This window comes from Lygodium microphyllum, chromosome 24, assembly GCF_053477565.2.
Source record: "Lygodium microphyllum isolate KBCC chromosome 24, Lygodium_microphyllum_v1.1.10, whole genome shotgun sequence".
NCBI classification, from domain to species: domain Eukaryota; kingdom Viridiplantae; phylum Streptophyta; class Polypodiopsida; order Schizaeales; family Lygodiaceae; genus Lygodium; species Lygodium microphyllum.
This window is the reverse complement of record NC_141158.1, coordinates 28,158,357-28,230,445: the sequence shown is the minus strand read 5'-3', so window position 1 is coordinate 28,230,445 and position 72,089 is coordinate 28,158,357.

Genomic DNA, 72,089 nt, shown 5'->3' with positions numbered 1-72,089 from the left:
GAAACGCAACAAGAGGTGAACACCACTGCCCAGATAAAGGCACAAATCAAGAAGAAGAGAATGAGGATGTTGGAGCACGCAAAGAGAAGCTTAAAAGCCCAACCAAAAATCGCCCCAAAGTCACCCATTCCACCATGAGAAGATTGTTTTCCAGTGGATTGGAATGCAAAGCTCATAGTGTGGGAGCAAAAAGAAAATGGCCACCAGCCCTTTGACTTCGCTTTCCAATTCCCCTCCACCCTATGCAAAGTACTATCAACCAAAGTAGTGGAGGAGGTGATAAGCATAGGAGGAAGAATCGGAACCAGGAGAGGGAAAAGAATCCAATGCAATGGGGAATGAAAGCACCTAATTACTAGGGAAAAAAAGTCATGGAGGTGCCCAGGATAGTGGAAGGCTACAAGTCCCAACCAAAGTGAAGGAGGAGAATCTGGGACGGCAACATGGATGCATGGATGTCATTTTGCAACACACTATCCTTCGAGAGGAACAACCCCACATACATGCCAATTCCAAGAAAGGTAGGGGTGGACTTCAACCCTGACATCCACGATAGATATGATTTCTTCAAAGTATACAATGTAAATGCCACCAAGCTAGAGGACGCCCTGGCCTTCAAGAATGACTTATGGGACTCTATTGCTCATTTTCTCAATGAGTTCACTTTTTGCCCACTTTTTGCCCACATCTTGCCTTTATTACTACTTGTAGCTATCTTAGATTACTTAGGATACTACTTAGATATGACCCTACACCAGAAGAGTACTGCCTCTCCTGCCCCTATTTTTTGATCTTAATGTTGGTATAGACAGTTATGCCATGGATAGGTTGATGATGTGAGCTACTCTCTTACCATCATTTTGCATGGATTTCTTAGAGGACATGAATGATAGCCGCTTCACTAGGTGTAACCATCCATTTTTGTCCCAACTCCTCTCCAAGTTAGAATGAACCTAAAGAAATATATGCAAGGAAAAGCCTTCCTTACCAAGTTCCTAGCCTCAAATTCTTCTCACGACCATGATGACAAAGATTAGTTCTGTATTCCTTTTAAAAAAACCAGGGGAAAAGAAAAGAAAAGAGTAACAAACAGAGAAAAAATCACAAGAGAAAGCAAGAAACTCACTACATGAGCACCATAGTCATTGCACTTAGGGGTCCTCAAGTTAGTTGTGCCTAATGGCCTTGATCGGCCAGCTCCATCCCTAACCCCCTAGCCCCTTTTTGATTCCCCACTTCATGCTTAGGGCACATCAAGAGTAAGACATACTTAGGGAGGTCACACTCGCCTATGATTAGCCTATGGTTAGATTTATCTCCTAAGCTTCACCCATTGCACCTCCCTTATGCACAAATTGGGTCCTCAAGGATGCGACAACACTTAGGCTTGGACCTAGCTCCCAGTTCCACTAGCATGTGCACATTACACCACATGGTAAGGTAAACATACCCCCTAGGCAGTGCACTTTTCTTTTCCTTGTAGGTAAAGACGAAGGTGATGAACTACCGACCTTTCGACATACCCTTGGCCTCCACCACCTCAATCATTCAACAAGCTTCTCTCCCATGACCAATCCCCACAAGGCCCCATCATCGACCCACAAGAGAACCCTTCAACTCACCGAGCCCTCATCAACAAAGAACCGCAAGTGCCATTGGATTGGCACTCAACTAGGAGGGGGGTAATGTTAACCCCCAATGCAGGACAAGGAAAAGAAAAGGAAAAAAAAATCCAAGAAAATTTTGAAATGTGGACCCAATGAAGTCAACAAGAAGGAGAAAAGGAAAAAGGTGCAAAGACAACTATAGAAAAATGCAAAAGAGAGAAGACACATTTTTAAATGAAAGACTATTCTAAAATTTTGTAAAAGAGCACAAGGCTCCCTCCTATGCAAATTGTAGAATCTAGATGGGCATAGGTGAAGGGATAAGGTAAATAGAAGGGAATAGGAAAAGAGGACCTTGGCAAGACGCCTGTCATCTAAAAAAGGGGATGGGTGCCCAAGGGATTTAGGGCTTGTATATAAACTCAAAAAGTGAATGAGAAGCTCATTCTTGGTGTGTGGAAAAAGTAGCTCTCTTCTTCTGCTCTTCTCTTCCTCTTGCTTATGCTTGTGCTTGTGCTTGAGAGAGGGAGTGTGCTTGTGCTTGTGCTTGAGAGAGGGAGTGTGAGATTGTGAGGGAGTGAGTGTGTGAGACTGAGAGACCATGGTGGAGAAGCTCTCCATCTTCTCCTCTCTTCTTCTTTTTCCTTCTCTCCTCTTGTCTCACATGCACGACTATGGTGGATGGAGCTTGACAGTAGAGGGTTAAGCTTGTTTGAGCTTGCATCACAAATCATGAAGCTACTGGAGTGCTTGAGGGAGGAGGCTACTCATTCAATCATCAAGGTAAGCTCACTACACTTGTAGGATTGGAAGCGTGTTGGCTAGGTGAGAGATAGCCATTAGAGCTCGCTTGAAATGCTCGAAACAATAAGTGGTCCATGGGTCTTCGTAGTCGAGCACGAGCTTCCCCTTCATACAGCCAAATCACAAATCTATAATGAGTAAGATTTCCAGCAATTAAGTCATCTCATCAAGCTTTCTTGGTTACTTGATGCTTATATAGTGAACATTGATAGTTTTCTAACCTATTTGGAGCCAAGAGAAGTCATCTATGGCTCCATAAACAGAGCCAACATTTGATTGGAGAAATTTCTTAAATATTTAAGATATTTTTCAAATATTTCATGGAGCTTTTGTTTCATTCAACTCCTTGGAGTTTTCTTAATGCTCAAACATCCAAGATTTGTCCAAATTGAGCCTTCTCTTACCTTTTGAACCTTCCATGAACCGTAGATATGCAGGAAAGCCAAAGAGCATCCTCTCAAAATTTTGCTTAAGTGAGGGGGCTTTTGGTTCTATTATGATCTTGGGAGTAATACTCAATGCAATAGTGATATAATGATCAACATGTAGTGATCTTCTCAAAACTTGGAGCTTCTTATCATTTTAATTTACCTTGGATAGTAGGATGTATTCAAATTATTTGAATTCTTGGTGATTCTATCAAGATTGAAGCTTAATTTTGGCAAGGAGACTATTCTACATTAGATCTTTTATTAGATTTTGTCAAAAATCCAAGCTTTTTGGGCTTCTTGAAGCAAGAGAAGTTAGGGATTTCATCATCATCCCTCAATATTGAATGTTGTTATCTTAAATTCCAAGGATTTCTTCTATGGTCGTTAAGAAATTTTATCTTAATCCTTTAATTTCTTGAAGTTCATACTGAGGAAGGCATTTTGGAGTACTTGCAGTGGTGATTTACTAAAATTTTTGGAGGTATCATGACATTGAATGTATCTTGGTTCTATGGGGAAGATTGATTGAAAGCTAAGGTCAACAATATGGAACTACTTCATTTAGGTTGCTATAGCAAGGTATCTTTGGTGGGATTTGAGCTCCTACCACATGCTCGTTGTAAGCATCTCAAGTTCCCAAGCAATACTATCGGTCATCTATAGTGTTTCACAAGGTTCTGGGGTTAAAAATAGCACCTATAGGTAAAGTCAAGGCCTAGATAGGGTGTTGTTTTAGTGTGGCAAGATCTGGGAAATTTGTTGCATAAATTTGTAGGTACATTTTAATGTAAATCTAAAGCATCTAGCTCATGAGGGACATCATGCATTTTCATCTAGAGCCAAGAATTGTGTCATTTGGACACATATATTCTCAAGTTATTGCTAAAAAAATGGTTATGGATCATTTGGATAGCATGGTTGATAGGGATATAAGGGATTGTTTTCTGCAATTAAGGGAAGATATTGATCATTTTGGCCACATTATGGAGTCAAAGATTGAAAAATTGATTGCTTTGGTGACCTCATTTGATGACAAGTCCACTTACATATTAGCTTTAGCTACCTCAAGTGCCGACCGGTCCACTCAAATATTAGGCCCTCATGTTTTTAATCCAATTTTCCAATGGGCTCCATACCCATGACTATTAGCAACACTATTTTGATTAGGAACCATATGAAGCTACATCTTATGGGCATTCTTATGATGGACTTTTTTGTGTACCAATTGCCTTTTGGAAGCAACATGGTGCTTATGTCCATGATGATAATGGTTTTGGGCAAGATGCATGCTATGTACCTTGTCAAGAAGGAGGGTAGCAATCACATGAATTGGGATAGCATCCTACTTACTATGGGTATCATGTTAATGATTATGCTTATGGAGATGTATTTACTCAGTAGGATGGTTCCTCGGGAATCATGCTAGTGGTTGTGCATATGGGGGATTCATTTAGTTTTGGTGAGCATCAAGAGACAACCATGATTTTGATTGAAGATCATGCTACTTCCTTTGAGCTGCATCTTATTGAGTTTGAATACCATGCTTATATGGGACAAACCAATGCAAGGGTGCACACTTTGCTGGTTGATGTGGGAAATGAAGATAAGGACGATAAAGAGAAGGAAGAATATGATGATGAGGAAAAGCAAAAAGCTAAGGAAGAGGACAATGAAGAGGAATATGAATAAGAGGACATAGTGGATCATGAAGTACAAGATCAAGAGCAAGATCAAGAGCTACATAGATATCTTGAAATTCAAGGAGGATATGCTAAAGATGAGTGTATTAAAGACTTTGGGCAACCTCATGATGAGCCTATGGATGGATATTATGATTTGAATGCATATGATTTGGATACAGATGGTGTAGATGTGTATAATGATAATGATGGAATTTTATTTTCTTTTGATTTGGGTGATTATGGAGATGATTCCTTATACCCATTTGATCTGATTGGTAAAGAATATATGACTGATGACAATTTCCCTATTATTGATGACCATTATGGTTGAACTCTCTTTGATCTAGGAGGCTTTCTTCTAATAGCAATTAGCATGAAATAAGGCATTCCATGCCCAAGATTTTGTGCTATTTTATCTTCATGGTTTCTACATGTTTCCTATGAGAAGAAAGTTGAAGAAGATTGGGTTTCCTCTATAATATAGCTTGTTGTATTAAAAAGTTTTGTTATTAATTAAATTGCATTACTATCATCATAGTCAGGGTTTCATGGTTGGAGGTGATATCCCTCATTCTATAATTTGATACGACACCTCATTTGCTCAATTTGTAGTTGTCTATCAAGAGTTATGACTCTTTTTCCATCGTAGCCCTATTATGACAGCATGTAGGAAACTCACAACAGTCATTTCTTTTGTACTTATCACCTATGTGATCTTCTTTAGCATATGAGATCCATGGTTTCCAAGTTTTATCCATTGTATTATTTCCCATCTTTCAAGCATTGAGAATAAATCCTCTTGAGGCCAGGATGGCTTGCAATGTAGGGAAAGCCTTGTAAGTAACCTACACTACCTACTCTTAGGGAAGAACTATACATAGGGCACAAGTAGTCTTATGGAAGAACCAAAAATAGGAAACAAGGTGCTATTGTAGGGGTCTTTTTTCATTTTAGTCATCCAACTTTGGTGAGTTCACCTCCTTAGGTGTGTTTGAAGAATTAGTTCATGTTTCTCTTTCCTTTTCAAAGGTTAATATAGTTTTGGCTATGGATGCCACCAATTTTCTTGAGGTTGAAATATTTTCCTTTTAGTTCCTTAGTTAGAATTAGGCAAAGCTATATTCTCCTTCTTTAAAAAGGAGTTACTAATTTCAAACATATATTTATTCCTAATCTTAAGCATGTTATTGTAGGATACATGAAAATTGGCAACAAGTTATTACTAATTTCAATACAAATCTTTCTTATGGAATACATTTTTTTTGAAAATTTATTTTGTACAAAATATTCTTTCATATGAAAAATGAGTGATTATACAGAAAGTAAAGTCTAATATGGATTGTACAAGAATATTGAAGATATAAAACATATTTTTGAATAATACAAACATATAAATGCAACTTAGATATGCACTGTTCATAGTGCTTTCACTTGTCCTCCAACTTCTCCCTTCTAGCCAATAAAGTAAGGATGAAAGTGCATACAAATGAGACATTCATACATTGAGAGTTCTTCTAGCTCAAACTTTGCAAAACAAAACATAAAATAAAAAGTATTATTAGTAAATCTCATAGCATTCATGAGGAGAAATTCATGTTTTGTTGTAGAACCCAATAGCATGAAGCAAAAACCCTTGCCCACAAATTTGTATTAGTATAGAGAGATCCTTGATTGGAATGTGTATATGAACCAACACTTAGATTTAATTTTATACATCCCATGAACTACTGATAAACTATGTCAAATTAGGGCAGTCATTTTGAAATTAGGCCCACTTCTATAAGTGATTTCCATAGACATTAGGAAAAAAATGAACTCACAGATGGGCCCTTAAAAATAATATAGTTTAAGATGTGGTTCTTTTGGATTGTCCAATAAGAAGGCTAGGAGTTGACATCCATGGAGGGTGAATCTTCTCTCTCCGAATCTTGGGTTTTTTATTTAAAAAAGGGATAATGGGAGATTTAAAAAAAGGGAGAATGAATAGTACACAAAATTTGAGTTCCTCTCACCTCATATTTCCCCCTTTTTTTTGGAGAATTTTCACTTTTGGTTTTTTTCCCTCTCATGAAATCAGTTTGACCCAAAAGGTGAGCAATAGACCACTTTCCCTCTCTTCTCTATATTGGGGAATTTTTGTCTCCATTGAAGCTCCTTGGTGAGAGTAATTAGGGTTTTGAGTATTCTGCTTACCTTTGCACTTTCTTCTCTGTGAAGCTCTAGATTTTGGACAAAACACAGGTGCCCATCTCTCTTTGCATTTTCTCTTGTTTGCTATTTTTTCAATAGGGTTTGATGTCATTTCTTACTGTTATTTGTTTTGGGTAGGAGACACAAATGCTCATCTCTCTCTCTCTCTCTCTCTCTCTCTCTCTCTCTCTCTCTCTCTCTCTATGTGTTGTTTCTCTTTTATGTTGTGCTTTCAATAGAATTTGATGTTGGTTCTAATTTTCGTTTTCTTGCAGAGTTTATTTGGAGTAAGAGGCAAAGGTGTTAATCTTTGTGTATGTGTGTGTGTGTGTGTGTGTGTTTGTTTTTTTGTTGTTATCTTTTCAAGATAGCATGATGTTAGTTCTAACCCTTGTTGTTTTATTTTATAGATCATTTTGGGTGACATTGCGTAAGTGCTCATCTCTCTCTCCCTCTCTCTTTCTCTCTCTATGTCTCCTCTTTTCTACAGTTTTTTCAGTATGCCTTCATGTAAATACTAACTCTTAATATTGTCTTTTGCAGAGATCAATTTGGGCAAGATTAGATAGGTTCTCATTTCTTTCTCTCTCTCGCATACTCACACACTCTCTCTTTCTTCCTCTCCGCATTTTCCCTTTTCTACTATCTTTACAATAGGGTTTGATGCTAGTTCTAACTTAAGGATCAATTATTGTTGCAGCACTTAACACAAGGTAAAGGAGAGATTTTGTAGCTCGATTTATGGGTAAATCTGCTGTATTTTGTGGTGCCAAAGTTTATTCATTTGATTAGTGACTTTTATGTTTGATGGAATTGATGTTTTCTTTTGTCCATCATTTGCAATGGGTTTTGATCAGCAATGATTTAATCTTATCTTCAACATATCAACTTATAGGTAAATCAGCCCTATTTTGTGTTGCTTCTATTCATGCAGTTATCTAGATATTTTTTGTTAAAAGGGACTCATGTAGGTATTTTTTTGTACATGCAGGTATTGTACAAGGTTTAGGTGAAGCACATAATTCTTGATCGACTATTTTGCTATGGTGAGTGATTCCTTTGTGCCGGATGATATGGATCTGCTTGAAGTCAATGGTTCAAAAATCCTTTGCTTTATTGGTTATGTGTGTCCATTCGGATCTCCATGCCAATTGGCAATGATCCATGAAACTCTTGTATCATATCATCCATATAACACACAATGTGTTGACTAATATGATATCTTAGGTGTCAATCCAATGTGCCTATTAAGTGATGCCTTGAAATTGAATATATACTTTGTGTCAATGTACATATCCACATGTGTTTCGATATTGGTGTTTGTGTCTATTTACAAAAGTATAAACATCTCTTAATGCCATGTTGATTTCTATGGCATATTGGTGATTACTAGACATACTTAAACTGGTTATTGTTTAGGGGTTAACACACACTTCTTTACATCTAATGCCTAGGTTATAATGCATGAGAGAAGAACAAGAATTCTCTCGATAGAAGTGCGTACAAAAAAGATGAAGAAGGTAATTGGATCACTGGTACGTATCATTGCTTGTCTTGGGTACATATGCATCCAAGTATGAAGGGAGCTTTCAGGGTAAAAGCATCTGCAATTGCAGATGTATCAAAGCAATGGAAGGGTAAAATTTTAGCTTTGAGACAAAGGAATGTTGATTCTCACCTTGTAACAAAGGCATTGGTACAACATGTATTCATGCAAAAACAAATACGTATTGCACCCACTATACCCTTTCAATAAAACATTGCAAACAATAAGTATTTGCAACTCATTGAGAATGAGAAATTTCATGATATCCCCTAATAGCAACCAAATTTATCCTTAGAATCTAAATCCAAACTTGTTAGCTAGAAGATGTAAAAATGCTTATAACAAATCCAAATTATCCTTAGAATCCAAATCCAAATTTGCTAGTTGGAAGAGATCATAATAACAAGTAAGACTATGGAGGCCGAAGAGCAATTGGAGCTCAAGTCAACACTATGATGTTGACTTGAGCAATTGGAGCTTAAGTCAACACTATGATAGGCCAACCCAAAGAATGCAAACTAGCTTAGAAGATTGAACAAGGATCCATACATATATCTATCAAGAACAAGGAAGCAAAGTAGTAATGCTTTATTATCCACATTGCAATGTCTTAAGCTCTTTGAAATTTGATTGATTTGAGAAGTTTTTATTCCTTTCTTGCAGCTACAACAATTAAAAGATTGCATCTAGAAACCCAAGAGAAAGAAAGACAATGAAAATAGACTTGGCTAGTGTCAAAGGAAATTATTTCTACTAAAACTATAGGGAAAGTTGGAATTGAATTAGATAACCAGGAACTAAAGCCAAATTACAAAAGCTACCATTGGGATGTTACGAGTTGCATCTTGGGTATGGACTAGTTGAAGGAGAATAAAGCTTGAAAACTATGGTGCTGAAAAGGACGTTATATTCTAGGATCTAGAAGGAAATACCATAAAGACATAAGGGAAGGTTGGGAAAACCAAAGCCCATCTAGCCAAGAGAAGATGGCTCCAAAAGGTTTTGAGAAAAGGACAATCTATCTATTTGAGGATTACCTTCATGGATCATCAATGACTTTTGAGATGTCTCCCTAGAAGAATTAAATGCCTATACCTAACTTGAGAAGTTGACCATGAAATGGAGCTGACTCTTTGAGTCAAACTAGTATCCAAAAAACCATATAAGTATCCATACCAAAAGCCATCAAGCTTAAGGAATAATTGAGGCAACTAATTGAGTAAGGATTCATCTATCCAACTAAGTCACCTTGGGGCATATATGTTCTCTTCTAGAAGAGGACAGATGGATCTCTCACACTCTATATTAAATTTAGAGGACTAAAATAAGTGGAAATCAAGGAAAAGTATCCCATACCCAAAACTAATGAGCTCCTAAATTGTCTACATGGGGCCAAGGTTTTTTCAAAGATAAAATTCATATCTAGACATTATGAAATCTAAATCAAGGAAGAAGACATCCCAAAGACTACCCTCTGTACTAGATATGGACACTATGGATCCTTCATCCTACAATTCAAATTGATGGATGCCCTAATAAAATTCAACTAATTGATGTAAGATACCTTCTAGTCATACCTAGATGACTTTGTGTTAGTACTCTTTAATGATGTATTGATGTACATCAAATCATTGGAGAATCATGAGGATCACTTTATTATAAACCTTATGTGTGAGAACCATCCCTACATTAAGAAGAGTAAGAGCATACATTTTATAGATGAAACTTGTTGAGAGTATAGGCATATGAACTCTCCTTATGTAGGAGTGGATAAGGGCAGGCAAGTGTGAATGGTCTTGTGAGGGGAAGGGGAAACCCTAACCCTAGCCATTTGGGGCTATATAAACAGCCCATGGGTCTACATCAACCTTTGAGTGAGAGTGACCAAAGTTGTACTACTTACTCTTGTACTTTTGAGGCTTTCTCTCCCTCTTATGCACACTTCAATGTTGGCTTGCACTCTAACTTTTAACACATGGTATCAGAGCTAGCTTTGATCCTTAGCTTCCTTTAACCTCATCTCACCACTAAGTGCACATGAGCCTTCATCTTCTTCATCTTACCTCTTGACCTTCATAGCCACAGCTTGACCCCCTGACCTTGGAGGAGCTGGTGCAGGCAAAGAAGGCAATATTAACTCCGATTTCTTCTAGAGACTTCACCCCTAGCTCAGGGTGCTCTAGCATGTCACATCAGAAGCAAACATCGGGCAACGTGGATGGCAACATTTCTGAAATTGCAGAAAACAGTGTAGTATAGGCAGTGTGGTGTCTCAAAGCTTAGCGCAATCAGTAGGTGGTGGCACAATCTCTTCGGCTACTATAGGGCTTTCATAGCCCCCTTAGTGGGCCATCTCCCTCTAAGAGGGTTTAACCTTATTCCACTCCTATGACCAAAACCCTAACTATGAGTTTCTTGGCAGCCAGAGCTAGGAAGCTTCAACCTTTCCTAATCTCATTTTTTCCAATCTAGGCATTATCAATAGTGATTCTAATAACTCAAAAACCATGTCAGGATCTGTTACTACCCTATGGAGCTCAAATTCAGAGTCTCTTCTCATCTCATGGGCACTGTTAAGCTTGTGAAGATGGACCTTCATTATCAGTAGAAGAATGGAAGTTGGTACAAGTGCTTCTTAGAACTACTAATGCATTTAGCTTATGTTTCTTACTATTTGCTGCTGGTAAATCAGAGAAATGAGTATTATTGTACTCTCCTCCGATTCATACCATAGCATAGAGTTGATTGATTAGTCTTGTTCCACCAAGAACTCCTCTAATAGGTCACATTATCAAGAGGAGGAGCCAAAAGTGCAGTCTAAGTTCACTTCATTAAAGCCAAGGAAAACAATGAAACATAAAAAAAGGGTTGGTCAAAGGCAAGGACTACCTCAGTCCTATTTCAAAATACTTCATATGTATGATTTTCAACCATTCTCAACCTTGAAGTTTTAATTTTAAAATCTACATTGTTGTTCCTGCACTAGTGGCCCTTTGTAAAGGATTAGACACTATTGTTTGCACTAAGCAAGTAGTAAGACATTCCTATGGCCTTAACCTATGCCGACCTTCATTCTCAAATTCCTGAATTTGATGGCAAAGACTTTCACCCTTGACAAGTACTCATGAAATACAAAATGATGAAAAGAGGTTATTGGCCTCTCATTCAAGGGACCATAGCTGTTGATCCTACAAATTTTTCTGATGTGGAGGATGATCAATGTGCTCAAGAAATAATCATGTTACACTTAGATGAATCCTTGATTCATCATGTTGATCAGCTCTCCATTGCCAAGGAGAAACGGGATGAGCTTGAAAAGCTCTATGGTGCCACAGGTAAAAACACTAATATTTTTTTAAAGATTGAATTCTTCATCTTGGAATATAGAGAAGGAGAAGACTTGGGAAATTTTATTTCTCATATGAAGGGCCTCATGGCACAGCTTCCTTCAGTGCAAGCACCAATCCATGATGAGGACACTATTACCATTCTTTTAAAAGCAGCCAAAAAGGTCTTTCCCACACTTGTAACAACTCTTACTAATATTCCCAGTCCTACCTTGGCAAGTACCATCCAATCATGTTTGGATGAAGAAAAAAGGAAGCACCAGTCAGACATCTACTTCAACATCCAGTGACCAAGTCTTGGTGCATACAATTGTCAATAAGTGTACCTTTTGTAAGAAGAAGGGGCATATTGTAAACATCTATTGGAAAAAATACCCAGAAGAGATGAAATGTAATAAATGTAAGAAGTTAGGACATAATACCATTGAATTTCCTAACCACCTTGAAGTACCTAAGGAAGTGGAGGCCAATTTTGCCTCCCAATCCATCGATGATCAAATCTTCTGAGTTTTATATCCTTTCTGCCTATAACTATCCTTGTAGCCTGATCTATAAAGGCATCCTAATTTGGGATAAGAGGGAGCATTCTCTTATGCTTTGTATTCCAATGCCAATTGGCATTGAGGGGGGGTGTTGGGAGTATAGGCATGTGAACTCTCCTTATGCATGAGTGGATAAGGGCAAGCAGTTGTGAATGGTCCTGAGGGGAAGAGGAAACCCTAACACTAGCTAGTTGGGGCTATATAAACAGCCCATAGATCTACATCAACCTTTGAGTGAGAGTGACCCAAGTTATACTTTCATGAGCAACTCAATAAGCAAGACTTGTTCTTGAACTTTTGAGATCTTCTCTTCCTCTTGTGCACACTTCAATGTTGGCTTGCACTCTGATTTTTAACACAATACTAAATACCTAGAATACATTGTCACTATAGATGGAATCTCCAGAGACCCTAAAAAAGTAGAGAATGTCCTAGATTGCCAATGCCTAAAATAATCAAGTGAGGATTTTTGGGACTAAGATGATGGTATCAAATCTTTATCAAGGATTATTCCCTCATATTGGCATCTTTGACTTATATCTTTGAAGAAAAATATTGTAATCATATGGGTAATCAAACACCAAGAGTGCTTTGATAAACTCAAGGAAGTAGTACTTATTATCCTAGTACTAGAACTCCTTAACTTCACCCAACCATTTGACGCGAACACTAATGCAAGTGGACTCAATTAGAGGAATACTAATATAAGATTGATGGCCTCTTGGTTATAATCATGGAAGTTGAAACCCTTTGCATCCAATTCTTCCACACATGATTTTGGGCTACTCATAGTGATTCATACCTTGAAACTATGGAGGCATTATATATTTAGAAGAAGTTTTAGTCTAATGATAGATCACGAGACTTAAGTGGATTTTCACCCAAGTTAACCAAAGCGTGAGACGTAGAAGGTAGATGGAAACACCACAAGAGTCTCATTTTGAGAATGAGTATTGTCCAAAAAAGGATAATGAGCATGGATATGCCTTAAATTGGAAAGTTTTCCTCTGTTGTATTACTCAGCTTCAAAGTATAAGAATCATGTTAATACCTGACAATCCTATCCTACAGCTTCTATGCCAAGCTATTCCTTAAGATGAGGAGTATGGGCTACTCATGGTCAATGTATTCTAAGGTGGAAGCTCTGACAAGGAATAAAGCCAATTTCTAGACATCAAGGATATGCTAAGACTCTTAATGCAATTCACAAAAGCTATCATTTAGCTAGATGTGAAGAGAGACCATTTTGTAAATATAATCATATAAATTTTACTAAATATAATACCCTTTTTTTAACTCACGTGGTATCTTACATGTTCTATAAGGTGGACTCCCTTGGTTCTACTCAAGCCTTATATACCTAGCCCCAAATATATACTTGCATTCAATAGCTGAGCAAATAAGTTTAGACGAGAGAGGGAGAGAGACAAAGAGGGGTATCAGGCTCCATCATACAGAGGGATTTCTAATCATTTCTTCTCAAGTTCTTTCCTTCTCATATATTAAACATCACAAATAGGTCCTTCTTGGCATGTTCTACATGTCTATACCATTTTTGTAGCCTGATTTGAAGGATTAAGAAATCTACAGTTTCAGTATTCCTCTCTCAAAAAATGCAATATTTCTCTTTCCTCATCCATAGCCATTAAAGTTGTTTCATGTGAGAGGATAATGAGAAATCAAAATGGATGGAGACATGAAGGTTGAAAAGTGAGGGATGGAGTGCTATGTTGAAGCATATTGAAGGATTTCCAAGTGTGTTAATGGCTATTCCTAGCACCAATGGCCTTAGAGAGTATTGATTTATAGATGCATATTACAATAGTGGCATTTTTTTTAGTAAAAACTTATATTTTATGCATAGTTTGCTCCTGTGATGATTTTTTATATTTCTAATAAATATGGATTTTTCATGGGAATCTTTGATCAGTCCTAATAAATATGGATTCTTCATGAGAAAAATGGATAAAATAAGTGAAAAATATATTAAGAATATTTACAATTTGTGATAAACTTCAAGTAAATAATAAAAAATTAAGAGTAAAATTTTTATCATAAATCATGAGAGATGGATTTGAAGGCACAATTTGTAGGATTTTAGAGAGTTTTTGTGGATTCATAAGGCATTTTCAATGAAAAATGAAGATTTCAACCTTCAATGTGACTGTTTGTGCAAACCGTTTGAGATGCACAATGTGGGTTGTTTTAAAGCTAGAGATGAAGCAAAGTACAAACTTGATTCTACAAACAAGAAGAAGATTTCCATCATTTAGACATTAATTCCACACATTTCAGGCAAAATTTCATGCTAAGAGACCTTAATTTATGGAGGAACATGGAATGGGTAGCTAAGGAGGCTGCAAATAGGCCAAGTTTTGAAGGGGTGTGGACCAATTTTAATGAGGCATGGGCCAAAGGCTGATAGCGCACTTAATGTATGCAATTTATGGGATGAAGAAATCTTGGAGACATGAACAAAGAGAAAAAAAAACAAGGCACTAACATTCCATGCTTCCCTTGATTCTTGTGCGAATTATGAATTGTTTGTCATGAGAATGAGTCCTCCTCTATATCCTCTATGTTTCATGTAAATTTTATGGCCTTATATGAAGGATTAAGAATGTTGATTTTTTAGTCTTTCTCTCTCCTTTGCATTTGAGTCTTTCTCTCTCCTCCCTTCGCACACACATAATGGCAATTCTTATGAGAGGACGGGGGTTGGGTAGAAACATGAAAGGTAAGAGTGGTATGAAAAAGAATATTTGTGGTACATCGTGCTAGAGTTCTTGGAGGATTTTTCAAGTGGCTATCTCAAGCATCGGTGGCCTTAGATTTCACACGGCATCTCATATGCGTTATGATACATAAGCACTCTATGCATAAGTGCTCTAATTTTTATAGCCAAAACAATCCAAATTCAAAACTATTTTAGTGGTAGATAAAGGAAGGATTGAACTAACTTTCAGCACTTCATATTTTTTGTTTATTGCTTTTCTAATTTATTATGAAATAAATAGCTAAAATTAGAAAAAATAAAAAACATAGTACAAAATTACCAATAATTATTAGTACACTAATAATGATCTAAGAAACCAAAAAATATAAAAATATCTCACATTTATTTTCAAAATATTAATAAACTAAGGGTTTTTATATCCAAGTATGGTAGTTTGGTAGCACACACATAGGGTTGGCCCTAGTGTCCTCTATTGTATTCTAAGTGTACCAAGTGGTTAAAATTCTAATAAATATATTTGAAATGGATCAAATTCCGATACACATCATATATAGGACAAACTTGTGTTATTTGTTTACTGAAGGGTAGCATGAGTTGGGATTCTCAATGCCCTTGAGTTTGTGTAGCAATGCTACAAATTGTTACAACATCTTCATGGAAAAATATGGAAAGATTGTTTGATGCACTTTCACTTTGTCTTCTACATTTAATATGCATTTGTACCTTTCATTCACTTTATACATGTAAGCATTATTCTGACACATTGATGCATAGCACTTGTTTTACATTGACCAAGTGTGTGAGGAAGATTTAAGTTGTTTAGTTGTGAAGGTTCAAGGGGATCTAAGTGAGGTTAAGTGAAGTAAGTGTATCGATCTGTGCAAAAAGACGAGGATCAGTGGGTCAAATCCCTAACTGAGCAGCTGTGATTAGAGATCATGACAAAACAACTAATACTATATCTTGCATACAATTTATTACACCATCACCCACTCACAGTGACTTATTTTAGCCCCTATTTCTACCAATCAATCCTAAGAGGTAATTTGAAGGCCAAAATACTTTGAGTTATCTTCAAAAAAATAGTGATGATCTAATATACCCCTACTATATCTTGTTCAACAATAGACCTAAGTTTGGAGGCCATTCATGCATGTTCGCATATGAAGTTCATGTCTCAAAGACTATTTTCAATTGCCTTGAAGAGATCTAGATGGAATGCTCATCCTCCCACTATCGACAAGCCCATTTCTAAAATTGAGGCTCATTTCAAAGTGTAAGTGCAACTTGAGGAGACCATGGAAGCCATGCAACTTGAAACTATAATGGTCGCATGTCAACCTAAACCTATGGTGCTTTCATGTAAGTTGGGTGGCCTAATGGATATAAAAATTTGGGTAAATTATGATTTTTAACTTTACTCAAAACCCTTCTTAAAGATTCTTTTATTTTCTCTACTAAAATATGCACACATGTAAAAACGTCATAGTAGGATTCAAAGAAATAAATACAAAATGGTTAAAAAGCACAAAGAACTATTTCTTGGCTTAAGAAATTGTACTGGCCAAGAATTGACTGAATAAAATCCCAAGAAACCAAGTGACCAATTTTAGAATGATGTTTTCTTTTAGGAATGTGGCATTGAAATGAAAAAGAATAATTTTCATGCATGGTAGCATTTGAAAGGTGTTTAAAAGTATTATTTTATGGTTGTGGTATGATTTCTTTATTAGAATATTCAAAAAAGTAATGAGAAGGATAAAAAGTACACAAGGGCAAGAGAAGTAGCAGTAACTATAATGAAAAGAACTTCTTTATTCATGAAGATAGAGTGCCTTTATATGGGCTTATAATCAAGCGGTTTAGCATAGTGATTTAGGATAGTGGTTTTGGTATATACCTTTCTACTAGTGGCTTTTAGGTGGATAAGGTTGGTGACTAAAGGCAAACTTGATCACATAGTGAAGTGGGTGTAGGGAGACTCTCCCTTTGTTGATAGATACAACATAGGATAAGCTCATTAACCTAGGAAGTGTGACCTTTGTGCAATCCCCAAATACATATCACGTGTTTGTGATTTTAACACCCCCTTCGGACTCAATATTGTACATAGCTTGTGCATGACCGTCTTCTCAATAGCTTGGTCACCACATGACTTACTAGGGGCATGTTCATCCTTAAAGTAGCTCAAAGCCACACTGACTTGTCTACTCAAGATGATTAGAGGTATTTTTTGCTTGATCATTTGTGGCTTAAGGATTTGGATGGTTTAGGGGACTTGGGCTATTAGATAGTATATTTTTAGCTAAGCTTTATACAAGTAAAAGCTATAAGGGTTTCATGGCATGACTTGGGAGAATTGCAAAAGACAATGCACACTTCCTAAAGAAACCATTTATAAGTTGAAACATCAGAAGGAGCCTTCTTGGCTCCCATTTTCTTCTTGAAGGTCATTGAAAGGGCTTCACGATGCTTTTCTTCTTCTTTGTGTTCTACTTCCTCCTTGTCTTCTTCTTCTTATTCTTCACTCTCTTGAACTATCTTTATAAGAAATACATTTTGAGCTCTTTTCTATGAAACAAGTCTTTCTCCTTATGGCTAGGTTTGTTATAAAAGTAATAGATAGTGGACCCCTTGTGATTCACCTTGTTCTTCCTTTTGAACTTGGATTTGGTGTAGAGGGCCTCACACTTTGGATTTCATTGATTGAACTTAAGTATTTTCTCTTCTTCTAAAAGAGAGGCTTCAACTTTAACTAGCCTAGGATAGGGCATGTTGATAAGAGTAGTGACCACGTGATCATACTCTTCAAGCATGCATTTCAACAAGATACCAATAACAATGTCTTGTTCAACCTTAAGGTCAATTCTTGCAACATGAGTTTAAAATCCTTTCATTTGATTCAAATGAGGTGCAAGAGAATATTGAGACTTCATTTCTAAGTGGAAATATTTAATTAGTAGGCCAAACTTGGAACTCTTGGATTGAGCTCCAAAATTTTGTTGAGTTGATCCCAAGTGTCTTTTGCGGTGTCACATCCATTCACATTATGAATGTAAGTATCATCTAGCTCCAATTTGATGATGGGCTAGGCCTTCTCATCCCATACTTCCCATGTGTCTACTTGGGCTACATCTTGAGGTTTCTTCTCCTTTTCATTTGCAATATTCAATAAGCCTTTCTTCATAATAATTATTTTGATGCAATGTTCTTGTGTTTAGAACTGCTAGATCTCAGTAGGAATTTGAACAACTTACTATAGCTCAAGAAAATAGAGAAATGAGCTAACTAATGCTTAGATTTGAGTACACTATTGAATGACAATAATGATGCTTTTTTTTCTTTACACCATCAATAAATACGATACTATTCTTGAAGTAGGCAATATGAACTCTAGCATTATTGACATTAGTTAGTAAGAATGGAGTAGCAATAGTTCAATGTGGAGTAATGATACAGATTTGGTTAACTTATGAATAGTAGCACCATAGAGAGCTCAAATCAGCAAAGATCATAGCTTAGAGTTAAACCACATGATTCCTTGTGTTAACCACAGTGAGAATATAGCAAGTTAACCAATCAAATAGTTGAAGTAGGTCACCTTAGATCATGATCAAATTTGATCTACAATAGCTTTGAGCTAAAGACAAGTAAAGATCCTCAATAGCCGAGTAGTAGCTCAAAGGTGTAGAGAATAAGCAAAACAACAATAGTAATGGTGAATGTAAGTGGAGATAATCTTTGATGCATATTCAACATGATTTAGAGTTATAGACTTAGTGCACAAATCGGATGCTATATGTGTACGTAGTGAATGTCAAAAGGTCCCCAAGAACAAAGAACTCTACAAAACCTTCATAAAAGAAAAAATAGAGTTTGTATAACATGAGACAAAGAGACAAATTAGGTGCAATCTCCCCCCATGCCTTGTGTGAGCGCTTCACAAGGCATGTATTTATATATTTATTTATCTCCAAGCTAAAAAATAGCCCACTTTACAAATAGCATGTTTTTGGCTTTTGTATTTGCTTTTGCCCAAATAAAAAGTAAGGCGTGGGGGTGTTTGGGCTGTGCCCAAATACAATGTCAAATAATGAAATATTAAATGGAGCACCTATATGCATTCAAAATAATAAATATTTTATCAAGTTCTTTAATAAATAAGCACACCTAAATAAATATTTGTGCCAGGCATTTAGTGATAAGGCATGTGCCAATCAAAAATAGTAAATCTTCTAGGCATTTTGAATTCACACCATTTCCCCAGTGGTACCCAACGCCATCGCCGCCTGCTTTACACATCAACTGAAGCATTCATAATTGTTAGAAAATAATAAGATAAAACCCAACAAAAGTAAATACCTAGCAGTCTTCAGCTACAAATAATTAAATAGGTTGGAACTCTGTCCTAACCTTAATTTAATTTGAGTGCACACTCTAAACTCATAAACGTCCATTAATTTGATATGTATTTTGTGGAATCACCCATTGTGGAATCACCCATGTGCACATTAAATTAATCTGACGCCCAAAAAGGATATGTGTCCCCGTCAACTTCTTGCATAAGGAATCCACCTTGTGTACGAGCCCCGGCAAATAAATATTTTTATGAAATCCATTGAAAAACCTCACGGAATCCACTGTGGAATCTGCTTCTAGTTTTACGAAATCCATTGAAAAAACTCATAGAATCTAGCGTGGAATATGCCTCTTGGCATCATACCCCTAGGGTGGGATAGCAATTGTCCGCAATTGCTATTAGGTCAATGTGGAGCGAGCAGTGAGGGGCAAGCACTTAGGTCACGGGCGTGCATCCATTGGGCTTCTTCAATAGGATGATTTTTAAACTTAACCAAATATCTAGAATATCTACAGCCAGTTCTATTGGTCATAAAGTCAGTGTCTAGAATAGTTTTAGGTTCAAGGATTTCAGTTTCTTATTCTAACAAAGGAGGGTTTTCATAGATAGGGTGGACATGTAATTGGCCTCTAAAAGGTCGTAGTAAACTTATATGAAAAGTATTATGGATCTTCCAATGTTTGGATAGTTCTAATTTAAATGCATTGTCATTGATCTTGTGAATTATTTTGAAAGGTCCATAAAATCTAGGTGCTAGTTTAACAACAAGGTGTTTCTCAACACTTTGCAATCTTCTATTTTCAATGTGTAACCAAGCATAATCACCAACATTGAAACTCATGGCTTTTCTTTTCTTATTAGCTTGTTTAGTGTATGAATGTTGGGCTTTTGCAATCATATCTTTAAGTTGAGAAAAAATAGTAGCATGTGTATTGGCAATATCATTAGTAGCTTTAACTTTATTTGACAATGATGTAACAGGTGTAGGCAATCTATGCTCATAAATGATTTCAAAAGGTGCTTTTTGAGTAGATGTATGTGGTGTATTATTATATGCAAATTGAAGTAGATGCAAGTGTGTATCCCATGTTTGTGGTTTTGAAATTGTGTATGCACGCAAAAGATCTAGAATTGCACTATTAGTAGCTTTTGTTTGTCCATTGGTTTTAGGATGGAATACAGATGAGAAATCAATCTTAGTACCCAAATTAGCAAACAAAGTAGTCCAAAAATTATTGCAAAATCTAGAATCACAATCAGAAATAATAACTTTTGGCAAACCATGATTAGTGAAAATAGTATTAAAAAACAATTGTGCAGCTTGAGATGCAGTTAATGTTTTCTTGCATGGTAGAAAATATGCTTGTTTGCTAAATCAATCTACTATAGTCCAAATCATATCATGATTAGCTTGTGTATTAGGAAAACCAGTTATAAAATCCATTGAAATATGTTTCCATGGATGGTCAGGAATTGATAAAGACATTAACAAACCATATTGCTTACCATGGTGTCACTTGACTCTTTGGCAAATTAAACACTCAAAAATAAAGTTAGAAATATCAGATTCTATTTGCGGCCAATAAAAATCTTCAAGCAATGTTCTTAAAGTGGAAATAATACCTCTATGTCCTTGATATGGGGGACAATGAATTTCGTGCAACACAAATGATCTAAATTGAACAATGATACATAATTTTTTCTCATAAAACACAAATCCATCAAAATAAGACAAAGAATCAATTGGAATCCAGTTATTAGCAACTAATTTGTTCCAATCAGCTTGAAAACTGGGGTCATGGTCATAGGTATCCTTCATAGGAATAAGGAAATCAAAAGATAGAATGAAAATATTATGGATACTTGGTCTTCTACTTGATGTATTGGCAACAACATTCTCTCTACCTGGTTGATACTGGATAAGTGGATGAAAACTTTGAATGAAAGCACTGTTGAGATATCGAGCTCCACTCGTGATATGCCAAGGTGACCGTTGTGCATTTATGTCACCGACATGTCAGTTGCAGATGCGGTTGGTACACCGCCCATGAATAATAGCTACATGACATCTATCCTTATCTACTCTAGTTCGTGGCTCAGTTAGTATGCCACCTTAGTTAGTTGTTGGTTTGAGACCCATATATAGGGTTCTTCTATTTCTTTGTAAGAGAGTTCTTTTGGCTTACACAACTAAGAAGAGAAAAACTGTTTTCAGCCTCCACCCTTGTGTGTATTCCCCCATTGTGCAAGCAAGAAAGCTACAAGTGAGACTCCTTCCTTCTCTCCCACAATCTTGACATGGTATTAGAGCCTTGTTCGTGGTAAGGAGCTCAAGAAAGCAAGCCAAGCTCACGGTGTTCTGGTAAGAGGAGCAGTGTTGCTTTCATTTTCTAATTTGGGAGCAGATCTCTGCAGGTAGCACAGCCGGAAATTGCAAGAGTGCATTGTCTCAGGTTGAGACACCCTTCGCGGTGAAGCAAGAGGGCAGTATATGCTACGGGATAGGGATTTAGCCTTGGGTGACCCTGTTTTTTTGATTTGAGGCCATTTCGGGGCCTGTTTTGGAGGCGGAAGTTTTTTGCACGCACTCAAGAAAAGGCCCAGTTTTATGCTGTGCAGCCACTGTTCTATAGGTCGGTGAAAAGTTACTATAGAAATTGCATCGTATGCCTGTGCGCAGAGATATTGGGAGTTACAGAATCATCCTTGTTGCCTATTGATGCAAAATCGTCACTAGGAAGTGACTGTGTGGTCAAATACCACTTTCGTCAGTTTTGCAGATTAGCCCTTGTGACTGAAGCTGTGTTCTTTGTAGTGACAGAATTTTTTGCATTGTTTTGTAATGGCGTCTGATTCTCTCTCACAGATTGTCACTGAAAAGCTTGACAAGAACAACTTCCAAGCATGGAAGTTTAGAATGATGAATTTCCTTATGGGAAAAGGATATTGGGAATTTGTTGCAGGAAATGAAGAAGAACTAGTTCTTCCTGATGTTCCCAATCAACAGCAAATGCAGGCATTTAAAGCATGGCATGAGAGAGCCAGGAAAGTTATGTATTGGCTGTCTATCAGCATTTCAGACTCTATGATTGTGCACATTCAGGATGCAAGTATGCCAAAGGAGGCATGGGATACTTTGTCAAAAATGTATAGCACAAATACGCAAGCCAGGAAAATGCAACTCAAGCAAGAGTTGCATAATGTGCAAAGAGAAAATATGAGCATCAATGACTACCATATGAAGGTGAAGAAGATTGCACATGCATTTGCTTCCATTGGGTCGCTAGTGGAAGATGATGATTTAGTTTCTGTGACCTTGAATGGTCTAGGAAAGGATTATGCACAGTTCTGAACATCCATTTTCGTCCGTGAAAGATTTCCTGATTTTGAGGAGTTGATTGCTCTTCTAATTTCTGAGGAGCAGAGAAATGGTGGTGCATCTTCTTCAGGAGGAACTTCAAAAGAAGTTGTCTTCTACTCAAATGTTGGAAGAGGTAGAGGCAGAGGTAGAGGAGGCTAATCTGGAGGCCGTGGTAGAAATCAGAATATGCAGCAAACTCAAGAAAACCAGGCCTATGGAGGAGGATGTGGTAACTCTAGAGGCAGGGGGAGCCAAAGAGGTCGTGGTGGATGGCAAAGAGGCCAAAATGCAAACAGCAATGTTGAATGCTACTACTGTGGTAAAATGGGTCATATGGCTAAAGACTGCTATAAAAAGCAGAATGACATCATGAATGGGAAATTGCAACAAGGAAATTATGCATCTTCTAGTAGACAGGGTGATGACAGAAATGAGCATTTGTTTATGGTGCAGCACATGAATAATTCTGTGACAAGTGCAGAAGAAAGCAACGAAGTGTGGTATGTTGACTCAGGTGCATCAAACCACATGACAGGTCATGCGGAATGGATGCAGGATGCAAGGAAAATGGAAAAACCAGGATTTGTGGAGACTGGTGATGATACTGCACATCCTATTGTGCAGATTGAAAAAATTCATTTGTCTATGCAGGATGGGAAAAAGAAATACCTGTCCGATGTATTTCATGTCCCGAATATCACCAAGAATCTGGTTTCTATTGGTCAAATGGTTGAGCAAGGCTCGCAGGTCAGATTTAATCCTCATGGATGCTTTGTTGAGGATATGAAAAATAAAGGTCGCTTGATAGCAAAACGAAAGAAGAAGGGCATGATGTTTACATTGGATGCAGACATGCCTGAATTGAGTGCAGCAATGTTTGCACATGGGACCGGTGTAGTTGCAGATATTGATATCTGGCATAAACGCATTGGTCATGTTAATGTACATCGACTTAAATCAATGCAAGCCCAAAATATTGTTGTAGGATTGCCTAAATTCAAGGTTGTAGAAATGCATAAGGTATGTGAAGCCTGTCAGTTTGGAAAACAGGCAAGGAAACCGTTTCCTAGACATGTTCAAGAGAGTAAGAAGCCATTGGAATTAATCCACTCTGATGTGTGGACTACTAAAGCTGCATCTCTTGGAGGCTGTCATTATTTTGTTACTTTTATTGATGACTATAGAAGAAAAATTTGGGTGTATTTTATGAAAAAGAAAAGTGAAGTTTTTGGGCATTTCAAAACTCTTAAAGCTATGGTTGAAAAAGAAATAGGCCTACAAATAAAATGCCTAAGGTCAGATGGAGGGGGAGAGTACCTCTCAAATGAGTTTGCAAGGTTCCTGCAGGAGCATGGCATAAAGCAGCAATATTCATGCAGTCATACCCCACAACAAAATGGAATTGTAAAAAGGAAAAACAGGCATATTGGAGAGGTATCTCGTGCCATGCTCAATGAAAAAGACTTGCCAGATTTTTACTGGGCTGAAGCAGTTGCTACAGCAATCTACATAATGAACATGACTCCCACTGCAGCAATACATGGGATGACTCCAGAGGAGAGGTATACTGGTAGGAAACCAGATATTTCTCATTTGAAAAGTTTTGGTTGCATTGCCTATGTTCATGTGCCAGATGAGTTGAGTTCCAAGTTGGATCCAAAAGCTGAGAAGTGCATCTTTATTGGTTACTCTTTGTAGGCAGAAAGGGTATAGATGCTATAACCCTTCTACTCGTAAGTTTACAGTGAGCAGAGATGTTGTTTTTGATGAGATGAGTAGCTGGTATAAACCAGTAAATGTGATTGATGATATAGATGCACAAAATGGTAATGCTGCACAGAATTCACAGCAGCAGTCACAAAACATTAGTGGACCTGGAGCGTCCTCTAGCAGTGGTTCACATTCTTCGCCATGGACAAGCAGATTGAGATCAGGAGAATCTTCTCAAAGCAATGTAAATAGTGGTATGCAGGTATCACAAAAAGGAAAAAAGAAGGTAGATTAGCCCATGTTTGATGTGAATGCAGGTCACTCTTATGTGGATGGTGAATCCAGTGGCTCAGAACAAAGCATTGATGACGAGTTGGGTATTCCTTCTATTGTTACACTTGGAGTAAGGAAGACCAGGGATGTTTTGAGAGCACCTGGGAGTGAACCTACATTGCGCAGGTCTACCAAAGCTAGGTATCCTATGGATAGGCTAAAATATTATGGATTTACAGCTATTCACTATGCCTATATGGTCAAAGTGATACAGGAACCAGAACCCACTTCTTTTGAGCAAGCCATGGAAAAAGAAAAATGGGAGAAAGCCATGGATGAAGAAATGGATGCCTTGGAAGCAAATGCTACATGGGAGTTGGTATCTTTGCCTAAAGGTAAAAATGCAATTGGCTGTAAGTGGGTTTATAAGGTGAAGCACAATGGAGATGGTTCTGTGAACAGATACAAGGCAAGATTAGTAGTCAAGGGGTATGCACAAACATATGGCATTGACTATGAAGAAACATTCAGTCCGGTTGCAAGGATGGCAACCGTAAGAGCAGTCATTGCTATGGCTGCATCAAAGGGATGGTATTTACATCAGATGGATGTAAAGAATGCATTCTTGCATGGTGATTTGCAAGAAGAGGTCTATATGGAGCAGCCACTAGGTTATGTGCATGCTGTTCATCCTGAGTTTGTTTGCAGGTTGAAGAAAGCATTGTATGGCTTGAAGCAAGCACCTAAAGCATGGTCTGACAAGATAGGACAATATCTTGTCACTATTGGCTTTCAGATTTCCAAGGCAAACTTCTCACTTTATGTGAGAAAAACAGAGAAATGTATTATGCTACTTGTCATTTATGTTGATGATTTGATTATGACAGGTGACAGTGATGAAGATATCCTTCATGTGAAAATGCTATTGAAGCAGAAGTTTGAGATGAAGGATTTGGGAGAGCTGCGTTATTTCTTGGGCATTGAGGTGATTAGATCACCAAGTGGGATACAGCTCTTGCAGAGGCAGTATGGATTGGACATGTTGTCCAAATATGGGATGATAGGCTGTAAGCCTATTTCAGTTCCTTTGGAGCAGAATGTGAAGCTGAGCGCAGATGCAGGTGAGCTTCTGGAAGACCCTACTATGTACAGACGTGTAGTAGGAAGTTTGATTTATATGACTATTACCAGGCCAGATTTAAGCTATGCTGTTGGATTGGTAAGTCAGTTTATGCAAGCTCCAAGGAAATCGCATTTGGATGTGGCTAGATGCATACTCAGGTATGTGAAGTCCACATTGCAGTATGGACTATTTTATGAGACTGGGGTTCAGATATGGATATACTAATGCTGATTGGGCTAGTAGTATTTTTGATAGACGATCTACCAGTGGGTATGTGTTCTCTCTTGGGAGTGCTGCAATCACTTGGAGCAGCAAGAAACAGTCTACAGTTGCCTTGTCGAGCACAGAGGCTGAGTACAGGGGTGCAGTAATGGCTGCATGTGAGGTAGCTTGGTTGCATAAGCTACTTTATGATATGCATCAGTCTCTACAGATGGGCCAATTGTCATTTATTGTGACAACATGAGCAGTATACACTTGGCAAATAACCCAATCTATCATGCTAGAATAAAGCACATTGAGGTGCATTATCACTATGTGCGGGAGAGGGTTTTATTAGGTCTTATTGATCTAGTTTATGTTAGCATAGAGGATCAGGTAGCTGACATATTCACGAAGGCATTGGGCGCAGAGAAGCTGCGCAAGTTCAGAGACATGCTTGGTGTGCAGGAATTGGGATTGAGCTCGAGGGGGAGTGTTGAGATATCGAGCTCCACTCGTGATATGCCAGGGTGACCGTTGTGCATTTATGTCACCGACGTGTCAGTTGTTGCAGATGCGGTTGGTACACCGCCCATGAATAATAGCTACATGACAGCTATCCTTATCTACTCTAGTTCGTGGCTCAGTTAGTATGCCACCTTAGTTAGTTGAGTTTGGTTTGAGACCCATATATAGGGTTCTTCTATTTCTTTGTAAGAGAGTTCTTTTGGCTTACACAACTAAGAAGAGGAAAACTGTTTTCGGCCTCCACCCTTGTGTGTATTCCCCCATTGTGCAAGCAAGAAAGCTACAAGTGAGACTCCTTCCTTCTCTCCCACAATCTTGACAAGCAGCCCATTTAATATGACGGTCAAAAATTTGTGGCTGGATAAGGAGATGTTTGATACTTTGCTGGTCAGTTTTAATAATAATTTCGGATCCCATTAGATAGTGTTTCCATTGAAGTAAAGCTTGTACTATAACTAATAATTCTTTATCATAAGTGGAATACTTCAATTTAGAAGGTTTAAGTTTGCAATTAGAATAGGCTATGGGATGTGAATCTTGCATGAAGACAACTCCTATTCCTGATCCGCTAGCATCAATGACTACTAGAAAGAATGGTCAATTAAAATCAGCTAATTGCAAAACACGTGCATGTGTTAAAGCATGTTTCAACAAATCAAAAGACTTTTGCTGGTTGTTAGACCAATGATACACAACATCTTTCTTTAACAATTTCGTCAAAGGCAATGCAAGCAATGAAAATTTTCTCACAAATTTTATATAAATTCTGGCAAGGACTAAGAAAGAACATAACTCATGCATATTTTTAGGGATTGGCCAATTCAAAATTGCCTCTATCTTTTTAGGATCAACACGAATACCATAAGAAGAAATAATGTGATCTAAGTATTCAATTTGGGTTTGGAAAAATTCACTCTTATCAGGGTTAGCATACAATTGATTCTCTTTCAACAATTTGAAAACCAAAGATAGATGTTCACAATGCTCATTCTCATTCTTACTAAAAACCAATATATCATCAAAGAAAACAATCACACAATTATGATACTTCAAAAATATACGATTCATCATATGATTGAATGTAGCTAGTGTGTTGGTCAATCCGAAAGGCATAACAAGAAACTCACAATGACCAAACTGAGTTCTAAATGTAGTCTTGAAAATGTGAGGTGTATCCAATTGTACTTGATGATATCCAAATTTGAGATCTATCTTGCTAAAAATAGTGGCCCCTTGTAGTTTATCCATGAGGTCGTATACCCTAGAAATCGGATATCTATTCTTAACTGTGATTTTGTTTAGAGTATGATAGTCAATGCACATCTTGTAGATATTATTTTTCTTCTTGACTAATAGGACATGTGCACCAAAAGGAGAACTATTGGGCCTAATAAGTCCTTAGTTCAACAGTTCTTCAACTTGTGCTTGGATTTCTTTCTATTCAATCTAATTGTATATATAAGGTGCTTTACATGGTGGTTGAGAACCTGGGATTAAATCTATTTTATGGTCTTCAAGACATGTAAGTGGTAAACCAGGTGGTAAATGAGCATTGAAAAAATCTTTGAATTGTGAAAGAAATTGTGCATGCCTAGGATGCATCTGATTTTTCTTAGCTTCAATTTCATTCACCCATACTAAATATGATTTCCTATCTTTTCTCAATGCATGTTTAGCATGTGTGTGACTAAGTAGTGGAAAATTATCAAAGGTATACAATCCATATAATGTGATTTGGTTGCCATTAAAATGAATTTTCATGGAATGTGTGGAATAATCTATGTCAGGGTTATATTTGTGACGCCAAGGCATTCCTAAAATAATATCACTAGCTTGCAAATGCACAACCAAGAAATTTCTGCACTCAATATAATCACAAATTTTAATCTCTAAATCATGAACTTATTGTATACCATTGTATCTAGTACCTAAGAATGCAGCCTTTATGCGATAATGAGTTGAAAGAGTAGGTAAGTTCAATTCTTTTACCAACTTTGCGGACATAAAGTCATGTGTGCTTCCATCATCATGTAAAATAATCTTTTCTTGACTATGCACAAAACATTTCATTGTTAATAATGAATGAGAATTTGGCATACCTTGTAAAGTATCTGAAGTATCACCAATATCATCATCATCTTCAGTGAAGTCTGGCATATCTTCATGGTCCTTGTCATCAGTTTCTCTCAAGTGATTGATTTGAATAGCTTGCTTCTTGGATTGACAATTCACTGTTAAGTGTCCAGGTTGATGACACTTGTAGCAAACCATAGGTTTTGCTTTGGAGACATTATTGGTAAGAGATGGAAGTTTGGGTATATTGGGATTTGGCTAAAGAGAAGGCTTAGGGTTTGAATTAGTAGTTGATGGTAAAGTAGAAGGTCAAGTCCAAGGTTTACGAAAAGAAGAAGAAACAAAGTGATTTTGATTGAATCTTCGGAAGTTAGAATTGAATTGCTTTGTACCAAGGTTACCATTAATCGAAAATTGTTACGTTCGCTTTTCTCGTCCACGAATTTTATCTTCCGCATCATGCACTAAAGAAATTGCATCCTCCATAGTCTTTGGCTTGAACATATTCACTTCCGCATAGAAGTGACCAAGCAAACTGGTCATATACTTGCACTTGTGGGTCGCCTCAAGAATATCTTCAAGCATTTGAAGTTGAAGTAAGGCACTCCAAAAATGCTCAGTGTATTGTAGGAGATCCCACTGTTTGATAGCTTTTTCATGGAATTGAGGTGGAAGGAAATTCTGCAAAAATTTCTTTTAAAAGGCTTCCCAAGTAGAGGAACAATCAACACTCTTGTAGACAACAGTCCACCATAATGTTGCTACGTCTGCTAGATGGTTAGTGATGCATTTAAGTTTATCTTTTTCAGCATATTTCTCTTCATGAAAATAGTCGTCGAACTGATTGATGAAAGCAAGAACAATTTTGCAATCATGTTTCCCATTAAAAGTACAGAATTTAAAATTTCTTTTACTTATCTTGGCCTCTTTCCTAAGAGATTGTGCATCGAGTGTCACGTCAATCGTACATCGAATAACATCTTCAAGTGACGCTCCGTGGATTGTTGAAGTATAGCCAATTGTGCTAGCAAATTTTGATGCACTCTTCACTCTTCTTAAAGTTACATCATGATTAGATCCAATTTTTGCTCCATAATTAGCTCTAGCAAATCACTTTCGCCCATTAAATCATCGATGTGATGATCGGACATCCTGTAAAAATCTCAAATAACCTAACACACTCGAAATCTCGTTAGAAGGATGAGCATAGCTCAAATGTGGGTTTACAAGGCTTGCTTTTTTTTTTTTTTTGCTTTTACGATCTTGCTTTTTTCCTCGGGTAGGACAATTGATAACGATATTCTTCTCCAATCAAAAAAGTCTTTCGCATAAATTGTGTGTGACAGTCTGCTTGCTATGAATCAGCTTTGCCAAGTTACAGGTGGGAACAGAGGCTTACTTGAGTTACGTAGCTGGTTCGGGAGTATCACAGTGTGAACGCCCGCTATGGAGGAGATTGAAGATTGAATTTTTAGGCTTTAGTAAAGCTTAAGAAATTTAAGATTTTTAAAAAACTTAGTAATTTTGAGAATTTGTAGCAGGATGGCATGACATTTTTGTTGAAGTCGACATCGATTAGTATATGCTGCCACTGCAGTTCGTTGAATTGTGGAGGATTAATCTCCTTTTAAGCTTATTAATACTATAAACTCCAAACTTAATGAAATTTCTTATTTGTTTCTCTGCCAACAAAATGACTTGCAAAGATGCTTTAGATGTGGTCCTCTGCCTCCTAGGAGAGCTCCTTCGTGATTAGAGAGTACAACAGGGGGTTCTTCACCGCCAGGAACACGCCTATATTGTTGGTTTGTCTCGAGACAACCTGTAGAGCCCATTCATTTTTACAAGAGCTTCGCCTTTGCGTGAGATGGTAAGTGATTGGAAGCTCTTGATCTCAGCTTTGCTTTGATACCATTGATGCGCAAATCGGATGCTGTATGTGCGCGTAGTGAATGTCGGAAGGTCCGCAAGAACAAAGAACTTTACAAAACCTTCATAAAAGCAAAAAAAGAGTTTGCATGACATGAGACAAAAAGATAAATTGAGTGCAATCTCCCCCCATGCCTTGTGTGAGTACTTCACAAAACATGTATTTATAGATTTACTTATCTCCAAGCTCAAAAATAGCCCACTTTACAAATGGCATGCTTTTGGCTTTTGTGTTTACTTTTTCTCAAATAAAGAGTAAGGCGTTTGGGCGTCCAAAAGTCGACTGTGTCCAAATACAATGTCAAATAATGAAATATTAAACTGAGCACCTATGTGCATATAAAATAATAAATATTTTGTCAAGCTCTTTAATAAATAAGCGTGCCTAAATAAATATTGGCACCACGCCTTTAGTGATAAGGCATGCGCCCATAAAAAATAGTAAATCTTCTAGGCATTTTGAATTCACGCCATCGCCTCGGTGCCACCCAACGCCATCGCTGCTACTTGCTCTACATATCAACTGAAGCATTCACAATTGTTAGAAAATAATAAGATAAAACCCAAAAAAAGTGAATATCTAGTAGTCTTCATCTACAAATAATTAAATAGGTTAAAACTCTATCCTAATCTTAATTTAATTCGAGTGTGCACTCTAAACTCATAAACATCCAGTAATTTGATATGTATTTTGCGGAATCACGCACTATGGAATCACCCACATGCACATTAAATTAATCTGATGCCCGAAAAGGACAGGTATCCCCATCAACTTCTCACACAAGGAATCCACCTTGTGTACGGGCCCTAGAAAATAAATAGTTTTACGGAATCCATCGTGGAATATGCCTCTTGGTATCAAGACTACAACAAATGGTGCTTGTTTTGATGTGAACAACATTGCATGTGGCAACACCCACCATATTGTGTAGCTTAGAGTAATTGGTAGCCTACTTTGAGAGTAGTAATAGATGTGTATGTAGCAACTTAGTCCTACTCATATTTAATGGATGAGTAGCAGATCACACACATTAATCTTGCTTAGGAGTAACCACAAAGTAGCAATCCATTAGTAGATTTTGCACAAACAATGATACCATTTTGGGGAGGAATAAACAAGAAGAACATGCACAATCTTTAGCATGTTCCTAACTAGTAATTAGGCACAGTCAGTCTGATACAATCATCTTATTCTTTGGAGTAGTGTTATGTCAAAGGCCAGCATTAACTCTAACTCATTGGAGATGAAAAATAGCAATAGATTCAAGCGCACACATGAATGTACTTAGTCATTTGTATTCGAATCTTCCACTCATATTAGAGAGCAACACTTGCATCTAAGTAACGCCTCAATCAATGAATGGAGTGGATATGGAAGCATTTCTTATCTTTATCTTTGTTAGAGATTAGCAACAATAAGGTAGCTCACTTACAGTAGACACCACTAAATAGGGTTGTCTTCTAAGATGAATGAGTAGCCTAGCAAGGACAATGTGGGTGAGGCTACACAAAAATGCAACCACATGTAGAGGTGGTTATAACATGTTATGGGAACTCATAGCAGTCAGAATGCTCTAATTCATATACTCTAGTATGCCTTTAAGTATCTTGCACATATAATCAAGTCTTAAGTTTTGAACCCCCTAATAAATTGTTTAGTTTACCTTCTTTGAAGGATTTTTGTATCCTCATGTACTTTTTCTTATTCTCCTACAAAGCTATTATTTGCATATATAGTTGCTGATGAACTATTTTGTTTGCATGTAGATGCATCCACCCAAATGCATGCACATGTACACAACCCACTAGGTGTGATATAATTTTTCTTTGTTCTTTATTTTCTTAATGAACATTAGATGTTCCTAAAAGAGAAAGTTCTAAAAGCTCTCAATATATGTGTTGTTATCTATCATGTAGAAATGGAGTGGAACCCTAAACTAAATCTTAAGTTCTTATTTGCAGCTTAAACTATCAATTGCACCCAAGATAGGTGTAATTTCACACTTGAAAGTCATTTCATTGCGTTCTAAATTTGCAATTGTCTCTAATACTACACTTGATGCGACCATTCTCTCCCCATAGCATTTGATGTTAGCATGACATTATAATTGCATCACTCTATTGTGTTATCTTCTCTTGGACAAGAATTTGTTTGTGTATGCTAATACTCTTGTAAAAAAGGTTCATTTTCAGTGCAAATGTTTGAATGTAACTATATCTATGCTAAATTGAGTTACTTAATGTGTTATCATTCTTTTAAATGATGCAGACATATAAATGATAAGGATGTTAGAGTAGAGTTATGTTAGCAATAAGTGATCTAAAACTTGGCTTTTCCTATAAGTGAACCATCTTTTTGGTTGAAAAGCTCTAAAACTATGTTAGGAGGTCCCTTCCAAGTGTAACATTCAATAGTTGTTCTAACAAAACAAAGAATGAGTTGATGGATTCCAAGCTACAAAACTCTAATTTTCTTGCAACAAAAAATCAATTATACGATATCTTTAGGATATGAAGCCATTCTCTAAGTGCTACTAAATTATTTGTACATACTATATTACAATTATCTTAAAATAACACGTGTGAATTCTTTGTAAAATGAAATACAACATTACCTCAAAATAACACATATAAGTGAATGCTTGTAATTGCATAAAAATGATTAACCAAAACTTACAAATTGTAGAACAAACCATGTCATCAAAAGTGTTTGCATTTTGTACATTAAGTCTAGATATTTTCTTTGGGCAAAACTTGGCCATTGCATGATAGACCTAAAACTAAGGTTGTAAAAATTTCAAAGAAACTTGAAATTATTATATCATTATACCACATTAGACAAATAGTCTACGGCTAATTAGAACAACCTTTTTGAAATGTCAATAAGGCATGCAATTGATTTAAATATATAGATGTATCATCGGGTCTATGACTAATTAGAACAACCTTTTTGAAATGTCAATAAGTCATGCCATGGATACAAATACCTAGATATATCATGCATATATAATGTTTTCAAGGCCATATTAGAAGCAATAAATAATATGTTTTGTTTAAATTAAATCACATGCATCATGCACACATTGAAAAAGGAGCTAGTGACTAAATAATATTATACTTTTACAAAGATGTGAAAGTTCTCTTTGACCAATATTGCAACATAAGGATTCAAAATTTTGAGCTTACATCACGAATGTCTCATCTTTCCTAACCCAATGCTAACAAAACATCTACTTTAACGAGTTTGAGATTTATGAGTACACTTACGTCCAGACTTGACTTAATAAAAGTCAAATACTCATAAAGATATATTTAATGCAAGAATTGGTTGTGCTTTAACTTCGAAACTTCTAAATGTATGATTAGTTACCATAGTTAAAAGTTTTAATATGCATCTACAAGCTACAATTAAAACTATGAGGCCCACCATTAGAAAGCTATGGATGTGAGAGAAGAAACTCGAAAGGGACTTGATAGTCTAGAACTTTTGGACTTTCTACAATGTAATTTGTTCCACTTTTATGAACAAGAGAGGTTTGGATTTTAGTAAATGTTCCACCATGACATGATAAAATAAGCATGTTTTAGAGAACACTTTTTATAGGTCATAGAAATATGATTGAGCTGTGCATAACTACACTCAAGTTATACTTGAAATCAATAAAATGTAGAAGCAGACTATGTCGCATACTTAAAAGCAAGATGTGTGAGAATCAAAAGCAAGGTTTGAGATATTTTGAAAGCATGGTTGGCAAAATCAAGTAAGAATCAAAAGCTAAGTTGTAAAGAAATTGGAAGGCATGGTTTGGAACAAAATCATTAAAGAGCACACAAAAATGCATAGGCAAAAGTCTTATGAGATTGGTTGGGGTTTTGAGTTTAAAGTTACCTCTTCGGCAATGTAATAATAATCAAAAAGTGCATTCGTAAGAGCATAGATTGAACAACTCATCCTTTTTTTTTTGTAAAGCACATATATATATATATATATATATATATATATATATATATATATATATATATAGAGAGAGAGAGAGAGAGAGAGAGAGAGAGAGAGAGCGAGAGAGAGAGAGAGTATGTGTGTGTGAGACTAATAGCCACGTTTACTTACCCACTCCACCATGTTCAAACACATGTGAAATATATTGCATATGGATGTGCAATTTCACGACTATGACTTGTGTGGGTGGAGCTTTTGAGGAAGGTATCTAACTTCATTCTCAACATGCCATACAAATATTCCTTATAAAAGGCACCATTTGGCACGCATCCTTCACAACCCAATTTGGTGCATTTGTTTCACATAGTCCTCCTGGTATTTCTTCCCTTTAGAGAAAGATTTGCAAAGTGAGAATTCTCATACGCTTTGGGCCCTTACTAGTTCCTTGAAAGGTGGTTATTCATCATGATAACGAAGGGAGCACTTGTAACTCTAATGTTCTCTATTGGGCTTGCCATGTGCACTTGTGCATTTGCAACAACGGATACTTCCTTTGTGTATGCCAAATGTAATTCAAACCCCATTCCACAAGGAAGCCCCTTTTGGGGAAACTTGGGCACCACTCTTCATCAACTTGTGGAGAATACAGCTTATGCGGACTATGATTTCAAGACACAAAATGGTGGTGGTAATTGCCTTGCCTATGGGCATGCTACATGTGATTTATCCATCTCTCTCAAGGATTGTTCCAAGTGCCTAACTACCCTTTCCTATGACATTTGGCACAGCTACAACGATGGAATTGGTGCTGAGGTCAAATGTGGGGATTGCTGCATTCATTATGAGAACTATCACTTCTAAGTTTAGTATTTTGATTTGAGTTTGTGTAATAATTTGATTTCATAGGCAAAAATTCTATCTGTGTGTGTGTGTGTGTGTGTGTGTGCGTGCGTGCGTGCGTGCGTGCGTGTGTGTGTGTGTGTGTGTGTGCGCGCGCGCATATAGACAATTTTTGCCTATAAAATCAAATTATTACACAAACTCAAATCAAAATACTAAAACTTCGTACCCTACACGAGAGACTCACTCTCACTCACTCTCTCTCTCTCTCTCTCTCTCTCTCTCTCTCGGCTTTGGAAATAGTGGAGTTTTTAATCTTGGATTTATATAGAGAACACATGCCCACACACTTTAAAATATGAGGATCCACATTATGTTGGAATATGCATTTTAAAATATGCATTTTAAGACATGGAGTGCAAGATATCAACAATATGGGGATTTAAATCTATGTTTATTTTATTATCTTATGTATTGATTTTAAGATATGTGTTATATTGTCAGCCCCTATAGGTACCAAGATGGAGCCATATATCTTGAACTCTAATGTAGGGACTACAAATGTCTTTACTTATGTTCTTTATGGATTATCAAGGAATGATTTTCTAGGGAAGGATATTGTGTGTTGTGCACCCTTGGACTATGGGGGTCCATCTTATACATGCTGATGAGATCAAGTAATAAGGCTATTTGTCTTGGAGAAAAGGCCTCATTCAAATTGAAAAGCTAGCTCATTGCCAGTTGTAGCATTCAATGCACTAGGGGCTAAGTGATAACATTATTTATTCATGACTTTCATTATTGAGAGAAAGATCCAATCCTTTACTTTGCTCATTGCAATTCGTAAGGGTGGTATGCATATAATAATACTTTAATGACATAAAGAACCTTATTATTAACATTTTCAAACTTTGGGAGTTTTTTAATGTGGGTTTTATTAGCAGGGATGGGGATTGTTGCATTGTTGTAGGGCATGATTTTCTAAGGAAGAATGTTGTGTAGTATGCACAAGCAATGAGACTCTTTGTCTGGGGAAAAACCTCATTCCAATTAAAAGGCCAACTCACTAGTCATTGTAACATTAGGTACATTAAAATATCCATCCTCTAACTTTTCTCATTACAATTTGTGAGGTGGGTATACTTATAGAGAACTTTGAATTTTTCCATGGGTTGTGAACAAAGACAAATTGTCAAACTTGAGACTAAGATAGGGGTTTCACATCATGATGGATGTTTTCATAGGGATATTCAAATGAATACATCCATTGTGACAAAAACTCTAATCTCTTGTCTACTAGGAAGCCATGGGCATTTGCTTGAAATACTCCAATTGCCATCGCTTTGAATTTAGAATCTGATAATGTTGGCTAAGTACTGATGGCGGGCGATGGTTCGACCATACACGAAGGGGGTTCCGTAAAAGCAACGGGAAAAATTGCGCAAATACTAGTTAGTAACCTATATGTGAGTTAGTGAAAGATCCACTTGAGTTGTGTGAGTGAGATAAACAAATTGGAACCTCACTCCAAGTGATTCTTGCTATAGCAAATCTTATCGTAATCGATCACATGGTGTAAAGCATGTATGTTTCAAATTTAATGCATTGGAAAGCTAATATTATGTTGTCTAAGATTTTTTCCTATTTCTAAATTTTAAGGATAGTTGATACACACCTCAATGTTAACACATGTGTTTTGTGTAGCATGGAGGCTTTTGTAGCAAACAAGAATGTGTCTACATCAAATATTGTACAATGCCTTTTCAGCGTGCAAATGGGTATGCACAAGGTGAAAGAGATTACAAGGAAGAAGGTAATTCATCATGCACTCAAGCATGTTGGAGGGTATGATAGTTCTATTGGGTTCTTGAGAATCATTCGTCACTTGGACGGGATTGAGAAGTAAGTGATGACACTATTTTGACATCAAAGAGCTTTGATTTCTCTTGGTGAGAACATTGGTAGCCGTCTGCAGAGGATTATGAGAATATTGGGAGAGAAATATCAAGGGAACCTTAGTGATGGAGTGAGGATATAGGATGACTTGGAAGAAATCAAGGGCTATATAGGGGAGATATGTGACCATATTCAAATATATTGGCCACATGTTGGATCCTTGGATGATCATGATGAGAAGATGAAATATCTTATTGACAGTGCAAGTCGTATAGAGGATGGAGTATGTAAGTTAATTTCTCACAAGAATGAGAGCTTGGTCACACCTGAGAACATTGCCCTTGATGTGCAACTTCTTTGAAAGTTTGTCTTAATAGGTTCTCGGTGATGTTGACCCAAATGAATTATCATGTAGGCTCATCCCCTTGCATTGGAGAACATTGCCCTTGATGTGCAACTTGCTTCTTTCAAAGTTTATCTTGATAGGTTTTTGGCAATGTTAACTTGGATGAATCACCACACATAAGCACATCCTTGAATCCATGCTTTGCTTTATATATACATATAAAATCTCTACAAGGCATTTTGAAAGAGTTATGATGAAAATCTCCATTTGAAATACATTGTCTATCTCTTCTAAATTATGAAAATTTTATAGAACCATTTTAATGGTTTCTTTTTCCATCTTTCACCTTGGTATTCTTTCAGTTTGGAGTCTCAAACACCTTTGGATCTACAACACCTTCAACCCTTTGGCAAGCCCTATATACAGATGTAGATGAACGAACATCCATTGTCAATGCTTGGAGAGAGAGAGAGAGAGAGAGAGAGAGAGAGAGAGAGAGAGAGAGAGAGAGAGAGAGAGAGAGAGAGAGAGAGAGAGAGAGAGAGAGAGAGGATTAGAAAATGTTTGGCTAGCCTTTATTCAATGTTGTGTATGCATGTGCTTGCAGATGGCCATGTATGCATTTGCTTATGCATGTTGGACCTAATTTATGTCTGTTCACTTTCGATGAGTGATGGTTCTTGGGCCTTCTCAATGGCAAGTGTTGTGTGCAGATGTGGATGAATGGACATCCATTAGAGAGGGGGATTATTAGTTGTTCTTTGACAAGCACCATGTATGCATGTGGTCATGCATGGCTGTTTATGCATGTGCTCATGCGTGACTGTTCTTTTATCTTTGAGTCTAGGTTAGCTTTGATTTAGGATTTTTGATTGCATGCAATGAAAGAAGCTGAGAGGAGAGAGAAGAAGAGCTAAAGAGAGAGAAAGAGAGCAAGAAAAAGAAGGAAAAAGACTAGAAGAGGAGAGAGAAAGAGATAAAAGAGGAGAGAAGGAAGGAGGAAGCCATGGAAGCAAGAGATAAAGGTGAAGAGTATAGTCTCGATAATAACTGGTTGCCCTAATCTGGGACTCTTACACCTTATATACCCCGGTCAATGTGACTAGGTATTTAAACCCTAGTCGGTGTGTATCTCGCTTGTTACAATGCATCTCCATCCAGAAGGTTTTTTCCCTAAAAAACAAGGAGAAGTAGAGGGGAGTGAGAGGTGGCTAAGGGAGGGTTCCAGATTACTACTATGAGCCCTTTGACAATGAAAATTGGGTGGGTAGAGACTAGGGATAGCATGTTGTCCAAGACTGGCCTGCTAAAGTATGTTGGGTGGGTAGAGACTAGGGATAGCATGTTGTCCAAGACTGGCCTGCTAAAGTAAACATGTCATAACTTTTGATAGGCTGCTCCAAATAGGATGTATGACATGTCCAAACGGAGCTTATGACGAGTACTTTCAACTTATGTAAGATGGACGTGCTTGAGATTTGCATAAGTACAAAACTATTCTAAGACAATGTGCTATCTGCAGGCAGAGGGTGGTCAAGTGGGGCATGATCGGCTAGTCTTCCAGCCGTTGGGCCTCATGGAGGTAGGGGAATTCACTGGCAGTGCTTGCTGGGTGCCAAGAGGCTTCTTCAAGGGGTAGGCCTTGCTATTTGATGAGGTATTCTTTAATGGATCGGGACTGTAAGTGCTTATCTCGCTGCCCAATGATTGCTTCAGGGATATACTGAGTGATGCCTTATTCATCTATGGGGGGAAGTTCTTCCACATAGTCCACTGAGGAGCCTAAAAAAGGTTATAGCTAGCTGACATGAAACACATTGTGGATTTTAGTGGTAGGGGGGAGTTCTAAGTGGTAGGCTAAGTCACCAACTCTCTTTAGGATCCAGTATGGGCCATAGAAGCGGTGGGCTAGCTTGTTACTGCTGCCCACTTTGAGAGTCAAGTAGCAGGACTTAGGCACTTTCAAAAGGACCATTTCCCCTTCTTGCAATTCCAAATGCTGTTGTTTCTCACATCAGCATAGAGTTTCATGTGTGTTTGGGCCTTTTGAAGGTTTAGTTTGCATTGCGGAAGTAAAGCTTGCATGCGATCCAACAACTCAGCCTGACTCTGAGGATTGATCTTATCATTAAATAAGACTGTGGGGAGGGGAACCTTATACCCATATAAGGCCTCAAAAGGGGAAACTCCAATGCTAGAGTGCATGGAGTTATTATATACAAACTCAGCCAAGTGGAGCCACATATCCCAATTGTGTTGCACATCATGGCAAAAGTGCCTCAAATATGTCTCAAGCCATTTGTTCACTCTTTCGGTCTGGCAATCAGTCTAAGGGTGGTAGGTAGTGGATGGAGCAAGCTTGGTCCCCATGGAGGTCAAAACTATTTGCCAGAAGTTGCTCATAAACTTTGCATCCCAATCATGTACTATGACTTGTGGCAAACCATGCAACTTGAAGACATTTTCCATAAACTGAGTGGCCACCTATGAGGTAGTGTATTGGGTCTTACTAGGGATAAAGTGGGTAGCTTTGGTTAGCTTTGGTGAGGTGATGAACTACCAATAGATATTATTCCATCCTTTCTTGGTCACGAGAAGGTCAGTGATAAAGTCCATTGTGATGTGATTCCATTTCCCTTCAGGGATAGGGAGAGGCTGCAAGAGGCTAGCGGGCCTGAGTGTACTATCCTTGTTTTGTTGGCATGGAACACGTTTGGTCACAAAGTCCTTGACATCCCTCCATAAGCCTTTCCAATGAAAGCTCTTGGTTATCCTATCATATGTTTTGAAAACACCCAAGTGACCAACAGTGGGGCAAGAATGCATCTCTTCCATGATCTTCTACATGAAGGGGGAAGTGTGGGGGATGACAATCTTGCCATGGGACCAAATAAGGCCATGCTTGAGTTGATATTAGGAGTTTTCAGCCATGACCCCATGCTATAATTTCTAAAATATGTGGCTGAAGTGATCATCTAACAAGTAAGCCTCTTAAAGCTCTTCAACCCAATCACTGTGCAATTCAGAGATAGAGGATACTATGCATGCCCACATTCGAGAAATTGAATCAACTACAATATAATCCTTGCCTTGAGTGTGCGAAATGTCAAAGTCATAGTTTTGTGAGGTTGCCACCCATCCCCTTTGCTTAGGAGTCAAAGTGGACTGAGTCAAGAAGTATTTAAGGACTCGGTGATTGCTTTTGACCTAGAAGCAGCTGCCATACAAATAGTGGTGCCATTTCTTGATGGCATGGAGGATGGCCAACATCTCCTGGTCATATACATTCATTTGCATCTCCTTCTCATCAAGTTTGCGGCTCTCAAATGCAGTCACACCATGCTCTTGCAACAATACTGCACCAATACCTTGGCCACTGGCATCACACTAAATGGTAAACATCTTAGAGAAGTCAGGGCCAACAAGGATGGGGGCTAAAGTGAGTGTGTCCTTTAACTTTTTGAAGCTATGATCCGTAGTGGCATCCCAAAATAATGACTCCTTTTTTAAGCGATTAGTCAAAGGTGCTACAATGGTGGCATAGTGCTTGGTGAAGCATTTGTAGAATGAAGAGAGACTAAGGAAGCCACACAAAGAAGTGGTGCTAGAAGGAGTGGGCCAGTCTCTAACACATTGCACCTTCTTTTGGTTAGCCTGTATGCCCTTTTTGCTCACAATGTCTCCAAAGTACTCCACATATATCTACATGAAGGTGCATTGTCTCTCCTTAGCAAAGAGTCGATGCTCTCTCAATATTTCAAACACCCTTCTGACATGTGTCAAGTGCTCCTTGGATGACTTGCTATAAATGAGGATGTCATCAAAGAAAACAAGCACAAACTTGAATAGAAAGGGTTTTAGGACTTTGTTCATGAGGCTTTGAAATGTAGCGGGGGTGTTAGTCAACCCAAAAGGTATGACTAGAAAATGATAAAGTCCACGATGATTCTTGAAGGCCGTTTTGATCTCATCTCCCTCCCTCATACGAATCTGATGATAGCTAGAACGCAAGTCTTAGCGAAAAAGCATGCCCCTTTCAACTCATCTAGCAAGTCATCAATCTATGGGATGGGGTAGCAATGCTTCAACGTGATTTTGTTCAAGTCTCTGTAGTCAATGCACATGCAAAAAGATCTATCTTTCTTCTTGACTAATAGGAAACGGGATGCATAGGGGGAAGAACTTGGTTCAATGAAACCCATCTCTAATAACTCCTTGACTTGCTTTGTAACCTCTTCACACTCACACTGGGAGAGTCTGTAGTAAGGGGGATTGTTTACTAGCTTGGAATGGGGTTCTAAGTCAAGTGGGTGGTCCACTTGTCTCTTAGGAGGGAGGGTTGTAGTCATTTGAAATAGATCATTGTATTCCTCGAGTAAGGCATGCAAGGACGAATCATTAGATACTACAGAGGGTTGATCGGAGTTGTCCTTATTCAATTGCAAGACAAAGATTTGTGAGCATTTCTTAAACTCCCTTTTGAGTTGCTTTGCTGTAATGAGTTGAAAATCAACATGATCTTGAACTCCCTCTAGGAGGATAGGCTATCCATGCATCATAAACTCCATGTATAGCCGAGAGAAGTCCATAGCATTATTTCCTAATTGTTTCAACCAATCATAGCCCAAGACAACATCAATGGGGCCCATATTTAGGGAAATCAGATCAGCCACCAGTGCCACATAATTTTCAGCCAATCATAAGGGAACTGTAGGACATACATGTGTGGTGATTTCTTCTTCTCCATTTGATACTTGGACCTTCAAGGGGTGGTGTAGTGCTATAGGGGCGGATTTCAACCGATCAATGGCTGATTTATTGACAAAACTATGAGTGCTACCACTATCCACAAGGATGAAGACATGCTTTCCATTGATACTGCCTTGAATGTGAAGGGTGTGGGGCTTTGGGAACCCATCCAAGCATCCAAAGAGATTGAGCAAAGGGAAGTGGTAGGTGGGGTGGGATGTCAAATCAAGTATCCGTGATGGATCATGACTTGGGTCAGAAGGGAAACCCATCCTCTGAGTCATAGAACTACTCGTGATCAACATTCTTTGTAGGCTTAGCCTGGTCAGGTCATCCTCATCATTATGGCAATCTTCCATGACATACATGCTATGAAATTTGACCTTGGTTATCTTGTATGGGCATTTGGAAGCATGATCCGTAGTGTACTTATCTCCATACTTAAATCATAGGCCTTTTTCCTTCCATTCCTTCCATTCCTTCCATTCCTTCACCATGGGATGTATGGACTGTTTACTTTTAGCATACTTATTCTCAACATTAGAGCCAAATGATGTCCCAAAAGTGCCCATTTTTCTTTTACCATGGAAGGTGGGGTAAGTGGGTACTTTAAGGTAGGTATTGGGCATAGAAGTGCCTCAAAAACCACCTTCGTATGGGGCTATCCAACACCTTACTGAAAATTTTCATTCTTACAATACTTTATGGCATATCTCTCAGCTAATTCAATTGCATTAAACAATGTGATAGGTTTTTGGACCATGACATCTGTCAATAGGCTCAATTCCAACCCATAGATATACTTGTGCAATTTAGCATCATCACTAGTGCTCTCCACATACATGGTCAAGTTCATGAATTGATTCGTGTATTCATGTACAGTGAGGTTACGTTGGTGAAGAGTGTGTCATCGTCTTGCCAACCGCTCTTTTTCCACAAGGGACATAAAAACTTGGACCATATGCATTTTAAAATCTTCCTAGTCAGTGAACTGGCTCATTCTCTCGATTGATATAGCGCCACCATGTGTGGGAAAATCCTTCCAAGTGAAGATAAGAAAAAATGATTTTTTGATCATCAATGCAAGGGAAGATATTGAAATAGGACTCCAACTTGGATGTCCATTCCTCTAAGTCAAATGGTGAGGAGGATTGCCCATTGTACTTTGTGAGGATGATCTTGTCAGGTAATTCATTAGGGTCATGCTGCCCATGGAACCCTTGATGTCCATACATCCCGTGGTGGCCATACATGCCTTGTTGTCCATACATCCCATGTGGTGCATTAAGCCCATGTTGTCCATTATAAACATGCTATCCATGATTGCTAGGATGGCCATTCATACCATATTGTCCTTGATAGGGCTGATTCATATGGGCTGCATGGGGGCTCCTAGGGAGAGCGGGGAAAATTCAACCAAGGGTGGGAGAAGGCCTCAAATGTATTAAGATGGTAAGCTCAACACATGCAGACATTGATGATGGACCACCTGGCTAGATGAGTTCGCACATCTACACTTAGCAGGTTGGTGGTCATTATGATACTCACATGGCCACTGAATTATCAATTATTATTATTAGTTTGTTACACCTACCTACATTTGGCAAAGATATAACTCTAGTCGATTAGTGTAGTCGGTTATGCACTGTTTGACTTAGAAGGCCACTTTCCTTTATGTTGTATCTTATCTATACTTTGTGTACATTGTATAGTGTTTGGAAGAAGAAGAAGAAACCAGCAAGAAAACGTTTTGGCCTCCATCTCTCTTCTTGTGTTCTTGAGTGAGCTTCCTCTTGCGTGTACAGTGTGTGTTTGGCACAACAGCTCAAGTAAAGTCCCCCACCATGTGATTCTTAACATGGTATCAGAGCTGCACCACTGAGAGAGGCTAATTTTGAAGGTTGCAGTGAAGGAGAAGAAGCAAGGCTTGAGTAAGCAAGCAACGGGTAAGAAGCTCTCCCATTCTTCCACTCTCTCTCTTGGATAGTTCCTATGGAGGCACTCGAAGCACGGTCGAGCAAAAATCTCATATTGCTGTGAGATAGTGTCATTTCAGGCCCCATTTTAAAGTTGCAAGGTTGCGGATAACAGTTTCAAGATACACTGTGATTTTGGGTGTATTGACCAAAAGTGGGTACACAGGTTACAGATTGCGAATCTGTAATTTTTGAGGTGTTTGCAGGAAGCAAACAGGTTGTAGATTGCATGTACTATTGAACAATCAGTGAAAAAGGTTGCTTGATGTATTGCTATGCACGTGTTGTGAAAGATTATAGAAGACTAGCTTACTGTGTTGTATCCTTGTTTGTGATAATGGCAGAGAACAATAGAAATCCCATTATTGAGAAGCTCGACAAGAACAACTACCCTTCATGGAAGTTTTGTGTGACGAACTTCCTCATTGGAAATGGCCTTTATGAGTTTGTTTCAGGTGAAGAAAAGGAGCCAGAGCTGGGTATTCCTCCGACTACAGATGAGTTAAAAGCATGGAAAGAGTGGAATGCGAAAGACAAAAAGGTTGGACAATTTTTGAGAGCATGTTTTCAGTAAATACAAAGGCACGAAAGATTCAACTCAAGCAAGAGTTGAATGCCTTGAAGAAAGGGAAAATGTCTGTCAATGAGTATGTGTTGAAGGTGAGGAGCATTGCAGATGCTTTAGCAGAAATTGATGCAATGCCGGATGATGATGATTTGGTTTCATCCACTCTGAGTGGCCTTAACAATGAGAAGGCATGGAAATCATTTGTTACCTTAGTATATGTACAGAAGCCATTTCCAGATTTTGATGAGTTGATCTCTCTCATGATCACTGAAGAGATCAATATGCAGGGTGATTCATCTGAAAGAAATGGTGAACAGGTCCAAGCATTTTACTTGAGTTTAGGAAGGGGACATGGCAGATCCTCTTCGAGAGGCCGTTGTCGTAGAGTTCACGCAAGGGCTGCAGAACACGGGTTCAAGGTAGAGCAAGAAATTAAGACTAACAAGAAGATCTCAATAACACAATATTTGATGCCAAGATCATCATATTGTTTGTCAAATGAGTTACAAGAAGTTCATGTTCAGAATAAACTGAAGTTTCTCTTAGTCAGCATTGCATCTAGGTGAAAGTATCACTTTGTTTACATTCAGATGTATGATGTCATTTACTTTGAACGGAATAATGAGCATTAACTTATAATCCAATCAAGCAATGCCCTTTAGTACAGTGAACTTTCTGTTGTTCCACACATCTGATTTCAGATGCTTTCAGAGATTTTCTATCAAATTCAGATCTCAACAGCAGTAGGTACATCAGACCAGCAGAAACTTTCAGCAATCCAACTCCTGTTTTTGAGCATCAAGGGTTCTCAATTGGGATTGTTTATGCAAAAGAATAGTCATTCTCTGTTTTCCAGCATAACCTCTTGAAGACACCCATAGCCACTATTTATCTCATATCACGAGCAACAAAAATGACCAAGCAGAGGATATTCAGCATTGGTACAATAAATTTTCATAAATTCTGCATTTCTGCCTCTTATCACAGACATCATCCATTCTTCAAAAACTTCATCTCCTTCTTTCTACAGCCTGATTTGCAAGTGTGTTGAAATGTATGATGTTTCGCATCATCCAAACAGATTTGTAAAATGGGCAGAACCTATCATAGGGGTAAAGGCATTCTGTGCCAAAAAATCTTCACGAAGAAGTTTGGCAACCTCCAAGATTATCTTTTCTGTCTCAGTGAGGGCATCTTTACAATTTCTCATCTCCTGTATCTAGTCCACAATCTCCCTCAAGTGAGCATCAGAATACATCCTGAAGCATCAATTGGATCAAGTTCCATGATCTCATTATAGCAATGCTTCCCAAGTGACAAGTTCCCATAATTTCTGCAGCCAGACAACAAAGCTAACCAGCCAGAAACATTTGGGAATGTAGGCATACACTGGAGCAAATCTTGAGCTTCATTCAAGTATCCTTCTGCAAATGGGACTTGTTCAGGAGCCCAAAAGGGAGGTGGGGAAAGTCAAAGCCGACAGAGGCAAGAGCATGGACCTGTGTACTGCACGCAATTAAAAGGGGAGGGGTAGACAGGACAACAATACATTAGCCTCCCAAGAGCAACCAGGGAGATGCTGGTGATGACGATGATGGTGATGTTGTTATAATGATGTTATGATGATCACGTGAACTCTTCTTCTCCTCCTCCTTCTCCTTTGTTGGTCCCTTGATGGTGATTACATGAATGGGAGAGAGATGGACACACAAATTCTGTCACGGAATCGTGTTAACGACAGACCCACCATTGCTTGGGGTTGAAGCTGAGGCTTGGTTGAGGACTTGGGATTGTTCCGCTATCTCATTTTCCTAAAGGGATTTCCCTTGATCATGATTCAACCTGCGGACTCTGAAAATCTCGAATTGCTGGGCATCTTCTGAGTGGCATTTCCTTCCTTGTCCTCGATGCTCCGTATCTCCTCCAAGCTTCGTTAGGAGATGGAAGTAAATATTCTCAAACAATGGAAGAGGACGGAAATCAGGGTCCAAGGACGACGACCAGTAATCAACATTCCATACTATTGAAAATAGTGGTCGTCGCTTGGTGATGGAGGGCAACTAAACTTGTCTGTGTGCGCACTTGAAAAGAGCCTGACGATCGGGTATTCAGAGAAGCTCTCCACAGTCATAGGCTTGGTGAAGATCATCTTCATAAACCCAGCATCGTCGTTCTTTAGGAACTTTGACCGTTACATCCCCTTGTTCATCGAATTCACCTCCATCATAACAGCGTCCTCATCCTTCACTCGAAATGCTACTGTGTTGAAATATTCCAAGTCAAAGACCCCATTTGTCTACCTTCAAGATCCGTATCAGCCCATGAATCATAGCTGGTGTGGTTTTTTAGCTTAAGAAAATACTATTCTCCTTGGTTCACCCCGTCCCCTTTCTTTTCGTTCCGAAAGCGTCCTTCTTGATCCTGACTTTTCTGCAAGCCCGCCATTGATAGCACTTTCAAAAATATCCCTCTTTTCTTAGCTTTTTCCCTCTCCAATCTGCGTATTCTTTTTTTCAATTCACAGACGGTCCTCTCCACTCTTTTAGTAATAATCTGTAGTGTCGTGATATCATCCTTCTTCCTTTTGTCTTCATATCCAAAAATTCTGAACCAATATTTAATTGGTTTACTTGCAACACAGAAGTGAACTCCTTGAGCTCGCTCTTCTGTTGACTGTGTGTGCCTTGTGGAAAGTTCACATTTAATTTTGTCTTCAACACCATAACTGACTTGAAAAGGTGACCAGATCTTTTTGTTGAGGATTAATTCCTTTCTCAAGCCATGAACCTCATCTGTCAAATCTCTTACCAAGGCATGTGGATATTGTTCTTCTTCAAAAATGCTTTGTCCCGCATATTACGTCGGCCTTGTTCACGTGTAACCTCTATCTTCATAACTTCAATGTTGAAGCTTCCTTTGATTCCACGGTTTCCTGCACTTTTCTTGGAATTCATCATTGAATTTGACAGCATATTATTACTCTTTGGTATCAGTTTTTCATATTTTTCTGACACACACACACAACATGCACACAAACTGAATCACACTCAAACACAAACACATAAGTGGAGTATGTACATTGAATGCGGGTACTGAAAATGACGGAAAGATAATGTAGCAATCACACACATTGAAACACGCGCAAAAAGATAACACAGATGCACAACAAAAATGGAGGTGTTTACGGCTCGGATGCGCAGCAGCACGACACCGTGGTATGGGAAGTGCTGGTGATAACAAGAAAAACAGGTTCAATCAATAGTTTGGTGAAATGTAGGTTTCTGGAGGCAAAGAAAACTTAAGAGGCAGGGGGAGCTCTAGAGGAAGAGGTGGATGGCAGAACAGAGGCTCTGGAAATTCTGCTATTGTTTGCCATTATTGTGGCAAAACAAGACATATTGCAGTCAATTGTTATGCTAAGAAGGATGATATTCACAGTGATAAATTGCAGCAAGGAAACTATGCATCGTCTTCACGACAGAATGAAGACAAAAATGAGTGTCTGTTTGTTATGCAGCATATGATGAATGCAGTTACAGGAAAGGGGACACATGATGATGTATGGTATGTCGATTCAGGTGCATCTAATCATATGATTAGTCATGTTGAATGGTTTGGAGAGATGCAAAACTTACAAAATCCAGGTTATGTGTAGACGGGTGATGATTCATGCCACCCAATTTCACACATTAGAAAGGTTCCCTTGTCCTTGTATGATGGCTAGCTGATAGATGTATTGCATGTGCTATCAATTACAAAGAATCTAGTGTCAGTTGGCCAAATGGTAGAGCAAGGGTTGCAGGTCCAATTCAATGCAAAAGGTTGTTTTGTAGAAGACTTTAATGATAAGTGCAGGTTGATCGCAAAAGAAAGTAGAGTTGGCCGAATGTTCACTTTAGATGCTGGAATTCCTGCAATGAATGCTGCTATGTATGCTAAAGGAAAAGGAGTAGTTGCAAATATTGAAATATGGCATAAACGTATTGGACATGAAAATGTGCAAAGGCTGAAATTAATGCAGTCTAGAGGATTGGTTACAGGGTTGCCTTCTTTTAGAGTTACAAAATTGCATAAAGTCTGTGAAGCATGCTAGTTTGGTAAGCAGGCGAGACAACCCATCTGGCATGATAGAGAAGTGAGCAGAAATATACTTGATGTAGTACATACAGATGTTTGGGGGCCTACACAGAATGTATCTCTTGGTGGCAACAAATACTTTGTCACATTTATTGATGACTATTCAAGGAAGCTATGGGTATACTTCATGAAGGAAAAGAGTGATGTGTTTGAGCACTTCAAATATTTTAAGGCAACTATTTAAACAAAAACAGCTTAAAAGTGAAGTGCTTGAGATCAGATGGAGGGGGAGAGTACCTCTCTAATGAGTTCAGTGGCTTCTTGAGGACTCATGGGATAAAGAGGCAATTTACTTGCAGGTATACCCCACAACAAAATGGTGTTACAGAAAGAAGAAATAGGCATATTGCAGAAGTTGCATAGGCATTAATGACTGAAAAGAATATGCTCAAACATTTTTAGTCTGAGGTTCTCATACTACTGTCTACATTATGAACAGAACTCCCACAGCTATAGTTCATGGGATGACTCCTGAAGAATGCTTTATTGGCAAGAAGCCCGATGTATTGCACTTGAAGGTATTTGGCTGTGTTGCATACGTTCATGTGCCAGATGAGCTACGGAAGAAGCTTGATCAAAGGCAAAAAAAATGTGTTTTTATTGGATAATCTTTAGAGCAGAAAGGGTATCGATATCATAACCCTGTCACAGGTGAGTTCAAAGTGAGCAGGGATGTTATCTTTGATGAGATGGGAAGTTGGTATTCACTTGCTGGTGATATTTTGGATGATGATAATGATCAGGAAAGCTATGTGCAGAAAGATAAACAAGAACCACAGAGTCTTAGTGGACTAGAAACATCATTTGGTACTACACCTATAGTGAGCCCTTGGTCTGGCAGACTAGGGAGTAGCCCCACATCTTCAAGTGGATCTATAAGTGTTGCAGGGAAGGACAAAGGAAAGAAGAAAGTGTTGGATGGTAATGATGCATCTACCAGTCATTTGGGATTTGATGGAGATCGTAGTGGTTTGGAGAGTTTGGATGATGAGCTTGGCATTCCTTCAGTCAGGACACCAGGTGTACAAAGAACTCATACTAATGCAAAGGCTCCATTAAGTGATTCGGTAGTACGCAGATCTAGCAGGGTCAGATATCCTGTTAAAAGATTTGGTTTTGAAGGTTATGCAGCTCACCATTATGCTTATATATGGTGAAACTAGTTGAGGATTATATTGATCTGGAGCTCGACAGACGCACCAAAAAATGACTGGCCAAAGACCAAGCCACTTTTAACCAGGTCGGCAAGTCAACTCCTAGGAGTTGTTGCACTAAATAGGTGGTTGTTACTACTAACTATACTAATTTGGTTTAGCCTTCCATTATTTTTACAACGTTTGTTCGTAATAGTCCAGCTATAGATATCTAAACTCCAGTAAACATACTTAATCTCACACTTCGTTTCTTTTAAACTTTTACAGCTAGGTCTTTATATTGGGCACTAAAACGCTAAACCTAGGATAACTACAGTTTCCCTCCATCTTTCAGGAGCGGCTCCTCATAAATTTCTACTGCCATACTAGTAGCGGTTTATCTAGGAAGTTTTGATGTTTGACTTTGAGAATTTTGTTTCAAGGTATAGATCCCTTGGATCTATTTGAATATCTCCATTTAAATTCCTTTTTATATTTCTCTTCTCCAACTGATTAAAATTAATTCTTTTTGTTTAATTAAGTGATAGCAAACATTCAAAACACATTTTGTAACGTACCATAAACCCATAATTTTAATTCCTTGTAACATTTTCCCTCTTCGTATTGCAATTCGTCATTGCTTTTTAGTGTTTAGATAATTAATTCGTTTTGCGAGAATAAGGTCCTTTCTTTCTTCTTCTTTACTAAATACCAATCAAGATAAAAACAAATACTCTCTACACTCCAGCATAAACACTTGCATAGTTTATTTTAAATCCCCATATTTTCCTTTAATTTATCAGTTAGTCCTGGTGGCCCTCCACTCATAATTCTTGCAATCATCAAATTTCTGTAAATGTAAATAAAATGTAGACATTTAATATAGACGCTGAGACTTCATCCCATGCCATCTAATCATTAAATTGTTAATTTTTATGTTGCTTTTAATTTAAACCAAATATTGTAGCTGCAACTTGACATTATTAATTATTACAAAGTATTATTAAGCTTCTTATTCTTACCGTCCCATATTTCATAAATTTCCACACCACGGATAATCTCTATTTATCAAAACCAAAACACCATATCTTAACACAAGCATTTCTTTAAGGATGTGTCAGATGTGATGCTAAGCCGAGTAAAATGTATTGGGTACCTACAATGTGATGTGATGCCTCTTTCTTGGGGTTTCATCTGGAGAAAGGGGCATCGTGTCTTGCACTCTAGATAGAAATTTATTGATTTTTGCAATGTAATGCATATGAGAGTAATATTGTTTATAGAATGTTTGGTGTATGGTTTAATTATAGAATGTTCATCTCTCTCTCTCTCTCTGTCTCCAACAATTGGTTCAATGTATAAGGCCTTGGACTAGATCACATTTTTAATTTTGAGTATGTATTCATTGCTCGGGATGAAACTTATAAGCTACTATTGCCTTGCTTATTGTAAAGTGCTTGGGCCACTGCTTTTTTGTGGTAATATATACTTCCTTTTTGTGAAGCCTACATCAGTTTTGAAATGTAATGGGTACATAAAATGTAATGCTCCTTCTTGAGGTTTAATCTATGCAAAGACTTATTGTGTCTTGCAATCTAGAAAGAAGACTTAATTGATTTTTGCAATGTAATACATGTGAGAGAGTAATATTCTCTACAAAATACTTAGTGTATAGTTTAATTTTGATATCTAGGATTTAATATTCTCTATAGAGTACTTAGTGCGTCGACACATTCTTTTTGTAAGATTGTGTGCTTTCTTTGTATAAAGTTGCATTTCATGGGCTAAGAATTTATGCAGCACTTTTAATGTGACATAAGCTAGAGTAGATGCATCAAAAAATAACTATGTTGCTATTTTTGTAATGGCAAAGGTAGTTCTTGAATCTCCATCAAGTCTTCGGTAAGTACTTGCATAATTTCATATTAAACGTATATGTATGCATTGGTTTCTCTCCCTCTCTTTCACTTGCACACACACACTCTCTCTCTGCATCCATTGCGCTTAGGAAGGTAATTGATAATGAGAAAAGCTTTGAGAACCATTTAGATGTCCAGTTTGTGGTTAGAGATTTGTGTTTGGATTTGCATGTAGATCATGTGTAGAGAATTTAATGTTGAATAATGTTAAATGCATATGCATTTGTTTGGGTCTCTCTCTCTCTCTCTCTCTCTCTCAACTCTTAGTGATACCCATCTATAACATTTGAGGAAGTTATTAGTGTTGAAAATAATTTAAGAATCCTAATTTTTTGGGTATAGTACCCATTCATTTGAGTTATAGGCTTGGGGGATCACTTGCTGGTTAGACTTTTTCCTTGTCTCTATTTAGATGAGATATCTAATTATATAGAATATATCATTCTAGATTTAATTGCTACAGTGTTTTGAATTATGTGATTCTAGATTGATTCTACTTTAAGTCTTTTTGAAAATACTAATCTGAAAGGGATTGACGGATCAAAGGTTGGACTCGAGAGCTATGGCGGCAGAGCAAGAGCAAGAAAGGGAGAAACTAGAAATGGGAACTCCAACAGTCTTAATGTGTGACCGGGCCTTCCTTTATTCAAGCTATCACTAAAAGAATAAAGAATAAAGTGACGGTGGCGGGCGCTCACCACCTGCAGTGTGCAGTGCTGGTGACTGTCGATGTAGTAATACACGGGCGGCTAGGCAGAGGCGCCTTTATCCCCAACAACCTCCCACTTAAAGGCCAATCTGCCCTAGTGAGGAGTGAAAAGAAAAAGAAAAGAAAGACAGTACAACATGTACACATGTACAACAGGATGAGGAAAGACGTCATCTCATCCCACGCCCATCAACCTCTTGAGGAAGGCAAATCACATTTACCTATTCAGGTAACCATGAAGTTGATAGGGACCAATGGGGCTAAGCATAGTCCTCCTCCATTTTGCTTTAACTGCTCCTTTCTTGAAGATAAAAGGTTCGTGGAGAGGATGCCTGCACAATGGAGCAATGCCACTAAAGAGGCCGAGGACCCGATTGTCAGAGTCAAGAATGGCATAAATGCTATTACTGGTCTGGCCAAAAGCCATGGTAGGAGGATAACAAGGGAAAGACATGGACAATATGAACTAGCAATTAAAGCAAGGGAGTGTGTTAGTAATGCATTGCAAGTGACACATGGTGACCATTACATGATTGTGATATTGCATGAAATCGAGAGCTATTTGAGGAATGAGGAAAGCAAGAAAAGGAACGCTATCAAGAATCAATTGAAGGGCAGGGCTATGATTGAGGATGATGCTCCCACGCTTGCATTATTCCATGCTTTGAAACAAAAGCAATGTAGAGAGACTATTTGCTCAGTGGTGGATGATGAGGGAGAGGAGCACAACGATGATGTATCCATTGCTGGTGTCTTTGTTAGACATCTCTCAAGTATTATTGGGCTTCAACCAGTGGTGGACCCAGAGTATGAGCGCAATCCGCAATTATTGCTGGAGCTTATTGAGCTTATTGTACCTGCCGAAACTGCTACCTTGTTAGCTAGACCATTTTCATTTTGAGGAGTTAAATTTTGCCTTGTAAAAAATGAAGAGGGGTAAGTCCCCAAGTATACTAATGGAATTCCAGCGGAAGTGTTCCAAACTTTGTGGCCTGTCTGTGGGAATGATGAAGGATGGTCAGATTCTTGCTGAATTCAATGAGGGCCTCATTAAGCTCGTACCTAAGAATGTAGCTAGAACTAAACCTGAGCACTGGAGGCCACTAACAATACTAAATGTAACTTACAAAGTCATTGCTAAAGCTCTAGCTATCAGGGTCAAGTTCATGTTAAAATATGTATTGCATAGGGCTCAATATGGATTTGTGGGGGAGAAATATTCAAGATGCCATCCTCAACATTGTTGTGGCTATGGAGCATGCTGTTGAGCACCAAGGGAAATTTGTCTTAGTCAATATGGATCTTGATAAAGCTTATGACAGGTTGAGGTGGGACTTTCTCCTAGCTATTGTGCATAAACTTGGCTTTGGAATTGGGTTTGTTAGTATGATTGCAACCTTGTTCACTAACGCTTCTAGTAAAGTTAGTGTGAATGGCTTTATGTCTCACGCGTTTCATCTCAAGAGGTCTGTTAGACAAGGGTGCCCCATTGCCCCCTTGTTGTTCACTACTGCCCCACAGATGCTCTACTCAAGTTGCTTGATTGGAAGGTTCAGAGGGGCCTCTTAAAAGGCCTTCCCTTGCCGAATGGGAAATAGTTCTGTACGCAGCCCTTTGGGGATGATAATTCTTCCATCATAGAAGCTTGTAAGGAAAATGTGGAAGAGTTTTTGAGTACCATAGAGCTCTTTGCCAATGCCTCAGGTGAGCTGATCAGCCATCACAACATATCCAAGCCATATTGTCTTTGGGACAGCCATATACCATCATCACATCTGATCACCTCAATGCCAAGGAAGTACCTTAGCTCACCCAAATCCTTCATCTCAAACTTCTTCTTCAAAAAGTCCTTGACTTCAGCAATCCCACTATCACTATCACCTGTAGTAATCAAGTCATCCACATAGATGACTATGATGACCAAACCTGCATCTCCCTTTCTCACATAAAGTGAGTGATTAACATCAGAAACATAAAAGCCAATATTGACAAGATACCCTCTGATCTTGTCAGACCATGCTCTAGCCTGTGCTTGCTTGAGCCCATAGAGTGCCTTCTTCAACCTGCACACATACGTGGGATGCTCTAAATCTTCATAACCTGCTGGCTGATCCATATACACTTCTTCCTGCAAATCACCATGCAAGAAGGCATTCTTCACATCCATTTGCCGCAACCTCCACATCTGACAGTTGCCATCCTAGCAACTGGACTGAAGGTTTCTTCATAATCTATGCTATATGTCTGGGCATAGCCTTTTGCAAACAGCCTAGCTTTGTACCTACTAATAGAACCATCTGCATTGTGCTTAATCTTATAAACCCACTTACATCTAATAGCTTTCTTGCCCTTCGGTAATGATACTAGATCCCAAGTCTTATCAGCCTCTAATGCAGCCATCTCCTCATCCATTGCTGCATCCCAATGAGTATAACCAACAACATCCTCAAAATAAGTGGGCTCAACATCCTCAACTAGTTTCACCATATAAGCATAATGGTGAGCTGCATAACCTTCAAAACCAAATCTTTTAACAGGGTATCTGACCCTGCTAGATCTGCGTACCACCGGATCACTCAATGGAGCCTTTACATTACTATGAGCTCTTTGTACAATTGGTGTCCTGACAGAAGGGATGCCAAGCTCATCATCCAAGCTCTCTGAGCCACTGGAGTCTCCATCAAGAACTGCATCAATGCCATCTGACACTTTATTCTTTCCTTTGTCTTTACTTGTAGTGCTATTAGATGCACCTAAAGATGTAGAGCTACTCCTTAGTCTCCCAGACCAAGGACTATCAGATGATATATCTGGTCCACTAAGAGTCCGTGATTCTTGCTTTTCAACCTACACATGAGTATCATGATCATCATCATCATCCAATGCATCACCACTAGATGCATACCAACTGCTCATTTCATCAAAGATGACATCCCTGCTCACTCTAAACTTACATGTGACAGGGTTATAACAGCGATACCCTTTCTGCTCTAAAAAGTATCCAATAAAAACACATTTTTCTACCTTTGGATCAAGCTTCTTCTGTAGCTCATCTGACACATGAATGTATGCAGCACAACCAAATACCTTCAAGTGCGATACATCAGGCTTCTTGCCAGTAAAGCATTCTTCAGGAGTCATCCCATGAACTGCAGCTGTGGGAGTTTTGTTCATAATATAAACAACAGTATGAATAGCCTCAGACCAAAAATGCTTAGGCATATTCTTCTTAGCCATCAAGGCATGTGCAACTTCTGCAATATGCTTGTTTTTCCTTTCTGCAACCCCATTTTGCTGTGGGATATACCTGCATGTGAATTGTCTCTTTATCCCATGAGACCTCTGAAAATCACTGAACTCATTCGAGAGGTACTCTTCCCCTCCATCTGACCTCAAGCACTTTACTTTCAAGCCTGTTTCTCTTTCAACTACAGCCTTGAAAGTTCTAAAGTGCTCAAACACTTCACTCTTTTCCTTCACAAAATATACCCACAACTTTCTAGAACAATCATCAATGAATGTGACAAAGTATGAACTGCCTCCAAGAGATACATTTTGTGTAGGCCCCAAATGTCTGTATGCACAACATCAAGGATATTTCTGCTTACATCTCTGTCATGTGAAAAGGGTTGTCTTGCCTACTTACCAAACTAACATGCTTTGCATACCTTATGAAATTCTGCAACTCTAAATGTAGGCAAACCTGTAACCAACCCTTTGGACTGCATTAATTTCAGCCTTTGTACATTTGCATGTCCAATGCGTTTGTGCCAAATTTAAATATCTACAACAACACCTTTTCCTTTAGCATACATAGCAGCATTCATAGTAGGAATTCCAGCATCCAGAGTAAACATACGTCCAGCTCTACTTCCTTTTGCAACCAACCTGCACTTGTTATTGAAGTCTTCTACAAAGCAGCCCTTTGCATTAAATCTGACTTGCAGCTCTTGCTCTACCATCTGACCGACTGACACCAAGTTCTTTGTAATAGATGGCACATGTAATACATCTGAAAGACTCTTTGTCTTACCATCATGCAAGGACAAGGGAACTTTTCCAATGTGTGAAATTGGGTGGCATGAATTATCACCCGTCTGCACATAACCTGCATTTTGCAAATCCTGCATCTCTCCAAACCATTCTACATGGCTGATCATATTATTGGATGCACCTAAATCAACATACCAAACATCATCATGTGTTCCCTTTCCTGTAATAGCATTCAACATATGATGCATAACAAACAGACGCTCATTTTTGTCTTCATTCTGTCGTGAAGACGATGCATAGTTTCCTTGCCACAACTTACCACTGTGAATATCATCTTTCTTAGCATAACATTGGGCTGCAATATGACCTATTTTGCCACATTAGTGACACACAATACCAGAGTTGTTAGAACCTCTATTCTGCTATCCACCTCTTCCTCTAAAGCTCCCCCTGCCTCTAAAGTTACCATGAGCTCCTGAAACCTGCATATCACCAAATTGCTGATTCAATCTGTTTTGCTAGTTGTCACTACCACGGCCTCTTGAAGAGAACCTGCCACATCCCCTTCCTAAAGTGGAGTAGAAATCTTGGACCTGTTCACCACTTCTTTCAGATATCTCACTCTGCATGTTGATCTCTTCAGTGATCATAAGGGAGACCAACTCATCGAAATCTGGAAATGGCTTTCTGATATATATGGAAGTTACAAAAGACTTCCAAGCCTTTTCATTGCTAAGTCCACCTAAGGTAGACGACACCAAATCATCATCGGGCATTGCATCAATCGTTGCCAAGGCATCTGCAATGCTCCTTACCTTCAGTGCATACTCATTGATAGGCATCTTCCCTTTCTTCAATGTATTCAACTCTTGCTTGAGTTGAATCTTTCGTGCCTTTGTATTTACGGAAAACATACTTTCAAGTATGGTCCAAGCTGCATATGAATTCTCTGCATTTCTGATATTTCCCAGCATATTATTGTCAATTACTGCAGACAGCCAATACATGACCTTTTTGTCTTTTGCATTCCATTCCTTCCGTGCCTTTGTCTCTTCTGCAGTTGGAGGATCACTCACCTCCGGCTCCTTTTTTTCACCTGACACAAACTCGTAGAGGCCTTTTCCAATAAGGAAGTTCGTGACACGTAACTTCCATGAAGTGTAGTTGTTCTTGTTGAGCTTCTCAATGATGGGGTTTCCACTGTTCTCTGCCATTATCACAAAACTAATACCAAATAGCAAGCAAATCTTCTACAGCCCTCGACTTGTAGTGCACAGCAATACACCAGACAACCTTTTTCACTGTCTACTAAACAATACATATAATCTGCAACCAATTTGCAGATAAACCTTGTGTTTATTAGTTGGTAAACACATTTGAACTTACAGATCTAAAATATGTAACCTGTGCACCTATATACGGCAGACACAGCTAAAATTACAGGGTATCTCGAATTGTTGTCTGCAACCTTGCAGCTCTAAAACGGGGCCTGAAATGACCTCGGATGGCCAAAATAGCAGCGGGAAAGCCCTAAAGGACCGATCTGCAAAATACACAGTGCTCTTCCTGCACACCAAATCTCACTGCAATCTGAGATTTTTGCTATGCCCTGCTTCTGGTGCCTCCACAGGCACTGTCAAGAGAAAGAGTGGAAGAATGGGAGAGCTTCTTACCCATGGCTTTCTTGCTCGAACCTTGCTTCTTCTCCTTTACTTTAGCCTTCGAAATCAGCCTCTCTCAGTGGCATGGCTCTGATACCATGTCAAGAATCGCGTGGTGGGGGGACTTGCTCAAAATGCTGCACCGAATACACACAGAATGCACAAGGAGAAGCTCACTCAAGAGACAAGAAGAGAGATGGAGACCAAAACGTTTTCTTGCTGGTTTCTTCTTCTTCTTCCACACACTTTACAATGTACACAAAGTATAGATAAGATACAACATAAACGAAAGTGGCCTACTAAGTCAAACAATGCATAACCGACTACACTAGTCGACTGGTGCTATAATTATGCCAGCTGTAAATACGTGTAACAACTTGAATATAATAAGTAATGTGTCAGTGGCAATGTGAGAGTCATAATGACCACCGACGTGCTAAGTGTAGATGTGTGGACCCATCTAACTAGGCAGTCCATCATTAATGTCCGCATGTGTTGAGCTTGTCATCTCAACATACATCTGTGACTCTTTTTCTTGTGGGTAGTGTCATGGCACTCTCCTTCATCTTAAGCGTGACCTTTGCCTCAGTTCTCTTCTTCCTTCGCCTATGACTCTTTTTTCCTATTGAGGCTGCATCTAGGTTATTAGGCCTTGGTAGTGATATGCCATCTTGCTTTGTTTTTTCTTGGGTCATAACATGCAACGAGATGGGCATAGCCTCTTTGTTGAGTGTTTCAACTTTGAATAGCCCCAATGGCACTAATGGTACGATTGCCAAACTAGAGGATAGTTTCCTTCTAGGGCAATCGACGAATAGGTGGGTGATTTTGCACTCTCGGCATCTGAGGTCTCTTGGAATCAAATAGTCAAAAATAATGAAGAGTCCCCTTATCTCCTAGCCCTTTTTAAAACTTTTCTAGCAATATAAGGAAAAATTTAAAAACTTGTATAAACCTTCAATAAGGTAAAAATTGTGCTTTCCAATGCCTTTTACTCAAATTGTACCACTAAACCGCACAAATACATGTATAATTGGGTTGATTATTGCACATACTCATTTATCAAGACACTATCTCTTTGATAATCACATCACATATTTGTACTTGATGGTGGTGAGGGATAGTTCAAGGTGGGGTAAATTGTACACTAAGATCCTAAGTCCCCTAGAATATTGGCTTGTAGAAGCCATTGTTACCAGATCTTATAAAGAGCTTCATAAAAAAAGAATGCCATTTTCTTTTCGGATGTACCACTTAAGATTTTGTGAAAGGAAACGAGAGAAATATGGCTACGAAAGAGGACAATGTAATGGCCATCATGTGGTAATGACTTTTTTAACACAACAGGTGAGACTTATCCAAACTGTTTGTGATAAGGAAACATAAGTGCAAGCCATTCTTGAATATGAACACCAAATACAACTTCAATTTTCTATTAAAATGGCTTGTAGAGCCATGATTTTGAGCACATGATGGGATGCCCTCACATGAGTGGTTATGGGCAATGAAGACAATGTCTGGTAGGCCAAAGGGGAAAAACCAAAAATGGATAAAATGTGGAGACCACTCCTTGCCATTGGTCCTCCTCATACCTTTTCTTATTAGAAATGAGACTCATTGTGATTCATCTTCCTCCAATGATCTTGTATGTGAACTTGTAAATAACATCCATGGTGGCTCTTTCTTAATGATCAAAGAATTTTTCATATATTTGAACATTCACATGTAACATGTTTCTTTTAACCAAGGACCATTCCACAGCCCCAACATGTAAGGGAATTCTTATCTTACTTTGTTCTAAGGGGTGGGTTTATTGGTCTTCCAATCAACTTTACAAAACAACTATGATTTGTGACACAAAGGATTTCCTACTGGCGTACCATTACAATCATGTTTCAATAGATGAAAAGTGCTATTTGTACTAGAACTTATTATGCCTAAATATAAATATTTTGCCTATGTATGTTCTTTTCTTCCCTCCAACCATTCAGAGGTAGAGAATATGCAAGAATCCCATGCACTCCCACCTTACAAGAATAGGTAATCGCTTGTTGAACGATCAAGAAGGGAAGGAAGGGTAAACACATCATTACAAGATAATCTCTCTCTCTATCTCTCTCTCTCTCTCTCTCTCTCTCTCTCTCTCTCTCTCTCTCTCTCTCTCTCTCTCTCTCTCTCTCTCTCTCTCTCTCTCTCTCTCTCAATGCTTTACCAAAAAAATATTGGATGAGTTGTGAAGCACCCACCATCCTTATCATATCATTGTTCAATCTATGCTCTTATGAGTGCACTTTTTGATTATTATTACATCTACCAAAGAAGTAAATTTGAACTCAAAACCCCAACCAATCTCGTAAGACTTTTGCTTTTGCCTATGCATTTTTGTGTGCTCTTTAATGATTTTGCAAACCATGCCTTCCAATTTCTTTATAATGTAGCTTTTGATTCTTACTTGAGTTTGCCAACCATGCTTTCAAAATCTCTCAAACCTAGCTTTTGATTCTTACATATCTTGCTTTTTTAAGTATGTACCATAGTCTGCTTCTACATTTTATTGATTTCAGGTATAACTTGAGTGTAGATATGTGCACCTCAATCATATTTGTATGACCTATAACAAGTGTTCTCTAATAACATGTTTATTTTATCATGTTATGGTTGAGCATTTACTAAAATCAAAACCTCTCTTGTTCATAAAAGTGGAATAAATTACAAAAGGTCCAAACTATCAAGTCCAAAAGGTCTAAACTATCAAGTCCCTTTTGAGTTTCTTCTCTCACATCCATAGCTTTCTAATGGGCCCCTTAATTGTAGCTTATAGATGCATATTAAAGCTTTTAACTAACTATGGTAACTAATTGTGCATTTAGAAGTTATGAAGTTGAAGCACAACTAATCCTTGCATTAAATCTCTCTTTATGAGTCTTTGACTTTTAACTATGGTAACTAATTGTGCATTTAGAAGTTATGAATTTGAAGCACAACTAATCCTTGCATTAAATATCTCTTGATGAGTCTTTGACTTTTATTAAGTCAAGTTTGGATGTAAGTGTACTCATAAATCTCAAACTCATCAAAGTAGATCTTTTGTTAGCATTGGGTTAGGAAAGATGAAACATTCGTGATGCAAGCTCAAAATTTCAAATCCTTATGTTGCAATACTTGTCAAAGAGAACTTTCACATCTTTGTAAAAGTATAATATAATTCAATCGCTAGCTCCTTTTTCAATGTTTGCATGATGCATGTGATTTAATTTAAGCAAACCATATTAATTATTGTTTCTAATATGGCCTTGAAAACATTATATATGCATGATATATCTAGGTATTTGGATCATGGCACGACTTATTGACATTTCAAAAAGGTTGTTCTAATTAGCCATAGACTATATGTCTAATGTGGTATAATGATATAATACTTTCAAGTTTCTTTGAAATGTTTACAACCTTAGCTTTAGGTCTATCATGCAATGGCTAAGTTTTACCCAAAGAGAATATCTAGACTTGATATACAAAATGCAATCACTTTTGATGACATGGTTTGTTTTACAATTTGTAAGTTTTGGTTAATCATTTTTATGCAGTTACAAGCATTCACTTATATGTATTATTTTGAGATAATGTTGTATTTCCTTTTACAAAAAATTCACGTGTGTTATTTTAAGATAATTGTAATATAGTATGTACAAAGAATTTAGTAGCACTTAGAGCATGGCTCCATATTCTAAAGATACTGTATAATTGACTTTTTATTGTAGGAAAATTATAGTTTTGTAGCTTGGAATCCATCAACTCATTCTTTGTCTTGTTACAACAACTATTGAATATTAACTTGAAAGGGGCCTCTAACATAGTTTTAGAGGCACTTTTCAACAAAAAAGATGGTTCATTTATATGAAAAGCTAAGTTTTAGATCACTTACTACTAGCATAACTCTACTCTAACATCTTTCTCATTTATAAAATGTCAACATCATTTAAAAGAATGATAACACATTAAGTAACTCAAATTAGCATAGATATAGTTACATTCAAATATTTGCACTTAAAATGAAGCTTTTTTACAAGAGTATTAGCATGCACAAACAAATTCTTGTCCAAGAGAAGATAACACAATAGAGTGATGCAATCATAATGTCATGCTAACATCAAATGCTATGGGGAGAGAATGGTCACATCGTGTAGTACTAGAGACAATTGAAAATTTAGAAAGCAATGGAATGATTTTCAAGTGTGAATTTATAGCTATCTTGGGTGTAATTGACAGTTTAAGCTACAAACAAGAACTTAAGATTTAGTTTAAGGTTCCAAAGGAAGTCTAGCTATGCACCTAAAGATTCTTAGATTCTAGTTAAGTCTTCCATTTCTACATGATAGATAACAACACATATATTGAGAGATTTTAGAACTTTCTCTTTTAGAAGCATCTAATGTTCATTAATAAAATAAAGAACAAAGAACATTTATAACACATTGAGTGTTTTGTGCACATGTGCAATGCATGCAAACAAAATAGTTCATCAGTCTATTCAAGACTTGGCCTTGTTGGAATAACTATATATGCAAATAATAGCTTTGTAGGAGAATAATAAAAAGTACATGAAGATACAAAAATCCTTCAAAGAAGGTATAATATTATGTAACTTAGGTTCTTATACTCATAACTATTAAGAAGGTGATTGAACTAAACAATTTATTAGGGGGTTCAAAACTTAACACTTGATTACATGTGCAAGAAACTCAAAGGCATACTAGAGTATATGAATTAGAGCATTCTAATTGCTATGAGTTCCCATAGCATGTTATAACCACCTTTACATGTGGCTACATATTTGTGTAGCCTCACCCACATTGTCCTTGCTAGGCTAATCATTCATCCTAGAAGACAACATTGTTGATTGGTGTCTACTGTAAGTGAGCTACCTTATTGTTGTTGATCTCTAACAAAGATAAAGATAATAAATGCTTCCATATCTACTCCATTCATTGAGGAGTTCTTTAGATGCAAGTGTTTCTCCCTAATATGAGTGGAAGATTTGAATGCAATTGACTAATTACATTCATGATTGTGCTTGAATCTACTACTATATTTCATCTCCAATAAGTTAGAGTTAATGTTGGCCTTTGACATAACACTACTCCAAAGAATAAGATGATTGTATTAGACTGACTATGTGGCTTATTGCTAATTAGGAACATGCTAAAGATTGTGCATGTTCTTATTGTTTATTCCTCCCCAAAAGGGCATCATTGTTTGTGCAAAAATCTACTAATGGATTCCTACTTAATTTGTTGTTACTCCTAAGCAAGATTAATGTGTGTGATTTTCTACTCATCCTTTAAATATGAGTAGGACTAAGTTGCTACATACACATCTATTACTACTCTCAAAATAGGCTGCCAATTACTCTAAACTACACAAGATGCTAGCTATTGCCACATACGCTGTTCACATCAAAACGAGTGCCATTTGATGTAGTCTATAACTCTAAATCATGTTGAATATGCATCAAAGATTGTCTCCAATTACATTCACCATTACTATTGTTGTTTTGCCTCTTCTCTACACCTTTGAGCTACTATATGGCTATTGAAGATCTTTACTTGTCTTTAACTCAAAGCTATTGTAGATCAAATTTGATTATGATCTAAGGTGATGTACTTCAACTATTGGATTGGTTAACTTGTTATATTTTCATTGTGGTTAACACAAGGAATCATGCGGTTTAACTCTAAGCTATGATTATTGTTGCTAATTTGAGCTCTCTATTGTGCTATTATTCATAAGTTAACAAAATCTCTATCATTACTCCACATTGAGCCATCGCTATTTCATTGTCAATAATGCTAGAGTTCATATTGCCTACTTCAAGAATACTATCGTATTTATTTATGATGTAAAATAAAAAAAGCATCATTATTGTCATTAAATATTGTACTCAAATCTAAGCATTAGTTAGCTCATTTCTCTATTTTCTTGAGATATAGTAAGTTGTCCAAATTCCTATTGAGATCTAGTGGTTCTAAACACAACACATTGCATCAAATTAATTATTACGAAGAAAGGCTTATGGAATATTGCAAATGAAAAGGAGAAGAAACCTCAAGATGTAGCCCAAGTAGCCACATGGGAAGTATGGGATGAGAAGGCCCAACCCATCATCAAATTGGAGCTAGATGATACTTACATTCATAATGTGAATGGATGTGACACCACAAAAGACACTAGGTATCAATTACTCAACAAAATTTTGGAGCTCAATCCAAGAGTTCCAGGTTTGGCCTACTAATTGAATCTTTCCACTTAGAAATGAAGTATCAATATTCTCTTGCATCTCATTTGAATCAAATGAAAGGATTTTAAACACATGTTGCAAGAATTGACCTTAAGATTGAACAAGACATTATTATTGGTGTCTTGCTTTAATTCATGCTTGAAGAGTATGATCATGTGGACACTACTCTTATCAACATACCCTCTCCTAGGCTAGTTAAAGTTGAAGACTCTCTTCTAGAAGAAGAGAAAAGACTAAAGTTGAAGTAAGAGATCAACACAAATCCAAAGTGTGAGGCCCTCTACACCAAATCCAACTTTAAAAGAAAGAACAAGGTCAATCACAATGGGTCCACTATCTATGACTTTTGTAACAAACCTAGCCATAAGGAGAAAGAATTGTTTCATAGAAAAGAGCTCAAAATGTATTTCTTATAAAGATAGTTCAAGAGAGTGAAGAATGAGAAGAGGAAGACAAGGAGGAAGCACAACACGAAGAAGAATAAAAGTATCATGAAGCCCTTTCAATTACCTTCAAGAAGAAAATGGGAGCTAAGAGGATCCTTCTAATTTTTCAACTTATAAAGGATTTATTTAGGAAGTGTGCATTGTCTTTTGAAATTCTCCCAAGTCATGCCATGAAACCCTTATAGCTTCTACTTATATAAATCTTAGCTAAAAATATATTGTCTAACAACCCAAGTCCCCTAAACCATCCAAATCCTTAAGCCACAAATGATCAAGCCAAAAATACCTCTGATAATCTTGAGTAGACAAGTCAATAGGCTTTGAGCTACTTTAAGGGTGAACATGCCCCTAGTAAGTCATGTGGTAACCAAGCTATTGAGAAGATGGTCATGCACAAGCTATGTACAATCTTGAGTTCAAAGGGGGTGTTAAAATCGCAAACACATTATATGAATTTGGGGATTGCACAAAGGTCACACTTCCTAGGTTAATGAGCTTATCCTATGTTGTATCTATCAACAAAGGGAGAGTCTCCCTACACCCACTTCACTATGTGATTGACCTTTAGTCACCAACCTTATCCACTTAAAAACCACTAATAGAAAGGTACATACCAAAACCACTATCCTAAATCACTACTCTCAATTGCTTGATTATAAGGCCATATAAAGGCACTTGTGTACTTTTTATCCTTAAAGTAGTAGCAGTAAGACAAGTCTATGTGGCTTTGAGCTACTTTAAGGGTGAACAGCTAGTAAGTAGCATCAAGAGAGGGTCTCACATGCATTTTCACTTTTTTCTCTTTTTCTATAACTCTAAATTGAGTTTAGCTTTGTTTAACTTTCCTTCTCTTGCCAAAAAATTTTCAATCCCTCTATTTTCACTAAACATCCAAATGTGAATTTATTTTGTAAGTTAGGCCTAGTGTGCTCCAAATGTTGGATTAACATGTTGTAAAATTGTACAAACTACTTTTTTAAGAAAAATGTATTTATACATGATTTTTTTTTTCATATTCCAATCTTAAATGGCTATTGAACTCATTTTAGGTAATGAAAGGTGGTGCATTTATCAAGTATCCATTAGGATTCCCAACAGGGCCAGAACTTAGCTCTTGTATGTATGCCTCTACATGGATAGAAAAAACTAGGGATCTCTTATATTTAGACATAGAAGCCTACATTTATGTTACAATGGGTATTTACACTATTTGTGTTTGGGATACTCCTTCCTTGAAGTTTGGGATGAGGTGGCTAAGGACTATCTATAAAATGGACCCGATAGTAGCTCACTCACACTCAAATGCACTCTTGAATCTCACAACCCAAACCCCCCCTCCCCCCACCCCATAATAGCCTTGCGGCCATGAGTGATTAAAAGACTGGCAACACACAATCTCACACTACACTAAAATGTTGTCTTGTGTAGTCCAATCCCTAACTACCTCATCTCGAACTCCAAGCAAGGAGTATCCTAAACATAAAGGGTGTAAATATCCCTTCTAACATGAACATAGGCTCCTTTGACTAAGTATTATGGCCTCTCTAAGAATTTTCCTATTTGATTAAGGTTGTTTCCTACAAGGTCCCATATTTTATTCATAATGTGCTAGCTACTCCTCTCTTTCTGACTTGGCCCACTTAATACCCACCAATCACGCTATGGCTTGGATCCCCTTGCCTACAATTAGTCAAAAGGAAAAAAATTACAATGTGTCAATGCATGCATGATGTAACATGTAACACACCAAGTGTATGTCATGTGTCAAAAAATTATTAAGTAATTACAATGCATGTCCGAGGACAACCCTTACACTTCATGCATGCATATCTACATATTGTTGCATTATTGTACACACTTAAGGTACCAAGCCCTCATGACTTGTACTATCTTCAAGCAAAAATATAACACACACATATGTTCTAGACCATGCCAAAGGATTAAAAATTATAACAACTTAGTATGCAAAGATTGGTTCATCATGTTTCTCCTTAGTTTTAGACACAATGGCTGGTATTGAGGCTACCCCCATGCTATCAAACCATCATTTTTTGCTATAAATTGGGGATTTTTTTCATTTGTGATATTTAATGAGTGATATATTGCTGGGCCATGTGGTCAGTTCGGTAGGAATTGCGACAGATCTCGAGAAGGTCAAAGTCATAGTTGCCATGGGTCCACCACGCACTCCGAAAGAAGTTCATAGCTTTCTGTCTTCGGTTGGTTATTACCGTAGATTCATAAATGCCTTGGCAGAAAGAACGTTGCCGCTTACAAATTTATTATCCTTTAGCTGTTCATTTGTATGGGGTGACCCCTGTAAGGTAGCTTTCGAGGATGTGAAGGAGCTAGTAAAAGCTCCCGTTTTAAAAGCACCTAAAAGAGGTGAGGTGTTCTATATATATTCAGCAGCCACCATGCATAGTATCAGCTTTGTTGTTTAGCCCAAATTTGGGAAGAAAAAAGGTATCACCCGATTGCTTTTGCTAGCCGGAAGCTGGGGGTATCCGAGATCAATTATACCTACACGGAGAAGTTGTGTCTTGCGATGGTCTTTGGGACCAAGAAATTCAGGCATTATATTCTCTATGAGAAAGTTGTGCTTTATACGAAGGCGGAGGGGCTTTCGATTATTGATGAATAAGCTGCAGCCGCCTGATCATCTAGCGAAGTGGTTAATCACTTTGCAGGAGTTTGATTATGAAATCAGGAGTAAGCCACCAAGGTTGCAAGGCATCGTGGAATGTCTTGTGGACTTTGGGGAGCCGAAAGAATCTGTGGCTGAAGGTAGTGACACGGAATCGTTATTTAAGATAGATACGCCCGTCTATACCCTCCTGGTATGCTGCAATAACACATTATTTATCGACAAGAGAGGCTGGATCCGAACTATCTAAAGCTGAGAGAAGGAAAGTTAAGCAGCAAGCATTAAAGTTTGCCTTGATTGCAGGTACATTATATCGGCAAGGGGTTGATGACATCTATCGCCGATGTATGATGCCTGATGAGGTGCCATTCATTTTGGAAGAGTGCCATGATTCCGCTTGCGGAGGCCATTTTGCTAGACGGCTTATAGCACAAAAGGCTTTAAGAGCAGGTTACTGGTGGCCTGCCATCTTCCAGGATGCGTTTACATATGTTAAGAGATGCGATATTTGTCAACGACATGATAGTTGAGAGAATAGGAAAAGACCACTCACCCCTATTATGGCGATACTTCCATTTGAGAAGTGGGGAATAGACTTTGTGGGTCCTATTACTCCGTCGTTGAGGCATGAAGTCCCAAGTTTAGGCTCTATATGTTTGGGGGAGGTCTGAGTAGTCATTGCCTCGTGCAAGGCATTGTCAGGCATTGAAAGACCTATTTTAGATAGGAGTTCTAGTGACCCTATTCTACTGACCTACTAGGCGGCCATTCTAGGAGTTCCTGTTAGTTGTGAGGCAGTTAGAGAAGCCTACTAAAATAATGATGGAAAGAGACAAAACCTAAAGATCTGAAAGAGAATATATGAATATACGGAGGTGTGCAAAAAGGGGTTTTAACCCCTATAACAATAGAAAAGTAAGAAAAATTCTTGAGCAGTTGTTCATTGCCTTGCGAAGGCTTGGTAGGTTCCTAGGGACGAGTAAGACTCGGGGCCGATGTCTTGTCTTCCTTGGGGTGACATCTTGCCATAAAATAAAGAAAATAAAAGAAGGTTGGAGCGATAATAAAAGTGGGGGTTAGAAAAGGATTAAGTGTCGCCTTGCGAGGGCTTGGTAGGTTCTTGGGTATCGAGACAGGACTTGAGGCGCGATGCCCTGTTCTCCTTGGGTCACTACGCTCAGCTCCCTCCTTTTTACATTCCCGAGTATGGACAATCAGACGCTAAAAGATAAAAACTGTGCTAAAAAAGATAATATCTTTTGATCAGGCTATAGGAGTCCTCGCCTAAGAGGAGCTCCCGATTGAGTTGTTCGTAGTTAGGTAGATAGTTCATACCACCACTTAGGGTAACCTCTTTGATAGTTCTTTTTAGCTTGGCTGTGTTGCAGCAATTGGTTAGTGACTAGCTTCGGGCCTTCTATCATATTATGCTGGGCCTACTCCTCGTGGATTTCATACCTTGGTTTTGTCAGGGGGTAGGGTATGAGCTGTGATGTGTTGTGTTGTGTATTTTTTGTATCAACTTGATGCTCCTTTTTGTTGTTTATGTGCAGATCTCTTCGTATGGGATTCAACGGGCTGAGTCGCCCTATCCCGTGGTTGCCAATGACAGATGATTTTTGATGCCAAGAAGTGCTTAAAAATAGCCAAAAATTACAAATATCAGGGAAAAAATAAACTTCTCGAAGGCCGCGATGGCAATCAGTACGATTTTAAGCGGAAAGTCCCTAAAGCGCTAATGCTAATTTTCATGGAAAATCAAATGATGGCGGATGGCTGAGCTGGAGTTTTCCTAGATGCAAAACGACGTCAGGAATCCAATGCAAGTCTCAGATCTCAATTCCAAGGTCATTTGATTCCCCATTTAATCCCTGCAAGGTTCAAGGTTGTGAAGCGACTACTCGAGAAAAGGGTGACGAGGCCCAGCTTTGTAGATTTCGATGCCACGGAACCACCCATCTAGATGGATCTCGAATCTGATGTCGTTTGCCCCTCGAAAAAACCACTTGCCGGAAGTGTAAAAGCAAAAGTCATGAACTAGATAATTTGGGTTTTAAGCTTAAGCTCTAATTGAGAGCTTAAAAGAAGCTCACGAAATGAAACGTTGTTGGGAGGGGGGGTGTCAGTTTTTGGCGACCCATTTTTTTCCCATTTTTTATCATTTTCTAATCGATTTGAGGCAGGAGGAATCCTCTTGGCCCTGAGATGCTTCTATCCTTTGCCCTCCATCGCCATAAATGGATCAAGGAATGATGCACTAAGCAAAGAGATAAAAAACCAGTCTTTCTCTCTCCTCCCTCTCTCTCCTGCATAGAGGCAATTCATGTGCAAGAAATCAAGAAGAAGAGGGGTTGAAGAATGCTTGTCCGATCGGATTGCTTCAAGATGATGAGGAGGCTAAGGAAAGAAGTTTAGCACTGAAGAATGGTTGTTGGTTGGTTTGTGGGCTGCCCAGAATAATTATTAAAAAACCCGCAATACCCAAAACACACGGTATGCTCCAATTTAATGAAGAAATTTGCTTGTTTTTGTTGTTTCATGGTCCAAATGTTGTTCATATGCGATGAATTTTTTATTGAACCTTTTTTGCATCATGTTTGAGGGCTGTAAATATAAAAATGCAGAACCCGTAATGATTTAGAGCCGTTATTAATTTTTTAAAACCCACAAAATGTCATTTTTCAATGGAAATTAGTGGTTTTTTCGATTTTGAGTTGGGAAAAAGGAGTGGGAATGGGATAAAATCAAAGCAAATGTTAAGTTTCAGTCAAAATAATAACCCAATATAAATAAATCAGAAAATACCTATTTTCCATGAATAATAAATAGGAAAAAATAGTGAAAAATAGAAAAAATTGGGATTTTCGCGCTCAAAAACTATGAAAAAATATGATTTATGTGCGTGAATGTTTGGAGAGGTTAAAGCATGAGGTCAAGCCTCAGTTTTCTCTCCTCCTTTGTGTAATTATAGTACATGTTTATTTTTTTTTACATACAAAAATGACACAAAACAACCATTTACACCTATGCAACGTAGCAACACCTAAACGGTGGGGGGGAAGGAAGTTTGTGTGACGATCTAATTGCTGAAAAGATACAAATTCCGATTTTCCTCTTTGTGTATAGCATTTAGGGATCGTTTCATAATTAAATATAGGCGACTAATAGCACAGAAGTTCCGGTGCTAGTCCCTAAAGTAGTGCAACACGTAACGCTTAGTTAAAATTCATAGAAGGGATGTTTTTCGCACCTCACATGGCTAGTTTTTTAATCATAAAATGGTTGTGCACAATCATCATACACCTTGCATCAAGCATGCCACGTGATATCTCTTGGAATGCATTGCAATTGATTGATAAACTTTGACCAACGCTGAGAGGATAGGAAACCTAAGCTGTAGGTTTAGACGGGTGCTTTCGTTGGGAAAAGTTTTGTGAGACAAATCAAAATCTCGTGGAATGCTGAATTATGAAAGAGTGGAGTTTGTGCGAATGTTATATGTGTTAGCGATGCATCTTGGGGCCAATCCCCGAGGTGTAGGAGAGTCGCAGTGGAGCTGCAGCAATTAGTCAACAGGTGCTTCCATATGTGTGTATTACGAGCCATTATGCCTATATGTTATGGGATCTCCCTCTGAGGGGAAGGGAAGGTGAACGTTGGAATACAAATTGGATACAAACGTAAAATTGTTATAAGTATTTAGTGCAAGGTGAGTTTTAGACGCTCCTGGCCCGCGAGGCCGTGTGGTGGGGTTGTCTGTCGTATGCATGAGGTCGGGCTAGTGCCATAGCCAGTGCCGGCCCAATTTAGGTCCCACCATAGTCTTTGTCTAAGTAGCTTGGGCATCATAAGTAGCTTCATTTTGGTACTAAAACCTAGGATATGTGCACCTTGGACAAAGACCATGCAATATCCTAGATTGGGCATCATAAGTAGTAAAACCTAGGATATGTGCACTTATATTTTTTATGTGAACATTGAGCCCTGGGAATGGGCCTACTGTCAAGCTTGGGCTTTTTTCTCTTCCAATAATATCATTGAGAGCTGAGGGGGTAAGAGATGAGCGTAGTTCCTAAAGAATATGATAGGTGAGAATGAGGAGAGTCTATATACCTATATGTGTTTATGTATTTATGTTATGCTTTATGGCCTCTTGGGTATAGAAAGTGTGAGTGGTTTATATATGTATGTATGTATGTATGTATGTATGTATGTTTGAGTATGTTTATATGTACATTGATGCTTTATATATAAATATGCATATATATAAATATGTGTACAAGTCAGTGACCATAATGTGCTTCTATATATATCTTTATGTGTGCGTGTTTTGGTGCATATCTATGTGTGCCTATATGTCCCTATGAGTATGTGTTTGTGCTTGTGCTGC